Source organism: Somniosus microcephalus, chromosome 8, assembly GCF_052327205.1.
Source record: "Somniosus microcephalus isolate GS21.2 chromosome 8, FLI_Smic_1.0, whole genome shotgun sequence".
In the NCBI taxonomy this organism is placed as follows: domain Eukaryota; kingdom Metazoa; phylum Chordata; class Chondrichthyes; order Squaliformes; family Somniosidae; genus Somniosus; species Somniosus microcephalus.
In genome coordinates, this window is record NC_140994.1 from 254,469,171 (window position 1) to 254,541,259 (window position 72,089).

A 72,089-nucleotide genomic window follows, 5' to 3' on the forward strand; every position below is an offset into this window, starting at 1 on the left:
GGCCAAGGTGGCGCACAACCGGCACAACCGAACTGAGACCGGGGGAGGCCGTCCTGACCTCAAAGAGCTCTCTGACCTCGACCAGCGTGTGGAGTGCATTATGGCAGGCCGGCTGATTGGCCCCGTCGCCAGTGGAGATGCCGACCCTGTTCTGGGCACCAATGGTAAGGGCATCACCTTTTGGACCTCTCTCGTTCCACTTGCGCATCAGATCAGCATCCTTTGCCACTGTCCGACCAATGCGGTGAATGTCACCACTCATGCCTCCCTCGCTGCCGCCCTGTCCTCACTCTAAAGCTACTCTTGTGCCTTCCTGCTTTCAGATGGTGGATCGGCAGGTGAGGAGGCGGGCCCTCAAGCTGCCACTGTCAGCGCTTCAGAATACGAGGAGGAGCAAGAGGAAACCGGCCCATCAGTGCCACCCTCAGCCGCGCCAGCCCATGGCAATGTAGGGGACACGTCTTCCCTGGAGGGGAGCCGGGGGGAAGGGTCGGAGGAGAGTGAAGCTCCGGGGCCCAGCGGCCTGCAGCAACGCGGGAGGGGTGGGGAAGCTCGGCGGATTTCTCCCCAGAGGGTGAGTGCGGCCTCCAGTCCTGCGACGGTGAGCGCAGAGGAGGTGCGCCTCCTAGAGGAAATGGCCGTCCAGGCTGAGCGCAGGCACACTGAGCTCATGGCTGCAGTGGCAAGGATGCCTGACTCCATAGAGTCTCTGTCAAGGAGTGTGCAGCAATTCGGAGCAGCACAGGCCAGGAGTCTGCAACAATTCAGTGCAGCACAGGCCAGGAGTCTGGAACAATTCAGTGCAGCACAGGCCAGGTGTCTGCAGGACTTCGCGGCAGCACAGTCGGCTTCTAGCCAAGTGCTCAGTCGTGCCGTCCATTCACTGGCTGGTGTCATGCGGACACAGACCAGGGCCACACGGGCACTAACTGCTGCCACCCTCACTGGATCAGCCAGGCATCGCCAGGGCACTCGCCGCGCAGCAGCAGCCCAGCAGTCTGTTCTTCAGCTGTTTGCTGCGCATGCTGCAGTGCTGGCCCGTGCGAGTGCCAATGTCTCAGGCGACCAGCGAGCACCTGCGATCTGCCAGGTTGCCACCATTCCTGCAGCCGACACTGCCACTCCCCCATTGCAGCTGCCATGAGCCGCTGGACAGACTGCTGCCGCCCGGCCAGAGTTGGAGCAGTCAGCAGCCGGCCACTCCAAGGCCAGAGCTGGTGCAGGCCGACCCCCAAGGGCATCTGCCGTCTCACCATCTGCCCCTCAGCAGCCTTCCCCCAGCCTTGCTGCAGCCACTGGGCTCCCATTGAGGAGGAGCTGCAGGGCGGGCAGGGGCCAGGCAAGGATGCGCAAGGCATCGCCCTCGCAGGGCAAAAAGTAGAGGTATGCACAAATGCCTGGTGCTTGTTGTAAGGCCGAGACTGGTGCAGTTGTGTTTGTGTAAGGCCGAGACTGGTGTCTTTCTTTCTTTTTGTAAGGCCGAGACTGGTAGTTTTGTGTTTTTGGAGGGGGCTTCTCCACATGAGGATGTAATGTGGGAAGGGCAGAGGTTTGCAATAAGTTATTGTGGTTAAATTGCAGTGTGCATGGTTTTTTTGTTAAGTCCTGCCTGCCCTGCTCGGCTGAGGCCTTGTGGAGCGGCTACATTCATCTGCTGACATTGGCACAAGCCATTCCCTGAGAGGGGGCCTAGAACCGACGTTCAATAAGCCGGCGACGGGCGGCCCTTGCACTTTCTGCCTCCCTCCTGTGCTGGTCCTCCTCCTCCTCCTCCTCCTCAGGTGGTCCTCCAATGTCTGGTGGCAGTGGCTGAGTCCTGCGGATAGCCAGGTTGTGCAGCATGCAGCAAACGACCACGAAATGGGAGACCCGCTCCGGCGAATACTGTAGGGCTCCACCGGAACGATCCAGACAGCGAAACCGTTGCTTCAGGACGCCGATTGTTTGTTCGATGATGTTCCTGGTCGCTTCATGGCTCTCGTTGTATCCCTCTTCAGCAGGGGTGCTGGGCGCACGGAGCGGGGTCATCAGCCAGGTACACAAAGGATAGCCTTTGTCCCCGATAAGCCATCCTCGTGGGTGAGGCTGTGCCTGGAACATGTCTGCCACAGAAGTCTGTCGCAGGATGAAGGCATCGTGGCTGCTGCCTGGAAAGCGGGCATTGACAGCTAGGATGAGCTGCCTGTGGTCACACACCAGCTGGACGTTGAGCGAATGGTAGCCCTTCCGGTTGTGGTAATCCTCGGCATTCTCCAGAGGTGCCCACAAAGCCACATGCGTGCAGTCAGTGGCGCCCTGCACCATGGGGAAGCCCGCGAATGCTGCAAAGCCCATTGCACGCTGTTGCTGCTTGGCAAGGGCCATGGAGAAGGAGATGAACTGACGTCTCCTTTTGAAAAGGGCATTGGTCACCTGGCAGATGCAGCAATGCACAGCGAACTGGGAGATGTTGGCAATGTCCCCAGTAGCGGATTGGAAGGAGCCGGTGGCATAGAAGTTGAGAGCCACCGTCACCTTCACTTCCACCGACAGAGACGTCCTGCTCCTCAGCTGTGGCTGCAGATCACCGCCAAGCAGCTGGCAGATCTCTGTGACCACGTCCCTTCTGAATCGCAGCCTCCGAACACACTGCTCGTCAGACATGTTGAGATAGGAGAACTGCTGGCGGTATACCCTGGGTGGGTAAAGCCTCCTTTCCCGATGCCTGTTGCCCCCTCTCCATCTAGCCAGGGCTGCCACTCTCTCACGGCGTCTGTGAGCCCTTTGGATGTAATTGAGAAAGCCAGCGTTGACACCCATTGCAGCCCCCATAATATGCTGGCAAACAACGAGATGTCAATGAAGGCAAAGACTAGTGGAAAGCTGTGGCCTGAAGCCAGAAGTACCTGTCCGAGTGTTGGGCCAAAGCAGAAAGCTATCTACCTTGGCCTTTCTCCAAAGATCCGTTTCTCAAGAAGGAGTGCTGCGAAATGGCAGCCTTTTATAGTGCAGGAGCAGTGCCCTTTAATTTGCGCCCCCCGCGCCCCGCATCGGCTGAGCACCATTCCACTCTAACAGTTGCTAGGGGCACCAGGCGCACAATGGGGCGTCGCCACTGAAGTTCCGGTTGGGGGCGCACAAAGGGCGTTGCACGAGGAAATGACGTCATGATCTGCGCGCGCAGCTGAGCGCGCGCAAAGACTTTGCGCCGCCGCTAAATCTCTAGTGAGGTTGGGGCGAGGCGCAAATCGCGCTGCGCCCGGGCGCTAGCTGCCTAGCGCCCGACATCTACTCCTCCTAAGGCGCTAACGGCTGGCGCAACCAACTGAATTTCTAGATCCAAGCTTTTAAAATCTTACAGGCTTTTGGTCACGAGGTGCGGACGCCATCTTTTGGGTACCCTTTTTAAAATGTCCATGCAGGGTCCCTTTTATTAATAACCTTGGGGGAATGTGGGAATTTTGCAAATCTTACAACATGGGGGATCGTACCGCCGATTGGGAACACATGGGAAACAACACCCACCGAACGGTCACCGGGACCTAAGAAGGGACGAGTGTATTTTGGGACAAATGGTGGGAATCAGAATGGGGGATCTATGCTTGTATGTGGGGGCTGAAAAGGGCCTGCCCTACGGGCGTATCTATCATCTTCTCTGCAGCCTGGCAGGATAAAGAGAAGGGGGTAGAATGGGATTCCCACCTACACACATGCATAGTCCCGCGGTACCCAACCCCAGTTAAAGCCACTGAGCTAGTGGCGTGTGCCCGAAAACCCTTGCCTATGACTCAAGCATCAAGGACACGCCGGGAGGGGTGCCCCACCACCACCAAGGGACCAGGGAATGGGCTGGTATTGGTACCTACGGATCAGGTACTGTACCAGGGGTTGCACTACGCGGTAGCCTCCGTGATTTTAAATCAGTGGTGTCCCAAAGAAACAGAGCAGCTATAACAGGCCCTATTGAAAGACATGTTCAAGAAGTTTTATGAGTTCGATTTCGCCCATGTTGACACAACCGAACTGTACACCACACACCAAGAGTTTTTGGGTAATACAGGGAGACAAAGAAGGGGTGTATGGAATGATGCTTTTACTGCGTTTAATACTGGGTCCTCTGTCATCAACAGTTTGGACGAGCAAATTTGGCTTGGGTAAATAAAATCAGAGAGTGGTGTGGGAGAAATGGGTTTTGCTTCTTGGGACACTGGCACCAGTACTGGGACAAGAGGGAGCTGTTCCGTTGGGACGGACTTCACTTGGCCAGTGCTGGGACTAGAATCCTGGCAAATCGAATAACTAGGGCTGTAGAGAGGGCTTTAAACTAATTAGTGGGGGGAAGGTTTCAAGAGAGCGAAAAATAAAAATGTCAGCGGAAAAGGCAATAGAGCAAGGTAGCAGCGCGGGAAGTAAAAACCAGAGCGTGTCAGGAAGGGATAGAATATATAAAGATAAAGGTAAAGTAGTAAAGGGGGTAAAAGCACAAATTAATTGTCACAAAACATATTTAAAAGTTCTTTAATCTGAATGCACGCAGCATTCATAACAAAATAGACAAGTTGACGGTACAAATAACTACACATGGGTATGATCTGGTGGCCATTACAGAAACATGGCTGCAAGGTGACCATGACTGGGAACTAAACATCCAGGGGTATTTGACTATTAGGAAGGACAGACAGGAAGGAAAGAGAGGTTGGGTGGCTATGTTAATAAAGGATGGAATCACTGCAATAGTGAGAAATGATATTGGGCCAAAGGATCAGGATAGTGAAACAGTTTGGGTGGAGATAAGGAATAATAAGGGGAAAAAGTCACTAGTGGGCGTAGTCTATAGGCCTCCTAACAGTTGCAACTCTGTTGGTCGGAGTATAAATCAGGAAATAGTTGGGGCTTGTAATAAGGGAACAGCTATAATCATGGGAGATTTTAACTTTCATATAGACTGGACAAATCAAATTGGGCACAGCAGCCTTGAGGAAGACTTCATAGAGTGCATGAGGGATGGGTTCCTTGAGCAGTATGTTACTGAACCAACCAGGGGGCAGGCAATCTTAGATCTGGTCCTGTGTAATGAGACAGGATTAATAAAAAATGTCCTAGTAAAGAAACCCCTTGGAATGAGTGACCATAACATGGTTGAATTCCAAGTTCAGTTGGAGGGTGAGAGAGTTGGATCTCAAACCAGCGTACTGAGCTTAAATAAAGGAGACTATGAAGGTATGAGAGCAGAGTTGACTAAAGTGGACTGGGAAAATAGATTAAGGTGTAAGATGGTAAATAGCAGTGGTGTACATTCAAGGATTAATATTTCACAACTTTCAAGAAAAATATATTCCACTGAGGAAAAAGGGGCGTAAAAGAAAAGACAGCCATTCGTGGCTAAGTAAAGTAATAAAGGACAGTATCCGACTGAAAACAAGGGCATATAAAGTAGCCACATCTAGTAGTAGGTTAGAAGATTGGGAAGCATTTAAAAGCCAGCAAAGAATAACTAAAAGATTAATTAAGAAAGTGAAGATAGATTATGAAAGTAAACTAGCAAAAAATATAAAAACAGATAGCAAGAGTTTCTACAGTTATATAAAAAGAAAAAGGGTGGCTAAAGTGAATGTTGGTCCCTTAGAGGTCGAGACCGGGAAATTAGTAGAGGGGAACATGGAGATGGCAAAAACGCTGAACAAATATTTTGTATCAGTCTTTACAGTAGAGGACACTAAAAATACCCCAACACTGGAGAAACAGGGGGCTATGGGGGGTGTAGTGTCCGAGGATCAATAATACTCAGACTGTAGGAGAACAATAAAACAGGTATTTACTGAACAGAGAGTAATTCAAGACTGAAATACAGAAGCCTGCTATGGCTTTATATACAGGAGTGGTCACTGTCGGTACTGCAGTATAGAATCAGTTCTTCTCTTAAAGGCACATACACAACAATTCCTCCCCTTTTAGATAAACAGTACATAACATTCATTTAACAACTAAATAATAACTAATTACAATTACAATTTTCTCTGTGCTATATACATCAACTGAAATAATCATTTATAAGTTCAGTCTTTGAGGAGGCTGCCTGATCCTGACTGGATTGCGCCTTTCTCGAGTATCCTGTTCTTGCGGCGGAGTTGATTCTGGCTCATTGTCATTGGTTGGTTCGTCAGCTACCAATACCACTGCTTCTGAGGTAGACGCAATCTGTACTTCGGGTTGATTACCAGGTGCACCTGCTCGTGGTATGGGTTTGGCTTGTTCCTGTGACTCTAGAATCTGCTCAGCATGGCGTCTCACGATGCTCTCTCCAACGTCCACTGTGTACATTAGTGGTCCCTGCTGTGTGCATATCATTCCTGGCTGCCATTTTTCTGTTCGGTAGTCGCGGGCCAAGACTGGTTGCCCTATCTTGAAGCTCCTGGTTGGCTTCTCATTTATGTGCTGGAATTGCTTATCCTCAACATCTCGTCTTATGTTTGGTTTGAGCAAATCCAGGTGACATCTTAGCCTTCGGTTGAAGAACATTATGGCTGGAGCTTGGTTGGCGACTGCATGTGTCGCATTCCGGTAAGCAAACAAGAAATTATCCACCTTGTGTTGTAGTGGTATGTCGTCATTATGCATTGCCTTTATGGCCTTTTTAAAGGTCTGAACAAACCTCTCAGCCAATCCATTTGTGGCTGGATGATATGGGGCAGATATGTAATGCTTCACCCCATTATTCCTCAGAAACCTCCGGAAATCCTCTGACACAAACTGTGGCCCATTGTCGGAGCAAATCTGTTCTGGCAAGCCATTCCTGGCGAAGATGGTCCATAGGACTGCAATAGTTTTCTCCGTGGTGGTGGAGGACATTTTGATGACCTCTGGCCATTTCGAATGGGCGTCCACAGCGATTAGGAACATTGAGTCCATAAATGGACCAGCAAAATCAATGTGTACCCATTGCCATGGAGATGAGGGCCACTCCCATGGATGTAGCGGGGCCTGTGGTGGAGCGTTTTGGACCTTCTGGCATCCTGTGCATCTCCTGGTCATATCCTTGATTTCATTAATGATTCCCGGCCACCACACAAACGCCTTGGCTAGGCTCTTCATTTTTACCCCTCCCAGATGACCCTCATGAAGCTCATTGAGCACTCTATCTCTCAACTTGGGTGGAATTACCACTCGGGATCCACACATCAAGGTCCCCCGGCACACTGACAGCTGTTCTCTCCTTGGTGAGAATGCTGGCAACAGTGAGTCGCCATGTGCTGGCCATCCCTTCACCGTCAAATCATAGACCCGAGAGAGTGTCGGGTAATTTCGGGTTTCCTTCTCTGTACTTGAGTTTGTAACAGGTAGACATTCGACTATGGTCGCATGGAATATCTCAACAGGGTCCACTGCAGGTGCTTCCTCTACTGTAGACAACGGCAGGCGCGACAGCCCATCAGCGTTTCCATGCAGTTTCATACCCTTGTACTCTATGTCGTACTGATGTGCCCCTAGAAAAAGTGACCATCTTTGCAGCCGTTGCGCCGTCATCACCGGAACGCCCTTCTTTGGGTTAAAAATGAAGACCAGGGGCTGATGATCAGTCAGTAGGGTGAATTTCTGCCCGTGCAGATAGTGATTGAACTTCTTCACCCCCCACACTAGGCTTAGGGCCTCCCTGTCAATCTGGGTGTAGTTACGCTTGGCTGAGGTTAACGAGCGCGACACGAAGGCTATTGGCCTCTCTGAACCGTCAGGGAAATTGTGTGACAGCACCGCCCCGATGCCATAGGGAGACGCATCACATGCTAACCGAATCTGTAGTGTTGGATTGTAGTGGGCCAATACTTCTTTTGAAGTGATTAGGCATTAACATTTCTGAAAGGCTCGCTTACACTCATCACTCCGTTTCCATGTTACTCCAGTTTGCAGTAGGGCGTTCAGTGGGTGCAGAATTGTGGATAAATTCGGCAAGAACTTATGGTAGTAGTTCATCAACCTGAGGAACGACCTCAATTGCGACACATTTTCCGGGGCTGGAGCCTTGACAACAGCCTCAATCTTGTCCGGCGACTTATGCAACCCTTCCTCATCAATCATGTGGCCACAATACGAGATTTTTCTCCTGAAGAACTCGCATTTGGGGCGGTTGGCTCGTAACCCATATTCCTGTAATCTCGTGAGCACCTGCTCCAGGTTGGCAAGGTGTTCACTGTCATTTTCGCCCGTAACCAGGATGTCGTCCAAATAACACTGGGTCCCCGGGATCCCTTGCAGGACTTGTTCCATCGCCCTCTGCCAAATAGCCGGGGCTGATGCTACCCCGAATACCAGTCGATTGTACTGGTAAAGGCCTTTGTGAGTGTTTATCGTGAGGTATTTCCTAGACGCTTCTTGCACCTCCATTTGTAGATATGTTTGGGCCAGATCAATCTTTGTAAAGCGTTTCCCTCCAGATAGTGAGGCGAAAATATCTTCTATCCGTGGAATTGGATATTGTACTGTGTGCAGGACTGGGTTCACAGTTACCTTGAAGTCCCCACAGATGCGAACCTTCTTCGGTTCCCCGGCGTGCTGCTCAATGATTTCTTCATTACAGGAATGATGGGTGTGGCCCACTCGCTCCAGTCCACCTTGGACAGCACACCCGAACGCTCCAGACTCTCCAGCTCTGCTTCAACGGCTGGGTGGATCGCGTAAGGTACCGGTCTGGCCTTAAAAAATTTTGGGTTTGCGTTATCTTCGATTTTTATCATTGCCGTTACTCCTTTTAGAGTCCCAAGTCCTTGTTGGAACACCTCTTTCACGTCAGTTAGAATTTTTGATAGTCGTCCAGGTGTGACGTCATCATCCTTTTTATCAGTCACAGTTAGCGCCTGAATGGAATGCCAATCCAATTGTATTTTTCGGATCCATTCACATCCCAATAATGGTGGTCCTCCATCTGGTAGTATATATAGATACAGTTTCTGTGTTTCCTTGCCGTTGTATTCAACTGGCACCCTTATTTTTCCTCTGGGGTAGACTTTTTGCCCCGTGTATGTCTTCAATACAATGGACGTGTCCTTCAAGAGTATGTTTGAGAATAGCCGCTCATAGTCTCGTTGATTCATGACAGTTAGGGCTGATCCTGTGTCCAATTCCATCTTTACTGGGACCCTGCTATCATGAGGGTGACCCAAATGGTTCGGTGATCCTCCTTTGCGATCACGTTGTGTAGCTTTAGACAACTTAGTCTCCTGCTCCCGGAGTCCTTATCACTCTCCTGATCTTCTGAACTACTGTCTGTCAATTTCTTTACTTTCTTGTACTTATCCTTAGTAGTTCTTGTAGTGTTGGTTTTCTTTCCCGGCCTGCAGACTCTTGCTATGTGTCCCATTTTCCCACATTGCCTGCATACTTTGTCCTTAACCCAGCAGTCCTTCTGATCATGGGTTGTTCTGCCGCAGCGATAGCACTTTTCTGCTCCATACGCCATTTCGTTAGCGCTGTATTCCTATGGCTTCTGTTGTATTTCCGCAGCTCCCCGTGCTGCTGCTTCGTAGGATACTGCCACGCTGAAAGCCTGTTCTAGCGTCAGGTCCTTTTCCGAAAGTAGTCGTTTCTGGGTTCCTTCACTCTGGAACTCGCAGACAAACTTATCCCGCAAGGTATCTGCCAGTCCTGCTCTGAACTGGCCATGCTTCGATAACTTGCGTAGTTCCGTAAGATAGTCAGCATTGCTCTCATCTTTGTGCTGGTTTCTTTTATGGAACATGAATCTTTCTGCTATCAGCAGCGGTGTAGGGTTTAGGTGTTCCTGTAAGATATTAACAATCTCTTCAAAACTTTTCTCCATTGGTTTAGCTATTAAATTCCGCAATAGTCCGTACGTTCTCACGCCCATCAAATTTAATATTACCGATGCCTTCTTTCCATCGGCCACCTCATTTGCCTTGCAGTACACTTCAATTCTTTCCACATACGTGGTCCAGTCTTCTACCTCGTTGTCGAAAGCAGTGATACTGCCACTCTTCGGCATCTTGAGTGATTTAAAATGGCACCTCCCGTGCTTTTTCTTCTTCCCCAATGGAATATAATGGCGCCTCCCACGCTTTTCCTTCTTCCCCTTGCTGCCACGCTGCTCCTAGCGTCCTACAGGGTAATGGCGGTGACCCGTGGCTTCGGCGCGTATCACTTTTCCTTCCCCGCGTTCTCATCCTTTCCACGCTGCCCTGTTCTTGAGCACTGACCGCGCCCTGTACGCTCCACCCTCTCTCTCTCTCTTCCTCCCGACAACGCTGCACGGCCCCTTTGCAGAGCCGCTCGATCGAGCCCGAGCCCACCGCAGTCCGGAAGGGTCAGCGCACTACCTGCTACCAGCACGACTTGCTGGAACACCTCGACTGGGGAGCCAGGCCCAGCTCTCCACAGCCTCCCCTGCAACTCTCCGATTGATCCCTGGCCGGTTGCCCACGGTCGACGCCCGCCGTTCTGACTTCGACCTCCAAGAAGCTTCTCTTCAGGGAAAAGATCCCCGTGAGGTGATGCCGTACTGCAGGTGAGTTCGAACCTGCCCGTCGCCAGTGTAGTGTCCGAGGATCAATAATACTCAGACCGCAGGAGAACAATAAAACAGGTATTTACTGAACAGGGAGTAATTCAAGACTGAAATACAGAAGCCTGCTATGGCTCTATATACAGGGGTGGTCACTGCCGGTACTGCAGTATAGAAACAGTTCTTTTCTTAAAGGCACATACACAACAGGGGGGAGGAGCTAAACACAATTAAAATCACTAAGGAGATGGTACTCGGTAAGATAATGGGACTTAAGGTGAATAAATCCCCTGGACCTGATGGCTTACATCCTAGGGTCTTGAGAGAAGTAGTGGTAGGGATTGCGGTTGCATTGGTGGTAATTTTCCAAAACTCCCTGGATTCAGGAAAGGTCCCAGCAGATTGGAAAACTGCTAATGTAATGCCCTTATTTAAAAAGGGAAGTAAACAAAAGGCTGGAAACTATAGACCAGTTTGCATAACATCTGTGGTTGATAAAATGTTGGAGTCTATTATTAAGGAAGCAGTAACAGGACATTTGGATAAGCATAATTTAATCGGACAGAGTTAGCATGGTTTTATGAAGGGGAAGTCATGTTTGACAAATTTGCTCGAATTTTTTGAGGACGTAACAAACAGGGTGGATAAAGGGGAACCAGTGGATGTGGTGTATTTGGACTTCCAAAAGGCATTTGACAAGGTGCCACACAAAAGATTACTGCACAAGATAAAAAATCACGGGATTGGGGGTAATACACTGGCATGGGTAGAAGATTGGCTATCTAACTGAAAACAGAGAGTTGGGATAAATGGTTCACTCTCGGGTTGGCAATCAGTGGCTAGTGGTGTTCCGCAGGGGTCAGTGCTGGGACCCCAACTCTTTACAATCTATATTAACGATTTGGAGGAGGGGACCAAGTGCAACATATCCAAGTTTGCCGACGATAGAAAGATGGGAGGGAAAGCAGTGAGTGAGGAGGATATTAAAAACCTGCAAAAGGACATAGACAGGCTAAGTGAGTGGGCAGAAATTTGGCAGATGGAATATAATGTTGGAAAGTGTGAGGCTATGCACTTTGGCAGAAAAAATTAAAGAGCAAGTTATTATCTAAATGGAGAGAAACTGCAAAGCGCTACAGTACAAAGGGTACTGGGGGTCCTGGTGCATGAAACACAGAAGGTTAGTATGCAGGTACAGCAGGTGATCAGGAAGGCCAATGGAATCTTGGCTTTTATTGCAAGGGGGATGGAATATAAAAGCAGGGAAGTCTTGCTTCAGTTATACAGGGTACTGATGAGGCCACACCTGGAATACTGCGTACAGTTTTGGTTTCCATATTTAAGAAAATATATACTTGCTCTCGAGGCAGTTCAGAGAAGGTTCACTGGTTGTTTCCGGAGATGAGGGGGTTGACTTATGAGGAAAGGTTGAGCCTCTACTCATTGGAATTCAGAAGAATGAGAGGCGATCTTATCGAAACATATAAGATTGTGAGGGGGTTTGATCGGGTGGATGCGGTGAGGATGTTTCCACTGATGGGTGAGACTAGAACTAGGGGGCATAATCTTAGAATAAGGGGCTGCCCTTTCAAAACTGAGATGAGGAGAAACTTCTTCACTCAGAGGGTAGTAAATCTATGGAATTTGCTACCTCAGAGAGCTGTGGAAGCTGCGACATTGAATGAATTTAAAACGGAGATAGACAGTTTCCTAGCTGATAAGGGAATTAGGGGTTATGGGGAGCGGGCAGGGAAGTGGACGTGAGTCTAGGTCTGGATCAGCCATGATCCTATTGAATGGCGGAGCAGGCCCGAGGGGCCGTATGGCCTACTCCTGCTCCTACTTCTTATGTTCTTATGTTATGTTATAGAGCTGCAGACTGTAAGGTTTCGCAAGAACTTCCAAAATTTCTACAGCCCCGAAGATTATAATTTTGATTAAAGAAAACCTGGCTAGAATATAACTTAAAAATCCAGGGCATCAAAAATGGCTGTCAGGCCTCGTGGCAGAAGAAAAAAAAAGGCAGCCTGTGTGTATGTGAAAAGGAAAATCAAAGATGGCTGTCCGGCCTCGTGGCAAAAGACACAACACAGCCTGTGTGTATGTGGAAGGAAAATCAAAGATGACTGATAAAGGATTTGAAAAAAAAACAGCCTCTGAAGTAATGAGGTATTTAAACTGTCAATCAAATACGGTTTGGGAAGCTGCAACGTGAACAAAGAACTTTGTTTACACAAACTCTCTACAATGTTGACTCAAGAGATTAAGTACTTGAGACTGTCAATCAATTGCGGTTGGGCGGTGACCGCAGGACAATAGATTTGTTTACACTAACATCCAAGGGCTGTTTACTCAGCACTTAAGGAAACAGGCATGTATTTTTCAAACTAAGACAGCTTTATTCAAACCAGTCAATGAATTAAAACCCATCACAGTCAATGGGGACAGATCAATTCCCTTTTTGTATAGCCCAGATACATCGGGATTTAGGCGCGATGTTATGGCTCCAAATGGGGTATAAAGCTATCCTCTCAGGAAGCCATCTCTCTCTCTCTGCTGCCTTGCCTCCGTGTCCTGCCTACAAACAGGAGCCCGCCTAAAGAAGTGGAATACCAGCAGTTAATTTTAATTACTGGTGTATCTCTACTTCGGGGCGATGAAGAATACAGACTGCAGGGGCATGGAGCAGGCATTCACTGGTGAGCATAAAACTTTCTGGCCCATTACAAGGCAACCTAGATAGGTATTAGTGGTGGTAATTAAGGGGATTTTTGGCTAAATTGTAATTTTAGTCAATTTTGCCTCGATGTGTCCGTTTTCTCCTCCCCTATTAAGTTAAAATCTGCTGCATTAAGCAATAGAGTGCTGTACTAAGCAAAGGTGGGCTGTAGTAAGCAAAAGAGTGCTGTATTGAGTTAAAGTGTGCTGCATTAAGTAAAAGTCAGCTGTATTAAGCAATAGAGTGCTGTACTAAGCAAAGGTGTGCTGTAGTAAGCAAAGGTGTGCTGCATTAAGTAAATGTGTGCTGCATTAAGTAAAAGTGTGCTGTATTAAGCAAAAGAGTGCTGTACTAAGCAAAGGTGTGCTGTAGTAAGCAAAAGAGTGTTTTATTGAGTAAAGGTGTGTTGTATTCATTATTTTCAATTTATTTCTTTTATTTCAATAAATACTGGTCTTCTTTGCACCCAACCACGAGTCTCGTTTTTGTCTACATCGCTACTGAATAAGTCCGGCGGTCAGAACCAGAAAAGGGGAGCGATTCAAAACCGCACGGGGCTCTGGAGCAGCTCAAATACTTCTGACTGGCCAGAAACAATAACCCCAAACCCCCCCCTTATTTCTACAAGACCCAGATTAATGGTTTAAAACACAGTTGAGGAAGATATTAACGGATGAGAACAAGATCGTGGGCTTGGAGTTGCATGAGGACCAGGCCATGACGGTCCATTTAAAGGAAATCATAGCGGACTTGGAAAAGCACGCAAAGACGGTAAATGCCCTCATAAGGGAGGACAGAAATGCTTCTGACCAGGCTGCGCAGAATGATGTGTGTGTGCTATACGGGGCGTGGTTGCTGGGCGAGGGCCGCAGTAATCTGGAGGATTTAAAACAGGTTTTACTCCCCTCCTGGATTAGCAACAAGCACCTCGCAGCCCTCCACCCATTTGAGAATGCATTAAGCCCATGCCAACTCCGGCTAGCTTCCGAGGTCTACCCGGTCCCAGTGGATTGTGCGCAGTCCAACCACACGATCATGGGAGTAGTAGTTAGGATGCCGGTCATGGGTAGGACATCCTGACCCGCACCGGTATACAGGGTTGTGAACATTGGAGTCATTCAAGGTGGTGCACACATTCGTTTCACAGCGGTCCCACCTTACATCATAAAGTGGGAGCACGCTATGACAGGTACTGACCTCTCAGGGTGCCGGAGCCGGGGAGCACACATAATCTTGTGTCCCCAGCACTTGAACGCCTATTCAAAACCGCAGTGTGGGTTCAGAGCTGCTGGCGCGAAACCTATAAATTGTACCATGGAGGCAATGGCACAAGGCCATGTTCCCCCGCAGGTAGCATATATAGGAGGTGGGACATATTGTGTCACCACCAGCACGTCCCACTACTAGCATGGACAGCATAGCTGGTGTCCGGTTAGTGACAGCATAGCTGGTGTCCAGTTAGTGACAGCAGCTTCTGTTTTAAACCCGAGGCAGAAGTTCAAGTGGCCCAGGAGCGAATTGTCCCCATTCCTGAACCCTCCACTGTTCACCTCACTGTGAAGGAGAATTTTACAAATTTGCAAAGGTACATAGCGCATTTTGGCTACAAAATTCCCCCTCTCCCAGAACACCTTACCAAAATACTCAAAGCCATTATATTTTCGCAGAAACATTTTTACACTCTAGAACAGAAAACAATAGAGATAGGGACTAAGATATTGGATATTGTGATTCCACCCTAGTGGGACATTTTCAATAACATAGAGGTCCCTTCGTGGATCAGACTGGCTTCCCACATTCTCGTGGTTTGCCAGTTAGGGATAGTGTTGTACCTAGTCTGCATTCAATGTAAGGGAAAAGGTCAGTTTTTAGAATTCCGAAACCAGAAGATCTGGAAGGAACATTACGCGAAGGTGGAGGGAGATACGCCTGTTTGAGTTTTTCCTTGTATTTTTGATTAAAGATGATGGTTTTTTTTTGTGTTTGTTGTTTTTAATAAAGTTTTTTTGTTTTGTTGCGACGCGGTTAATAAAGATGTATGTGTACTAAGTGGTGCAGGGGTGTTGGACCCCTCCATGTGTGTAAAGATCTGTAATTTATCCTATGTATGCTTATGTACACTACATTTCCGCGGAATGGGAAGTGCATGTGTTGTTGATATATTAGATAGGTAATTACAGGGGAAGGTTGACTATGGAGGGTCAGAAAAATTTGCTCACTTTGTGAGGATGATACTTCAAGCAAGTTTTAGTATCACAGGGGGGAGTGCAAGATTCACAAAATTCCCACATTGACCCAAGGTTATTAATAAAAGGGACCCTGCATGGACATTTAAAAAGGGTACCCAAAAGATGGCGTCCACACCTCGTGACCAAAAGCCTGCAAGATTTTAAAAGCTTGGACTCTGTGTCAGTATAAGCAGCTCTTGGGGAAATCGAAATCTAAAATGCAGTTTCTGTGAAAAAGGACTTTGTATTTTGGAAAGCAGACACAGAACTTTGAATATGCATTAAGCCAGATTGTAGACAGATCAAAACCAGTTAGGCCCATACTTGAGGCCATCAAGCTGGCTGCATAAATAATCAGAAACAGCTTAAGGAAGCCATTGAGGCTGGACAGGCTGATTAAGATGCATTAATAACAATATAGCTCAGACATCAGGCCATTAGGTGCGATAAACAGCCATCTAAAAACAGTTAGTTTAAATTGCTATAATTATTTAAACTAGCCCGCCAAAATTGGAACAATGAACTAACCTGATTTGGTGCGCAGATAGGAGTGAAACAATGGGTATAACTGCAGGCCCTGGATAGCAATCCCGCTTTCTTGCTCGGCTCCCTTGTGCTTGGCCTTCGCTCTTGGTCCTTGACTCACTCGTGCCCTGGCCTCGTGGCGGGTCTCTCCTCGCTCCCCGCTGTGAGATTTCCAGCAGCAAAAGACACCATACCAACCACAGGGGAGGGGAACGAGACCCGAGTCCCTAGTCATCCGGAGCGCCCAGGCCGCAAAAAGGGGTGAGACGAAATTGAGCAGGTAGCCCAGGACTTGTATAATAGTCCGACGAGACGAGACGAATCGAGATGAAGAGTAAGGTAGTCCCAACGAAGAGCAGAGAAGGGCAGCAGAAGACATATTAATTAAAACCGAGCGCCGAGTTATAAGCTGACGGTCGGGGAAGAAAGTCCTTGTGGACGGTGAAGACGAACATCTTGTTGAACACTGCGATAACGCAGGTGTCTATGCCACAATGAATATGCTGGCGTTTGATGCATGGCTAGTAAAATCTAAACGGTAATGACTGCTAACTGTCCGACAAATATAACGTTACCGCCGCCGACCGCCCGAGGGAGAAGAAGAGGAGAACCCATCAAGACAAGACAACGACGGTAGCTGAAGAGAAGAAGGTGTGCCGCAGTAGCAGTTCCAGCACCGCGCCCGGAGACCACGTGGCGACGGGATACCTAGAAAGACCAAAGACCAAACCTCAAAACCTGCGTTCGTCAAAGAGTTGGCTTTATTTTGGATTGGTGAGCATGAATTCTGGCCCCTCATAGCTTAATCTAGTTAGGTATAGGGGGTGGGATAAGGATAAGGGGATTGTTAATATAGTTTGTTTTCCCTCGATGTGCCATGTGTTCCCAATTCCCTGTATCACAGAATCACAGAATCTACAGTGCAGATAGAGGCCATTTCGGCCCATCGAGCCTGCACCGACACATATCCCACCCTATCCCCGTAACCCCACGTATTTAATCCCTTAACACTAAGGGTCAATTTATCATAGCCAAATCAACCTAACCTGCACATCTTTGGACTGTGGGAGGAAACCCGGAGCACCCGGAGGAAACCCACGCAGACACAGGGAGAATGTGCAAACTCCACACAGACAGTCGCCCGAGGCCAGATTTGAACCCGGGTCCCTGGCGCTGTGAGGCAACAGTGCTAACCACTATGCCACCGTGCCTCCCTATAAGTATAGGTATTTTGTTCATGCCTGTAGTTGTTTACCAGTGAACTTCTCACAAGACTGTTTTATTTTCTGTTTTAATATAATCTTGGTTTTCTTACATCCAAACCACCTGTCTACTTGAGTTTTCTGTATCGCTGCCTGTACCTAAGTCCGGTGTCTAGAACCCAGGGGCGTGGGTGCGATTCGAACCGCTCACCAACAGTCAGAGGCATAACTGACTGGGCGCACGCGCCACACCCGCCACCCCCTACAATGTCCGTGCTCAGCTTTCTGAGCCACCACCATCTTCCCAGGGGAATCTGTCCTGTGCAAATCAGGCACACGTGTTTCCCTTCAGTGACCCCGATCCGTGAGGCCACAACCTGTACGCTGGGGCAGGGGAGGTCAGCCTCCCTGTAGTTGAATCCAGTCTGGCTGGAGTACCGGGTGGAGTTGGATCCCAACCACCCGGGCCATCTTCCCTCGTGGGCGTAGACGGCACGTCCCTCCGCACCTTGTTCGCTGCTCCCGGCAGTCACCACTGGCGCCTTTTCTCCCGAGCACCCGTAGATGTGAGCGTCCTCCACATCGCCTCGCTTTCCGACGCTCATCCGTATCAGGGCAAATAGGATTACGCTCCCCCTCATCCTGAGAGTCCATCTGCAATAGATACAAAAACATGCAGCCAGGTCCCCAAGAGATTCTCTGGCTTGGGTGAAGCATAGTCGGGTCCCGCGACCTCGACTCAAATACACACACTCTTAGCAGATTACTACTTAATTAAAACTACCCATCACCTTACTTAACTTAAGCTAAAACACCCAAACTTAAGCTAAATACCTAACTTAAAATCATAAACTTACATTGCCTAAACTATATACATCCACCGCCCGTCTCTGGGCAGCCAGGCTAATTCCTGGTTGGACTGCGGCACACCGCTTCTCCCGGCGTGGCCGCACCATCCTGCACTGTTGGTCCCTCGCAGCCCATGGCTGCTGGCTGAGGACCTCTGTCCTTGGATTTCCCCCTAACTCGAGGGGCTGTCCCTTTAAACTGGGGAGCTGGTGACCATGGCTTTCTTGGTTGCGGTGTCTGTGGGGACCTTCTAGGGACTTTGGCGGGTGGGGTTTTCTTGGCTGGTGGGCCTTTAGCCCAAACCGCTGCTCCCTCAGGCTTGTAGGAGTTTCGCAAAATTCCCCTGAAAACAAGAGAAACATTGGTCCACATCGTGGATGAAGATTTATGTGTTTTTGAATTGCCTCTGGGTCAGATCAATGTTTTGAAGCATGCTCAGAGCCACGAAAGACTGCTGGACTGGACTACAACGGAGTCGAGGAAATTCGTGGAAGTATTCACACACATTGAGAAGGAACATCTTGATTAAGGCTTGTGCTTTTGAGCCCGGTCAAACACAGAAGTTTACAGCTTGTAATGTGTTTGTGTGAAAGACCTGTCAATCAAACCAGGGAGGTCAGGAGTTGCCCACTTGACCCAAGGCCGATTATGGCTGGCTATGATTCAGCAGCCAATCACAGTCCTTTTTTGTGTACTGGCCAGACAGAACGGCAGGAGCATGAAAGACCTGTCAATCAAACCAGGGAGGTCAGGAGTTACCCACTTGACCCAAGGCCGATTATGGCTGGCTATGTTTAAACAAGCAATTCAGCAACCAATCACAGTCCTTTTGTTTGTGTACTGGAACTTTAGGCGGGAATTTTTCCAGACAGAACGGCAGCAGCACACAGGTATAAAGATAGCTACTGAGAAGCTATCTGGCCTCTTTTTACTTCGCTGGACCACAGGTGAGCAGAGTGTCCTGACTCCTCAACAAGACAACCTAGCAAGGAGTTTGGGGTGGTGATTTAAGGGAATTGCTAAGATTGTTTAAATAACATTGTAGCCATTGTATCCCTCGTTTTTGCCGTCTGTACCCCCTTGTTATATACTTTTACTGCATTTACTGTGTTCGTGTGGTACAGTTTATATTTGATTATGGTTCTTTAGTTTAATAAATTTTGACTTTGCTCATATCCAAACCAATTGTCTGCTTTAACATCATTAATTGTAAGTCCTCCAGTCAAAACTGAAAGGTGGGGTAGCAATTCGGAACCGCTGTTAAAATTGGTTTACAGTGCAGCAGGCAAAAAGGCTGCTAGCCAGGTATGTTACCATAAACCAGGTAATAGATGCCCCCCTACAGGCTTGACCTCTCCCAAACCTGGGCTAGGGGCAGGTAACTCTCCGCAGCCCGTTGCTGTAGGCCGAGAGTCTCCGCCCCCAGGTCCCGTGGCTGGGTCCGGGGCGAGGTTTTCGCCCTCGGATCCCTCCTCCTCTACACCTGGGCTAGGGGCAGGGTTTTCACCGTCAAGCCCCTCCCCCTCATCTGGATCCCAGAAGAGCGGGGGAGTGTCCCAATCGATGGGCGGGATGGTCCCTCCATTTAAGCAAGCCACAGCACCTGCCTGTGCAGTCTGTGAACTCGCTCCTGCTGCAGGCTGAGGATCTTTATCCTCAGACCTTACTCCAAATGGCTGTTTTCCCCTCTCAGGTTTAAACAGCTTGCACTGGTTGTTATGAAAACATTTGGTACGCCGGGGCATCTTAACGGCGTATACCATGGGGCTGGCTTTATCTACGTTGCTGTAGGGCCCCATGTACAATGGTTCCAAACTCCCTACTCGGGCATAGTTTCTCACCATGACCTGATCTCCTACCTCCCACTTGTGGTGCTTTCGGGGCTCGAGCAGCAATCGGTTACTCCGATGCTGCTTTCCCATGTTCCCAGCCGCCTGCTCGTGGACCTGCTTAAGGTGCTCAAAAAAGTTTTGGGCGAACCTGTCCCGGTTTACCTCCCTGAGCTGACCCTCCGTGAGCACCAGGGCTAGGACATGGGTGGGGGTCCGCATAACCCTGCCAGTCATCAGCTCGTACGGGGAGTATCCCGTGCTTTTAGATTGGCTGGCCCGGATCCCATCAGAACCAACGGTAGGACCTCGGCCCATTTGCGGAGCGAGTCCACCATCTCCTTCCTCAACCTTTCTTTCAGGGTCCTGTACATTCTTTCCACAATCCCCGATGACTGTGGGTTGTGGGCCACGTGCCACTTCCCCTCGATGCCTAGCAGCATAAGGGTGTCCTGCATCACCTGTCCGGTGAAATGACTCCCTTGGTCGGACTCCACATACTGTGGTAGTCCCCAGCGCGAGAATACTTCCCGGACCAGGATCCTGGCAGTACCCAGAGCTGTGGCTGTTCTGCAGGGGACGGCCTCTACCCATTTGGTGAACACATCCACCAGAACTAGACAGCACTTATAGCCTCCCTGGGCAGTGGGCAGGGGCCCGATATAGTCCACTTGTATCAACTGCCATGGTCCCTCTACCCTCCTGATGTGTCCCATAGGTACCTTCCTTTTGTGGGGGTCGGGGTTGTTCGCCGCGCACACAAGACAGCCTGCACAGAACTCGTGGACATCTTCCCTGTGTCGGATTCGCAAAATTGAACTTTATATTATAAAGGGTCGAATGGCAGAAGAGGCCATGATTTTAAAGACTATTTTAAAAGAAGCCTAGGAAAAAGGGGCATTCGAAATGGCCGCCAGACCCCGTGACCAACTTATTGGGGCACTTTAAAATGGTTCCTGCAGTCCTCAGACAGCTTTGTGGATTCAGCCCACAGTAACTTCTGGAAGCCGTTTCTGAGAGAATGAAACCAGACACCCACATATACATATAGATTGGATGCAGATCCAGTCAAGATCGGCTTGTAGATAAAGGCCTTCTAAATGTTTACCCAGACAAAAGGGAACAGTTTCATATTCATGAGAAGAGCATCAAGGGCCCGTTAAGGACATCACCAGGACATTAAACACAATGAAGGTCATTCCAGACCAGAGATGGCCCTTTACCGGCCATCCCAAAGTATTTTAAAATATAATAACTACCCCGCTGTGCGATAAGCCCGCCAAAAGTTAAACAAAGACTAACCTGATTTGGGCGGAAGAAAAAGGCTTCTCCTGAGAAGTATATCTGGGGAACCCGGGGGTTGAAACAAAACAGTCATTGTGGTGCTACCATCGTATCGGTGGCGTCATCGCTAGAAGAAGGAAAAGAAGACGGTTCATGCCGGCGTCCCGCCCCGGGGTAAAACATCGGGAGATCATCGACCAACCCCGGGCCGTTGATGAAACGGGAGGTCATTGACCCACTCCGGCTCGGGAGAAGAGACAATAAAAAACTGAAGAAACCTATATGAAAGCCAGCCCGAGGCTCCTCTGACTGGGGTCGAGCAGATGATCCTCGACTCCCGACATCCAGGCCCGCCAGTGTCCAGCCTGTCCGTGACCTTTACCTCGAGAGAGAGAGAGAGAGAGAGAGAGAGAGAGAGAGAGAGAGAGAGAGAGAGAGAGAGTGAGAGAGAGAGAGAGAGAGAGAGAGAGAGAGATGTGGCGCAGCTCGCTGGGGCTCCACTAACCACGTGGAGACAGGACGCCTGAAAGGATCAAACGCAGACCTGTTTCAAAACCTTACACTTCCTAGTTGGATTGGTGAGCATGTTTCTGGCCCTTCATAATCGGATCTAGATAGGTTTAAGGGGGTGGTCAATTTAAGGGTATAATTAACATGAGTTGTTGTCCCTCGATGTTCCGTGTGTTTCCCCATTTCATGATGATCTTTGTAGAGTATAATATGCCTGTATTTGCCTTAGTTAGTATTGTGTCATTATGATTTGTTTGTGTTTTTCCCTCCCATGTACTCTCTTATTTGCTTGCATTTGATTTGTTTTACATTATGCAAAAAAATTTCATTTCGTTTCATCAAACTTGGTCTACACGAGTTTTCTCTACATTGTAGTTCCTGCCCCTAAGTCCAGAGTACAGAATCTAAGGGGCGAGTGGGTCGAACCACTCAAGGTTTTACTGTGCAAGAGAGAGAGGCCTCTCGAGAGAGAAACCTCTGCGATCTAAAACCCCTTACACCTGAGTCCCAGCCACCATCCCGCCTGTTCCAACCGCTGCCAGGTGGTCTCAGGCCCGGGGTGTCCCGCTCCTGGACCCTCATGGGCCAGTTAAAGGAATTCCCTCCGGTGCTGCTGTGGCACAACCCACTGTTCCCCCTGGAACAGCATGCCCTCTTTTACGGAGAGGGTTGCTGTGCTGTACGGACCCTCTACCCTTTTTCCCTCAGTTACTGCACTGAGGACTGCTTTGAGGACGGGGTCTTGGGCTTGGACCGTCTTAAGGTCCGAGGCTAATGCTACCCCTGCACTCCCTTGTGTCCCGTCCCTACCTCTGACCGCCGCCATGGGTCTGGACCCAAATGGGTCCCAGTAAGTGCCTGTGCGGGCACCCTCCTTGGCGAGCAAGTCAGCCTGCAGGTTGCCCCGGCCGCGGGGTTCTGTGGAGGAATGGGTCTTCACCTTGTGGATGAAAACCTCCCCTTCCTCCCCCACTGCTGCTTGGATCTTCTCCAGCAGGGGTTTTACTGTGAGGGGTCTCCCGCCGGTGGAGGTGTATCCGCGGCGGGACCAGATGGCCAGGTACTCCGTACACGAATTGCACGTGAACATGCTGTCTGAGCAAATCATGTAGGGGGTGGGGAAGATTTCGGGGTGTGTAACAACGTACACCACCGAGGATAGTTCAGCCTGCTGGGCGCTCATGGTGCTGGGGAGATTAATCGCCAGGGCAATGTTTGCCGCTGGGTCGTAAACTCCACACCCCATGAGACGCTCACAAGCAGATACCGTGCTGGAACCGTCTACATAGATCTCGCGGCCCGTGGGATGTATCCCAGCCCGTAAACCTATGTTCACTTCCCAAACCCCTTCAATGGAACACCGGTGGGCTGTTCCAGGATATATCAGGTTGGCTGCGAGCTTTGGCTCACAGAGACCCTTCACCTTGAGATCCATCTGTGAGAGGAGCAAGGTCCAGCGGGCAATGCAGGCACTGCTCACTGTTCCATCCTTGATCCGCCCATCCAGAAGCATCTGGGTGGGTTTGTGATGGGTGAGTGGGATGATGGGAGAGGTGCCTGTGAAGATCAGCGATCTTTTCACAGCCCAATGTGTGGCCAAGAGGTGTCGCTCACAATTGGAATAGCTCCTTTCCACATCAGTGAGTATCCTGGAGGAGTACACCACCGGCCTCAGCCAGCCGTGCCGCTCTTGGAGCAGCACAGCACTCAGGCTGTCCCCACTGGCTGCTACCTCCAGGAAAAACTCTTTCCCCCCATCTATGGCTCCTAGAGCTGGTGCAGTCTGCAAGTCTTTCTTGAGCCTGACAAATGCTGCCTGGCAATCCTCATCCCAAAGCCACTCCACTCCCTTGTGTCGGAATCGGAGCAGAGGGGCCGCTGTGGCTGCATAATCCTCAATAAAGTCTCTGCAGTACCCGGTTAACCCTAGAAATGACCTCACACCTGTGACTGTGTTAGGGACCGGTAACTCTTGTACCGCCTCCCTCCTAGCCTTGTCGATAGCCCTTTCTCTAGCACGCACGGTCAGGCTTAGGAATTTCACCTCCTGCTGGCCAATCTGCGCTTTCTTGGGGTTTACCTTAAAACCCTTTAGCCCAAGCAGTTCCAGCAGTTCGGCCAATAGTGGGCCATGCTCCTCTCTCGAATCGGTGAAGAGAAGCAGGTCATCCATATATTGTACCCACTGTATGGGCTGACTGAACTCCTTTAAACTGTCTGCCATGCACTGATGGAAAATGCTGGGGCTGTTATGGAAGCCCTGTGGCAAACAGTTCCACGTGTACTGTTGCCCTTTAAATGTAAAGGCAAACTTGTACTGATCCTCCCTCCTTACAGGGATGGACGAAAACCCATTTGAAACATCCAGCACCGTGAAAGTGGTCGCGGATGCTGGAATACTTCCTATCAGGTCGGCAACTGCTGCTACTGTGTGTGGACAGGCTGGGATGTTACTATTGAGCACTCGATAGTCCACCGTGACCCTCCAGGAATTGTTCGGCTTTCTAACTGGCCACAATGGAGAATTCACGTGGGTGGCTATCGGTCTCAGCACTCCCTGCTGTACTAAGGAGGACATGGCTGCTTCCATGTCTGGCTCTGCTTCCCTGGGGAATTTATGCTGTTTCTGTGGCTGGGCCATGGGGTCCCCGTCTACGCTGACCTCAAACCCGTTGACCCTCCCACAGTCGTGTTTGTGAGTGGCAAATGTGGCCAGGTGGGCCTGCAAAAATGCCTGGAACTCCTGTGGGGTGTTACTGACCATAAGCTCGAGGTTATAATCCTCTTTGGGCTTCATGGTTCATAGGGTCCCCTTCCCTTCCTTTCCTGGGATCACTACTACCTCACCGTTCTTTACTTTACCTGCCCCCCATAGGCAATGATTTCTCAAATCTACTAGGATCCCATGGCCTACAATAAAGACAGCTCCCAGGACCCCTCTTCCACCCTCCACTTCCCACTCCATTAGGCACAGGTCCACTTAGAGCGGAGCGGTCCTAAACGAATGGCGAGCGGGATGCAAAACGAGCCAGCCTGTTCTTTGCCTGTGAACCCCGACAGATTGTATGGGACACCATTAGAGAGAGGCAAGGTGGTGGGGTTAGCTGAGTAGACCACTGTGCATGATGCCCCCGTGTCCAACAGCTAGGTCCCCGTCATCTTTTCCACCTCCATCTCCAAGCGGGGTCTTTTCCATTCATCGTACCGAAGAGAACACAGGTAAACAGGCTGCGCTGGCTCTAGTCATGGCTGTGGGTTGGCTGGGGCTGACGGGGTCAGAGCACCGGTAGCGGCTGCTACTCTCTCCTGGCCAGTCAATAAGGACCTCATGGTGTCCAAAAGTGACTCGACCTCAGCGGGAGGGATTCCTGCCCCCGCCTTTTGGGCTGGGGCTGTGAAATTCTTTCCCTTGTTATCTTTCCAAGGGTTTTTGCACTCCTTCCGCCAGTGACCATCCTTCTCACACTCGTAACAATTCTTCTTCATGTTGGCGGGGTTATTCCCTTCCTGGTGCCACTCTTTCCTACCCGGTCCGGGTTTTACCTCATGCACCTTTCCCTTAGATGGGTGTGCATCGGCTCCCCTACCGTTTTAATAGGCCAGAGTCAACTGTCTGATCACCGTGAGATCGGTGGTCTGGGGATTTTTGGGGTCGAACCAGACTTCTGCCTTGGCCCAGACCTGTGGCAAGCTGTTCGCCACCAGGTAACGGAGCCAATGGGCCAGGGGATCCCCGTTCAGGAAATCCCGGTCCAGCATCCCCGGACAGGCCCTCCGGTACACCGGCCATAACCGGTTCGCGAAAGCCTGCGGGGTTTCCCCTGGGAGCTGGACCGTCTTCTCCACACGGGAGAAAGGACTTCCCTCATTCATCCCCATGGCCGCCAGAACTGCATCCCTGAGCTCCTCATACCCGCTCTGCCCCCTTTTAAACTCGTCAGAGAGGGATTGGAGGAGATTACTCTCCAGGGAGAATAGCAGCATCTTGGCCTGCTCAGCGCCATCGCAGTCGTTGACGCTGGCTGCCTGCTCTATGTCCCTGAAGTGGATCGAGGGGTCTCCCTTTTCGGAGAGCTTTGGGATATGATTCACCATAGTCCTAAGCTGTTGGGTGCTATAGGGTAATACGAACTGGTTTTGGAGGGGTCCCTCATCGTCGCCATTGACGGGTGGGCCAAACCTCCGATGCCGTGCTGGGCACATCGGTCCCGGATCCGACTTCTCTGGCAGGGGCTGTTCCACCTCCGCCTCCACCTCTGGCTCCACCCCCCTTTGCTGCCAAACCTCACTAAAACCTGCTGCTACGGGTGGTGGTCATGAGACCTCCTGTCCCTCAACCGGGTTGTCCCTGGGCACTAGCGGTTACGTTGGAACTGTCCTCCCCTCGTTCCCCATAAAATTCGCCTGACCTGCCTTTGGGCTTATGAGGCACACCACGCCTTTTGCCTTTCTGAGGGCCAGGCTGCTCGCACACTAGCTTGTAAGCTGCCTTTACCTCCTGTACTTTCTCTTCCTGTTCCCTAACTTGCCTTGCCAAGCGGGAGTTCTTCTCCCGCAACCTTAACTCATTTCCCTTGGCTTCGGTGACTTAACACCGTAGGTATTCCAACTGGGTCTTTTGTTCTCCCATTAAATGCACCCTCTCCTGATTCAGAGCCTGCAATGCTACCATTAACTTTTCCCCTGCTAGAGCCTTATCCTGGATCTCCAGGGCTGACTCCCTTAACTCGGCTGCCTGTGCTGCAACGAGCCCGTCCAAAAGCTGGACCTGCTTTTTGAAACACATCAGCCAGACTACCTTCTCTAAAGACTTCTTGTGTTCCTTTCCCTCTGTCCACTTAGCTGCTGCATCTACCGGACGCCCAGCCCTTAACAGAGTGGTGATCCACTTCTTAGTGATATTCACCTTGCTAAACACATAATCAGAAATCCTTTCTTTCATCATGGTTTGCTCATCCGAACCATTGTCTACTGTATCGCAACCCTGTTGCCGGTGTCCTGCCACGGTCGCCATTTTCTGTAGGAGGTGGCGGGTGGCACGTGCGCCCAGTCAGTTATGCCCCTGACTGTCTGTGAGCGGTTCGAATCGTTCCCACGACCTTGAGTTCTAGACACCGGACTTAGGTGCATGCGGCGATACAAAAAATCGAGTAGACAAGTGGTTTGGTGTAAGAAAACCAAGATTTTATTAAACAGAAATAAAACACAGTCTTATAAGAGGTCACTGGTATAAAATACAGGTAAATACAAAAAAATTATTATACTTATACAGGGAATGGGGAACACAAGGCACATCAAGGGAAAACAACTACATTAACAATTCCCTTATCCTTATCCCACCCCTATACCTAACTAGATTAAGCTATGAGGGGTCAGAATTCATGCTCACCAATCCAAAGCCTGTTGCTTTAACGGATGTGGGTTTTGAGGTTTGGTCTTCTGTCCTTTTAGGTACACCGTCGCCACGTGGTCTCAGGGCGCGGTGCTGGAGCAGCTGCTGCAACACACCTTTCTTCTCCTCAGCTACCGTCGTCGTCTCGTCACAATGGGTTCTCCTCTTCTTCTCCCTCGGGCGGTCGTCGGCGGTAACGTTGTGTCTATGGGACGGTTGGTCGCCTTCACTGCTTAGATTTTACTATCCAAGCGTCAAATGCCAGTGTATTCGTTGTGGCGTGGACACCTGCGTTCTTATTCGCAGTGTTCAACACGATTCTTCCCCCAAGCTCCAGCTTATAACTAGGCGCTTGGTCTTAATCAATGCGTCTTTCGCTGCCCTGCTCTGCTCTTATCGAGTTGTTACCTTCTTCTTTGTCTCTCCTCGTCTCGTCTCGTTTTCATCTCGCCCCTTTTTGCGGCCTGTGTGTCCTGTATGACTTTGGACTCGGGTTTAGCTCCCCCGCCTGCAGTTGGTATGGATGTCCTTGGCTGCTTAACCCAATGCGGGGAGCAAGAAGAGGACCCGCCACAAGGCCAGGGCACGAGTATGAGCGGCGGCAGCCCAAGACCAGACGGGAGGTCAGAGTCAAGAGAGTGATTGCTACAAAGGGCCTACAATTATACTCGTTGCTTCAACTCCTATCTGCGTGCCAAATCAGGTTAGTCCATTGTTTCACTTTTGGCAAGCTTTTTAACATGATTATACCAATCTAATTTAACTGATTTTTAGATGGCCGTTTATCGCACCTGATGGCCTTAATGTCCGGATTTGTATTGTCATTAATGCATACTAATCGGCCTGTCCAGCCTTGATGGCTCTCTTGAGCTGTTTCCGATTATTTATCCGGACAAACTAATGGCCTCATGTATAGGCCTGACTGGGGTTGATCTGTCTACGATCTGATGTAATCCATATTCAGTGTGTCTGTCTCGTTTTCGAAACACAAAGTCCCTTTTCACAGAAACTGCATTTTAAGTTTCGATTTCCCAAAGCTGCTTGTGCTGCTACAGAGTCCAAGCTTTTAAAATCTTGCAGGCTTTTGGTCACGAGTTGTGGACGCCATCTTTTGGGTACCCTTTTTAATAATGTCCATGCAGGGTCCCATTTATTAATAACCTTAGGGGAATGTGGGAATTTTGCGAATCTTACAATCCCAATGACCCATTATATATCCAATGTCCCAATATACACCCCAATGTCTCAATATATACCCCAATGTTCCAATATATACCCCAATGTCACAATATATACCCCATTGTCCCAATATATACTCGCATGAACCATTATATACCCCATTGTTCCAATATATACCCCAATGTCCCAATATATATCCCATTGTCCCAATATATACCCCAATGTCCCAATATATATCACATTGTCCCAATATATACCCCAATGTCCCAATATATACCCCATTGTCCCAATATATACCCCAATGTCCCAATATATATCACATTGTCCCAATATATACCCCATTGTCCCAATATATACTCGCATGAACCAATATATATCCCAATATATACCCCCATGTCCCAATATATACCCATGTCACAATATATACCCCAATGTCCCAATATATATCCCAATGTACCAATATATACCCCAATGTCCCAATATATACCCCAATGTCCCAATATATACCCCATTGTCCCAATATATACCCGCATGAACCAATATATACCCCATTGTTCAATATATACATCAATGTCCCAATATATACCCCAATGTCCCAATATATACCCCAATGTCCCAATATATACCCCATTGTCTCAATATATAACCCCATGTCTCAAAAATACCCCAGTGTCCCAATATATACCCCAATGTCCCAATATATATCCTAATGTCCCAATATATACCCCAATGTCCCAATATACACCCCAATGTCCCAATATATATCCCAATGTCCCAATATATATACCCAATGTCCCAATATATACCCAATGTCCCAATATATACCCCAATGTCCCAATATACACCCCAATGTCTCAATATATACCCCAATGTCCCAATATATACACCAATGTCCCAATATATACCCCAATGTTCCAATATATACCCCAATGTCACAATATATACCCCAGTGTACCAATATATATCCCAATGTCCCAATATATATCTCAATGTCCCAATATATACCTCAATGTCCCAATGTATACCCCATGTCCCAATATATACCCCAATGTCCCAATATATACCACAATGTCCCAATATATACCCCAGTGTACCAATATATATCCCAATGTCCCAATATATATCTCAATGTCCCAATATATACCTCAATGTCCCAATGTATACCCCATGTCCCAATATATACCCCAATGTCCCAATATATATCCCAATGTCCCAATATATACCCCAATGTCCCAATATATACCCAATGTCCCAATATATACCCCAATGTCCCAATATGTACCCCAATATCTTTATATACTCTAGTGTCTCAAAATGTTATCTATAAATGGTGAAATGTAACCATCAGCATTGAATAAGCTCAATGTAGCTGAGTAGCGGGCGGGGCTAATAACAGGTAGTCACTGTGGTACCGCACGTTTTGCGCTACTGCTCCCGATGAATTTCTACCCCTCTTTCTTCCTCTCTTTCGCTCGGCCTCCCTCTCTCATCACACCTCTGTGAAGCGCCTCAGCATGTTTTTCTACGATAAAGCTGCTTTATAAAGGAGCAGCTATCATTGTTGTTGACAGGAAGAGTTGCTATAATAGTAACCTGTTCAAGAGCGACCCTTCCTGCATCTCCGCCAATATATATTTAGAAATCAAGACTGTGTGAAACAGATAGCTTTTGTCTTTAAGACTGTATTTATTTATGACAAAAAGCAGAGATTTTCTTTGAGCAAAGGCTTTTCAGCAGATCCTTGCTCCAACATTCATATATTGACTTTGATTCCGAGTCTGAAAGTTCCGATGCCGGAGGAGAAGAATGCAAGAAGTCACACAACACCAGGTTATAGTCAACAGTTTTATTTGAAATCACAAGCTTTCGGAGCGCTGCTCCTTTGTCAGGTGAAGTGGAGAGATGCATAAAGACACAGCTTATATAGTCAGAGAATAATGCCAGATGATTACAGGTAATCTTTCTAACTGCCATTTGTCACATCTCGGCAGAGAGATAATCACAGCAATCAAAGGTGTGAATGGTGTCCAAACAGGTCGGTCAGGAAAACATTACATCAAAGAACAATGAGGTGGGGTCACAAGGGGTCAAATGTTGCAGATGCTGGGGTCTGTATGAAAAACAAAAAACAGACAAAAAAACATTTTTTTTGCTGGAAATCACAGCAGGTCCGGCCACAGCTGTGTAGAGAGAACAAGCCAACGACGACTCGAGTCTGGATGACCCTACATCAGGTGGGGTTACATGTAGCATGACATGAACCCAAGGTCCCGGTTGAGGCCGTCCTCATGAGTGCGGAACTTGGCTATCAGTTTCTGCTCGACGATTTTGCGTTGTCGTGTGTCTCGAAGGCCGCCTTGGAGAATGCTTACCCGAAGATCGGAGGCTGAATATCCTTGACTGCTGAAGTGTTCCCCGACTGGGAGGGAACACTCCTGCCTGGCAATTGTTGCGCGGTGTCCGTTCATCCATTGTCGCAGTGTCTGCATGGTCTCGCTGATGTAGGAGGAGAAGAAACCAGCTGCCAAGAAAGGTGCCAAGAAAGCCATGAGTAAAATGACAACATAGGTTGGCAAGAGGCAGAGAATGTTGAGGAAGGAGATGTTACTCCATCTACAAGGTTAACTCCCCACTCGACACCAGCACCTCCTCCAAAGGCCATGAGCATCGCAAAATCCTTTGTGAATAATATTTCCGGACGCATGGTGGCCTGGTCCGTTACAACAAGTGCCCGGGAGATCCAGACTGCCGTGCGCCTGCTGCACGTTGGGGGTTGGGGGGAGCTGACCCAAAATGCACTGTGTCAGAAGGGGCAAAGGTCATAACCAAGTACACCAGCTCCAAGTAACACACCAGTGTATTTGGGGGAAAAAAACAACCCACAGAGAAAATCCATGCTCTGTGGACTGGAGGCGTACTTTAACAAGGTTGTAGCTGTGCTATAAAGGCTGAGAGACTGAGAGAAAAGGGCCTGAGTCTTTGGAGTTAGGGCGATTTTAACCCTACTCGCTCAACAGAAACCTGGCGGGTGGCCAGGTAAAATTGCCCTGGCTCTTACCTGTCCGAAAGCCGCCATGATCACAACAATTGAAACTTTAACCTGCTCCCCTGAGCAGGCAGCAAGGACACGAGCCCGGAGCCAACAGGGTCCTTCTTCACATATGCATGTTACGCCCCGATGAAGTAATTGGAGCCTGATTCGCATATTTAAAGAGGACCCCGTTGGTTTGGGGAAGAAAGAGAAATTAGTAAGTCCCCCACTCTGTTTTAACTGCCTCAACCAACACCACCCACCCCCCCTCACCCCCCTCCCCCTCCCCGCCTTGCCTGGTTACTGGCAGGCGACGGGAGTGACAATTGAGCCCAAGATGCAGATCCTCATCTCAGCCCCAACAATGCGCCTCAATCACAACCTTCAAATACCACCTCTAGTGGACCAAATTGGGATTGCTCCGTTCCCGTGCCAGCCATCCAATAAATGATATATGTGGCATCACCAGTGCTGAGGGCATCGGGTGCCATGGGCCAAAGCCCACTAACTGCTCAATTGGGACTGCTTAAACCCATTTGATGTAGTACACATACAACCAGGAGAGAGGGTAAGCTCAGTCTGGTCCGGATTTCAATATGGGTGGCAGAGGTGAAAGACCATAGACAAAGCCCCTGTGTGTTACCCGATTCTCCAAAGTGCCAAAGCAAATCATGAACGGTTTTGAAAGAAAGAAAGACAGATTTGCATTTCTAAAGCACCTTTCACAACCACCGAACGTCCCAAAGCCCTTTACAGCCAATGAAGTACTTTTTTGAAGTTTAGTCACTGTTGTAATGTGGGAAATGCGGCAGCCTATTTGCACACAGCAAGGTCCTACAGCAACCAAATGTGATAATGACCAGATAATCTGTTTTAGTGATGTTGATTGAGGGATAAATATTGGCCCAGGGCACCGGGGATAACTCCCCTCCTCTTCTTCGAAATAGTGCCACGGGATCTTTTACGTTCACCTGAGAGAGCAGACGGGGCCTCGGTTTAATGTCTCATCTGGAAGATGGCACCTCCAACAGTGCAGCACTCCCTCAGCACGGCACTGGAGTTTCAGCCTAGATTTATGTGCTCAAGTTTGTTAGACTAAATAAGGAGAAACTGTTTCCAGTGGCAGAAGGGTCGGTAACCAGAGGACACACATTGAAGTTGATTGGCAAAAGAACCAGAGGCGACATGGCGAAACATTTTTTTGCACAGCGAGTTGTTGCGATCTGGAATGAAATGCCTCTGAAAGGGTGCTGGAAGCAAGTTCAAAAATAACATTCGAAAGGGAAGTGGATAAATACTTGAAGGAAATTTTTTTACAGGGCTCTGGTGAAAGAGCAGAGGAAGTGAGACTTTGGAGAGCTCTACCAAAGATCAGGCACAGGCACGATGGGCTGAATGGCCTCCTTCTGTGCTGTATCATTCTATGATTTAAAAGTAAACAAAATAGTTTGGTTATGGGTGTATGACTGCGCAGTTTTTATGGATAAATGCTAATATTTGGATTATAACATCAAGGGGGGAAAATTCAGTTGTTTGCGCCTCCCGTTAGCGCCTTAAGAGGGCGCTAATGGGGCGCAAAGCAACTAGCGCCCGGGCACGGCGATGTTTGCGCCGCTCACGAAATTAACTAGACATTTTGCAGCGGAACTAAACACTACCGCCACAAACTCCTGCACTGGCAGATCGTGACGTCAGTCGAGTGCACAACGCCCCGGTAGCGCCCCGGACCAGATATTGAGTGGTGCCCCCTGCCTTACCGCCTGCCGCTAGCAACGACAGGTTGAGGGGAACGTTTTGCAGTCAGGAAGGGACTGGGGGAGCGCTATTTAAAGGCGACCGCTTCCTGCCTTTTTTTGTTGGTGACATTTTTGCACCACGCATTCTGAGAGAGAGAGAGAGCGAGACTTCTGGAGAGATTCAACGCTGTGTGAAGGAGTTTTGGGTACTGAGCCGCACTTTGCCAGTTCATTTTGATTTGCCCTTCCTTGCTTCGCCAGCGCTCTGAGGTCGCGCCTCACTCCTCGGCCTTTGCGCCTTAAGACAGGTGTGAAGCGCCTGATTTAGCGCTGCAATCACCTCCAGGGGCGATAAAGGCCAAGTTTGCCGTCGGAGGCGATAATTAGTGCCAGGCGTTAAACTTTGCGCACGGCCGATAACGGCGCCCCAAATGGGGCGATACTGAATTTTTCCCCCCCAAGTGATTAAAATTGGACTATTTTTGGGCAGTGAAGTTTGAGTGTATTTGGACCTTTGTGTTTGGATGCAGCAATTCGTAGAGTTTGACTGGATGAGTTTCAAAAAAATGGAATATCTATAATTGGATCGAGAATCCAATTGTGACAGAAGTATAATATTCAGCATTACAGTTTTGTGCTGGTAATATCAGTGCCCCTGCTTCACACCTGCATATAAATATAAGACAGAAAAAAAAACCCGACTCAGCCCATCAAGTTCATACCATCCAGACGATGCACTCACATATACCATCTGTTCTGACCAGCGTCCCCTGTGAGCTGCGCTTTGTTCTGCCCGACCCATTTCTTTTAATGCGCGGTCTCTGTAAAAGCTGGTGGGCGGCCTGCGCGGGACCTTTGAGATTACTGTGCGGCTGCGTGGCTGCGTACCTTAGCGGGAACATTGGCTGTGACAACATCCCAAACAACCACTCATGCAATTTCCTGGGAATGGGGAAAAAAACTATTTTAAATGGTGAGAAACTGTTTAGTCTTGGTGTTTGTAAAATCTGTGTGTTATATTGCAAATTATTACACAGACTACAAGAGTAAACTTTAACAGGACTTTACTATTCGAAGGTCAGGGCGAATCTGCCCAATCACTCATTACACAGCACTTATATACCGGTGTGGTCACCACCGGTATTACAGTATACCGCAGCCAAGATAAAGTAGTGCAACACCTAAAATAGTTCTCTTAAAGGTGGACGGTTACATACAATAGTTCTCTTAAAGGTAGAACGGTTACATACACTACAGTGTTCAGAGGGTTTGGGGGGGGGAGGGGCATTGTACACGAAATACAGAAGGTTAGCGTGCAGGTACAGCAAGCAATCAGGAAGGCAAATGGTATGTTGGCCTTTATTGCAAGGCGGTTGGAGTACAAGAGTAAGGAAGTCTTGCTGCAATTATATAGGGCACTGGTGGGACCACACCTGGAGTACTGTGTAGAGTTTTGGACTCCGTACCTAAGAAAGGATATACTTGCCTTAGAGAGGGTGAAAGGATGGTCCACTAGGTTGATTCCTGGGATGAGAGGGTTGTCCTGTGAGAAGAGATTGAGTAGAATGGGCCGATACTCTCTGGAGTTTAGAAGAATGAGAGGTGATCACATTGAAACATAAGATTCTGAGAGGGATTGACAGGGTAGATGCTGAGAGACGGTTTCCCCTGGCTGGAGAGTCTAGAACCAGGGGGCATAGTCCCAGGATAAGGGGTCGGCCATTTAAGACTGAGATGAGGAGGAATTTCTTCACTCAGAGGGTGGTGAACCTTTGGAATTCTCTGCCCCAGAGGGCTGTGGAGGCTCAGTTGTTGAGTATATTCAAGGCTGAGATCGATAGATGTTTGGTCTCAAAGGGAATCAAGGGATAATGGGATTTGTGGTCGAAGATCAGCCGTGATCTCATTGAATGGCGGCGCAGGCTCGAGGGGCCGAATGGCCCACTCCTGCTCCCATTTCTTATGTTCTTATGTAATTTAGGAAAAAAACTCTGGGACGTTCCTGTCCAACCCACTAATCAAGCAAGCTGCAGAAGACTCCGTTATCTCACGCGTCTCATTATTGCAAGTTACTCTGCAACTTACTTTTTCATAAAATAGAATTGTAGAATCATACAGCACAGGTTGAGTCCATTTAAACCAACGCGCCTGTGCCGGTTGTTTGAAAGAGCTATTCAAGTGGTCCCACCACCCTGCTCTTTCCCCCACAGCCCTGCAATTTTTTCTCCCTCAAGTATTTATCCAATTTCCTTTTGAAAGTTACTATTGAATCTACTTCCACCGACCTTTCAGGCAGCGCATTCCAGATCACAGCAACTCGCTGCGTAAAAGAAGTTCTCCTCAACTCTCCTCTGGTTCTTTTGGCCAATTACCTTGAATCTGTGTTCTCTGGTTACCGACCCTCCCACAAATGGAAACATTACTTACTCTATCAAAAGCCCCCTGTATTTTTGAACACCTCCATTAAATCACCCCTTAACCTTGTCTGCTCTAAGGAGAACATTCCCAGCTTCTCTAGCCTCACCACATAACTGAAGTCCCTCACCCCTGGTGCTATTCTAGTAATTTGAAATGTTCTCATCATATTTCAGAATTTTTTGGTAATTTTTCCATGGTAAAGATTTATGAAAAGAAAAGTTACTTTTCATACAATCTAGCGCAATCACACCTTTCCTGTAATGCGGTAACCGGAACTGCACACAGTTGCAACTTAACTAGTGTTTTATACAGTTCTGGCATAACCTCCCTGCTCTTATATTCTATGCCTCGGCTAATAAAGGAAAGTATCCATTATGCCTTCTGAACCAACGTTACTTTATTAAGCAAACTTTATTCTTGCAAGTTAAAAAAAACCGCACCTGAACAAACAGTGTTTAATGTGCTAAATGGAAGTTAATTTCCTCAGACACTAAACAATAAGTATTTTATGAGCTCATCCAGGCAATTGAAAATTACTTCATACCCATTGTGTTAGAATCTCATTTGCTCCCTGTCTTGCTGCGAACTGATGGGCGATAAAGAGAGAGAGGCAGGCTTTTTAAACAGGAAGGCAGAGATGGCACGATAGCAAAATACTGCAGATGCTGGAAATCCGAAATAACAACAGAAAATGCTGGAAAAACTCAGCAGGCCAGGCAACATCCGTGGAGAGAAGTTAGAGTGATGTTTCGGGTCTAACACTTTTTCAAACTGGAAAGGAAATAAAATAGATTGAAGGCATGGCTGCGACCGAACAAAAGAAGTAAAAGAAGTAAAAGAGACATTAAGAGGTCAAACACGAGAAGGGAAACTGAAAGTAATGAGGATGAACAAGGTTGAAGAGCCAAACGGAGATCCCGTCGAAGAGAAGAGCAGAACTTCTTCAAGGTAGGCATTCCTAGAAGAGCTGTGGCAGTGAACCAAACACTAGTACAATAGCAAAATACTGCAGATGCTGGAAATCCGAAATAACAACAGAAAATGCCGGAAAAACTCAGCAGGCCAGGCAACATCCGTGGAGAGAAATTAGAGTGACGTTTCGGGTCTAACCCTTTTTCAAACTGGAAAGATGGCAGTCAGCTTTGTTAAAGGGAAAGCTGTGAGGACCTTCACTGAGGTGAAAAGATTAGAAATGCAGAATGATATTTAGAAGATATCTTGTTTTTTCAGTCAAGTAAGATGCCCCACCGAGGTGGGGGAGTGTGGTGTCTTCTTCATTTTGTATCATTTTGTGAAGATATGTTGTGCTCTTTGAATTATGTGAATCTGGTCCTAATGGTGAATCTGTTTCTTCATCTTTCAGTCAAACAATGCAGCTTAATGTTTGGTATCAGTCTTTGTCTCACTGAGTATTTGCTTCTTCCAACTTCAGAGAAATTGAAGAAATGTTAATGCAAAAGACAGGATTATTCAGTTCAGTTTCACTGCAGAAACTCGCCAAGGCTCCTTCGGCAGCACCTCCCAAACCCGCGACCTCTACCACCTAGAAGGATAAGGGCAGCAGGCGCATGGGAACACCACCACCTGCAAGTTCCCCTCCGAGTCACACACCATCCTGACTTGGAAGTATATCAGCCGTTCCTTCATCGTCGCTGGGTCAAAATCCTGGAACTCCCTCCCTAACAGCACTGTGGGAGCACCTTCACCACACGGACTGCAGCGGTTCAAGAAGGCAGCTCACCACCACCTTCTCAAGGGCAATTAGGGATGGGCAATAAATGATGGCCTTGCCAGTGATGCCCACAACCCAGGAATTAATTTTTTTTAAATCACATGGGGATGTTATTGTTACATCCCTGTGTTATGCTATCATGTGATATGAGTCGGTGTGAGTCCAGTTCCATTAAGATATAAGATGTTCAGATCACTTATGAGAATGGCTGACACCATTGAACGCAAGACAGTATCTACAGCAGATCCAAATTTGTAACAGTCCTTTCATTCCCAGGAATCCATCTGTTAAAAAAAGAAAGGACTTGTATGTATACAGCGCCTCTCACATAATCAGGATAAACCCTAAGCACTTCACGGCCATTAAGTAATCTTTGAAGGGTGGTCACACTGTTGTTATCTTAGCCAATGCAGCAGCCAATTGGTGCACAGCAAGGCCCCCACAAGCAGTAAATCAGATAAACAACCAGTTAACCTGTTTTGGTGGTGTGGGCTGAGGGAGAAATGTTCACTCGGACACTGGGAGAACATCACTCCCCTGCTGATCTTTGAATAGCGTAAGAAGTCACACAACACCAGGTTATAGTCCAACAGTTTTATTTGAAAACACAAGCTTTCGGAGCACTGCTCCTTCGTCAGGTGAAGGAGGAGCAGCGCTCCGAAAGCTTGTGTTTTCAAATAAAACTGTTGGACTATAACCTGGTGTTGTGTGACTTCTTACATTTGTCCACCCCAGTCCAACACCGGCATCTCCACACCTTGAATAGCGTGTGATGGAATCATTTACATCCATCTGAGAAAGCTGAGAGAGCCCAGTTTTAACGTCTCAGCTGAAAGACTATCATTAGCCAAACGTGGTCTGGCTGACTGATCTGCCAGTCATTGCGCTAATCTGTCCAATAGTTGAAATGCAATTTGTCAAACTGTTCTGCTCAGGCTCCTTGGCCTTCTGCAGCCTTTGACCTCAGGTGTAGCTGACAACCGCCTTTTCACATGAGTTTAAATTTCTTTTGTCATTTGGAACCTACTTGTTATTTCTGAGGGAAAAGAAGCTTTAAAATGAGAAAATAATAGAAACTTAACTTATCTTTTAATTTTTTGAAGGCAAATAGGCGGCTTAATTTCTGGTCTTAAGTACTTGTAAGAGTTCAATGTCACCAACAAGGCGCAAGTCAGGAGTGTGATGGAATACGCTCCACTTGCCTGGATGAGTGTAGCTGCAACAACACTCAAGAAGCTCAACACCGTCCAGGACAAAGCGGCCCGCTTGATCGGCAGCCCAACCATCGCCTTAAATAGCCACTCCCTCCACTGTGACCTCCACCGCCTAGAAGGGCAAGGAGAGCAGGCGCATGGGAACACCATCATTTCCAAGTTCCTCTCCAAGTCACCTTATATATCGGCCGTTCCTTCATCGCCGCTGGATCGACATGCTGGACGTCCCTCCCTAGCAGCACTGTGGGAGCGCCTTCACCACACGGACTGCAGCAGTTCAAGAAGAAGGCCCACTGTCACCTTCTCAAGGGGCAACTGGGGATGGGCGATAAATGCTGGTCTTGCCAACGATGCCCATAATCCCGACAATTAATTTGAAACATTTGCCACGGATAAATATCAAACTTCTCTTAATATTACATTGTACTACTTGTTACGGAGACCTTGAACTTAGAGGCTACACAGGTTGCGGAGAGTACTGCGGCAGCATGGGATTAAAGGAACAGGAGTAGGCCATTTAGCTCCTCGAGCCTGTTCCACCATTCAATGAGATCATGGCTGATCTGTGACCTAACTGTATATATCCGCCTTTGCCCCAGATCCCTTAATCGAAATTAACAAAAATCTATCAATCTTAGATTTAAAATTAACAATTGATCTAGCATCAACTGCCATTAAGGGAAGAGAGTTCCAAATTTCTAACACCCTTTGCGTGTAGAAGTGTTTCCTAACTTCACTCCTGAAAAGCCTGGCTCTAATTTTTATACTATGTCCCCGAGTCCTAGTCTCCACAACCAGCGGAAAGAGTTCCTCTGTATCAATTCCCATTAATATCTTGAAAACTTCAAGCAAATCACCCCTTAATCTTCTAAATTTCAGGAAATATAACCCTAGTTTGTGTTATCTTTCCTCGTAATTTAACCCTTGGCGTCCAGGTAGCATTCTGGTAAATCTACGCTGCACTCCCTCCAAGGCCAATATATCCTTCCTAAGGTGTGGTGCCCAGAACTGAACTCAATACCCCAGGTGCGGTCTAACCAGGACTTTGTACAGGGACAAAAGAGTAATGTCGGTCGCTAATTGGCATGGAGCTGTCTCCAAGAATCCAGGCGCTCACCTGCAAACAAATTGTCGTGGTAACTATCTAATAATATAAAGTTTGAAAATTGTGCTGCTATTGATTTGAAAAGAAGGGTTTTTTTTTCAGTCGCTGAACTTCGAGTTCAATTTTCCTGACCTTTGCTCCCAGGGACCGCTCATTCCCTGAGTGGAAAGGTCAGGTAAAACGGATGTAAGAAGTCACACAACACCAGGTTATAGTCCAACAGCTTTATTTGAAATCACAAGCTTTCGGAGCGCTGCTCCTTCTTCAGGTGAAGTGGAGAAATGCATAAAGACACAGCTTATATAGTCAGAGAATCATGTCAGATGTTTACAGGTAACCTTTCCAACTGCCATTTATCGCACCTCGGCAGAGAGATAATCACAGCAGTCAAAGGTGTGAATGGTGTCCAAACAGGTCAGTCAGGGAAACATTACATCAAAGAACAATGAGGTGGGGTCACAAGGGGTCAAATATTGCAGATGCTGGGGTCTGTATGAAAAACAAAAAAACAGACAAAAAACATTTTTTTTGGCTGGAAATCACAGCAGGTCCGGCCGCATCTGTGTAGAGAGAACAAGCCAATGTCGACTCGAGTCTGGATGACCCTGCATCAGGTGGGGTTACATGTAGCGTGACATGAACCCAAGATCTCGGTTGAGGCCGTTCTCATGAGTGCGGAACTTGGCTATCAGTTTCTGCTCGACGATTTTGCGTTGTCGTGTGTCTCGAAGGCCACCTTGGAGAATGCTTACCCGAAGATCGGAGGCTGAATGTCCTTGACTGCTGAAGTGTTCCCCGACTGGGAGGGAACACTCCTGCCTGGTGATTGTTGCACGGTGTCCGTTCATCCGTTGTCGCAGTGTCTGCATGGTCTCGCCGATGTACCATGCTCCGGGGCATCCTTTCCTGCAACGTATGAGGTAGACAACGTTGGCCGAGTCACATGAGTATGTACCATGTACCTGGTGGGTGGTGTCCTCACGTGTGATGATGGTATCTGTGTTGATGATCTGGCATGTCTTGCAGAGGTTGCTGTGGCAGGGTTGTGTGGTGTCGTGGTCGCTGTTCTCCTGAAAGCTGGGTAATTTGCTGCGAACGATGGTCTGTTTGAGGTTAGGCGGCTGTTTGAAAGCGAGTAGTGGAGGCGTGGGGATGGCCTTAGAGAGGTGTTCGTCGTCATCGATGACATGTTGAAGGCTGCGAAGAACATGGCGTAGTTTCTCCGCTCCGGCGAAGTACTGGACGACGAAGGGTACTCTGTTGGTTGTGTCCCGTGTTTGTCTTCTGAGGAGGTCTATGCGATTTTTTGCTGTGGCCCGTCGGAACTGTCGATCGACGAGTCGAGCGTCATATCCCGTTCTTACAAGGGCGTCTTTCAGTGTCTGTAGGTGTCCATCGCGTTCCTCCTTGTCTGAGCAGATCCTGTGTATTCGCAGGGCTTGTCCATAGGGGATGGCTTCTTTGACGTGGTTAGGGTGGAGGCTGGAGAAGTGAAGCATCGTGAGGTTGTCCGTGGGCTTGCGGTAGAGTGAAGTGCTGAGGTGTCCGTCTTTGATGGAGATTCGTGTGTCCAGGAATGAGACTGATTCTGAGGAGTAGTCCATGGTGAGTTTGATGGTGGGATGGAACTTGTTGATGTTATCGTGTAGTCTTTTCAGTGATTCTTCGCCGTGGGTGCATAGGAAGAAAATGTCGTCGATGTATCTGGTGTATAGCGTTGGTTGGAGATCCTGTGCAGCGAAGAAGTCTTGCTCGAACTTGTGCATGAAGATGTTTGCATATTGGGGTGCGAATTTGGTCCCCATGGCTGTTCCGTGTGTTTGGGTAAAGAACTGATTGTCGAAGGTGAAGACATTGTGGTCAAGGATGAAGCGGATGAGTTGTAGGATGGCGTCTGGAGATTGGCTGTTGTTGGTGTTGAGTACTGAGGCTGTCGCAGCGATGCCGTCATCGTGGGAGATACTGGTGTAGAGTGCCAAGACGTCCATCGTGGCGAGGAGTGTTCCTGGTTCAACTGGTCCGTGGGTGCTGAGCTTCTGTAAGAAGTCTGTAGTGTCGCGACAGAAGCTGGGGGTTCCCTGTACGATGGGCTTCAGGATGCCCTCGACATATCCAGAGAGGTTCTCACACAGGGTTCCGCTGCCTGATGCGATAGGACGTCCAGGTGTGTTGGCTTTGTGTATCTTTGGGAGGCAGTAGAAGTCTCCCACGCGGGGAGTACATGGGATGAGAGCATGTAGGATGCTTTGAAGGTCTGGATCGAAGGTTTTGATCAGTCTGTTGAGTTGGCGGGTGTGTTCTTTGGTCGGATCTGCGGGTAACTGTCTGTAGTGTTCCTGGTTGTCCAGTTGTCGGTGTACTTCTTTGCAATAGTCCGTTCTGTTCTGTATGACGATGGCACCTCCTTTTTCTGCTGGTTTGATGACGATGTTGCGGTTGGTCTTGAGAGCGTGGATGGCGTTGCGTTGTGCTCGGGTGACATTCTGGACTGTCTTGTGAGTGCGGCTGATGAATCTGGCGTTGATGCATCTCCTGACAGCTTGAGCATACATGTCAAGCTTAGGGCAGCGACCCTCCGGAGGGGTCCAATTTGACTCTTTCTTCTTCGGTTGCTGCACTGCGGATCCCTCTGTCTGCTGTTCCGGATCATTGATTGTCTCATTGGGTTCGCTGCTGACATCTTGGGATTTGTGGAAGAATTCCCGGAGCCTCATTCTCCTGATGAATTCCTCTGTGTCTGCCGCGAGACCGATGGGGTCCATTTTGGTGGTGGGGCAGAAATTGAGCCCTCGGCTGAGAACTTCAATTTCGTCTGGTTGAAGGGTGTGGTCGGACAGGTTGACAATGGATTTCCCTGTGGTTTCAACCGTGGTACCGGGGGAGGCTTGGTTGCTGCTGCTGGTGATGCCAAGTTTCTCAAGCTTCCTGTTCTTGGTGTGCATGTAGGTAGCGTAGTTCCGTTGCCTTGTTTGTTTGGCGGTGTCTCGTAGCTGGTCTGCTGCGTCCTGAGCACAGGCTGAGAACATGGACTCCATCTCGGTTTCGAGGTTGCGGCGTCTGCTGTAGAGCTGGTGTACGAGATGGTTGAGGAGTGTGCGAGAGGTACGACGGCAGAGTCTCTCAGCGTAGTCTGTGTTGTAGGTCGGCTTGAGTGGGTTAGTGATCTGTAGTCCTTTCGGGATCTTGTCTGCTTTCTTGCATCTCTGTAGAAACTTGATGTCTGTGTCGATATGCGTGATCTTCTTGGAGATCCTCTCCACTTTGAGCCGGCAGTTTGTGGTGTCGATAGTAGCCATGGTGTGGAGATGCCGGAGTTGGACTGGGGTGGACAAATGTAAGAAGTCACACAACACCAGGTTATAGTCCAACAGCTTTGTCTGTTTGAGGTTAGGCGGCTGTTTGAAAGCGAGTAGTGGAGGCGTGGGGATGGCCTTAGCGAGGTGTTCGTCGTCATCGATGACATGTTGAAGGCTGCGAAGAACATGGCGTAGTTTCTCCGCTCCGGGGAAGTACTGGACGACGAAGGGTACTCTGTTGGTTGTGTCCCGTGTTTGTCTTCTGAGGAGGTCTATGCGATTTTTCGCTGTGGCCCGTCGGAACTGTCAATCGACGAGTCGAGCGTCATATCCCGTTCTTAGCAGCAAATTACCCAGCTTTCAGGAGAACAGTGACCACGACACCACACAACCCTGCCACAGCAACCTCTGCAAGACATGCCAGATCATCAACACAGATACCATCATCACACGTGAGGACACCACCCACCAGGTACATGGTACATACTCATGTGACTCGGCCAACGTTGTCTACCTCATACGTTGCAGGAAAGGATGCCCCAGAGCATGGTACATCGGCGAGACCATGCAGACACTGCGACAACGGATGAACGGACACTGCGCAACAATCACCAGGCAGGAGTGTTCCCTCCCAGTCGGGGAACACTTCAGCAGTCAAGGACATTCAGCCTCCGATCTTCGGGTAAGCATTCTCCAAGGTGGCCTTCGAGACACACGACAACGCAAAATCGTCGAGCAGAAACTGATAGCCAAGTTCCGCACTCATGAGGACGGCCTCAACCGAGATCTTGGGTTCATGTCACGCTACATGTAACCCCACCTGATGCAGGGTCATCCAGACTCGAGTCGACATTGGCTTGTTCTCTCTACACAGATGCGGCCGGACCTGCTGTGATTTCCAGCCAAAAAAAATGTTTTTTGTCTGTTTTTTTGTTTTTCATACAGACCCCAGCATCTGCAATATTTGACCCCTTGTGACCCCACCTCATTGTTCTTTGATGTAATGTTTCCCTGACTGACCTGTTTGGACACCATTCACACCTTTGACTGCTGTGATTATCTCTCTGCCGAGGTGCGATAAATGGCAGTTGGAAAGGTTACCTGTAAGCATCTGACATGATTCTCTGACTATATAAGCTGTGTCTTTATGCATTTCTCCACTTCACCTGAAGAAGGAGCAGCGCTCCGAAAGCTTGTGATTTCAAATAAAGCTGTTGGACTATAACCTGGTGTTGTGTGACTTCTTACATTTGTCCACCCCAGTCCAACTCCGGCATCTCCACACCAAGGTAAAACGGAGGCAGATACTATTTCAATGGGCCATCGCTGCCTGTTGAGGTCAGATGATGCCCAGACACAGGATTGTCCAAGAAGCTAGCAGAAGGACTATACTTGGAAACTATATCAGACCGTAAGACGAAGAACACCCCAAAAAGGTAAAGTTAAAAATCTCAGCAGATCTTCAGGCGTTTTGGTTTTGTGCTCTTCAACAGCAACCAGAAGGAATCCCCAACAGCGGAACAGGCTCGAGGGGCTGAATGGCCTTTTAGTTCATTTTAGCGCCTAATTCTGTTGGGCAAGGGTATTAAGGATTACAGAACCAAGGCAGCTCGATGGAGTTAAGATACAGATCAGCCATGATCTAATTGAATGGTGGAACAGGCTCGAGGGGCTAAATGGCCTCCTCCTGGTCCTATTGTTCCCAAGGCCAATGGTCTCTCTCGAGCCTACAACCTTCCTCCTCGATTTTGAGACACAAGGCACTGCCGGACGGCCTGTACCAAGGATGCTCCTAAGCCATCAACATGGCCCAGGACAGGACATGGTGGACAGTGTCAGGAAGCATAGCCCTGATGCACTGCTCCTGCCTAGGGACCAGTGGGGAGGGGTTGGGGGGGTGGGTGTTGAGGAGAATCAGCTCTGTAAATGTGCTACTTAGTAATAGATTTAATTTAATCCATGATTTTAGAATTATCACCCTTTTAAAGGTTCTGTGTATTGATTTTAACTGAAATTTTAAATTCAACCCTGAGATCGGCATTGAATGATTTTCAATTCCTGATTTAGCAAGCACAATGTTTTTCCCTATGTCATGTTTGAATTCCCGTTGCCGAGTCCAATTGGATCTATATTTCAACCAATGTATTTATCCATTGGATGACCTCTGGTTATTATCTATTTAGAGTTGCTGAGTGACATTAAGAATTAAGATTAGCGATATGGTAAACAAGGGATCGGCATTCACATTCTGAAGTAGCCACAAACTCACCAATAAGAACATAAAAATTAGGAGCAGGAGTCGGCCATATGGCCCCTCAAGCCTGCTCTGCCATTCAATAAGATCATGACTGATCTTCGACCTCAACTCCACTTTCCCGCGCTATCCCCATATCGCTTGATTTCCCAAGAGTCCAAAAATCTATCTATCTCAGCCTTGAATATACTCGAAGATTCAGCAGTCACAGTCCTTTGGGGTAGAGAATTCCAAAGATTCACAACCCTCTGAGTGAAGAAATGCCTCCTCATCTCAGTCCTAAATGGCCGAAGCCTTATCCTGAGATTATGCCCCCTAGTTCTAGACTCTCCAGCCAGGGGGAAACAACCTCTCAGCATCTACCCTGTCAATCCCCCTCAGAATCTTATACATTTCAATGAGATCACCTCTCATTCTTCTAAACTCCAGAGAGTATAGGCCCACTCTACTCAATAAAGGCAGGTGGATCATAAACGCTGGCACAGACCAGTTGGGCCGAATGACCTGTATCTATGCTGCCTCTAGGTGCTGTGCTGACTCTCTGCAATTCTATGTAATCTAACACGCATACGAACAACTCCAGCAACAAGTAGAGTAAGCTAATCACACCTGGCAAAGGGACTAAGTAGCTGTATAACTGCACATTACCAATTTAAGAAGAACTTAATGATTCCAGAGAGTCTGAAAATCTAATTATTGGAAACAAGGTACTTTTGCCAAATTCAATAAAAATTATAATTAATACATTTTCTCAAATTAAGGTCAAAGCTGATAACGTATAAAATTCTTAGAGGGCTTCACAGGGTAGATGCTGAGAGGTTGTTTCCCCCTGGCTGGAGCATCTAGAACTGGGGGGCACAGTCTCAGAATAAGGGATTGGCCATTTAGGACGGAGATGAGGGGAAATTTCTTCACTCAGAGCATTGTGAATGTTTGGAATTCTCTACCCCAGAGGGCTGTGGGTGCTGAGCCGTTGAATACATTCAAGACTGAGATTGGTAGATTTTTGGATACAGAGGGAATCAAGGGATATGGGGAGAGTGCGGTAAAGTGGAGCAGAGGGCCTAGAAATTCAGTTGGGCGCACCAGCCGTTAGCGCCTTAGGAGGAGTAGATCTCGAGCGCTAGGCGCTTAGCGCCCGGGCGCAGCGCGATCTGCGCCTCCCCCCAACTTCAGTACACATTTAGCGCCGGCGCAAAGTCTTATCGCGCGCCCTGCTGCGCGCGCAGATCATGACGTCATTTACTAGTGCAACGCCCTTTGTGCGCCCCGAACCGGAACTTCACTCGCGCCGCCCCATTGTGCGCCGGGCGGCCCGAACGACTGTGAAGTGGAACGGTACACAGCCGAGGCGGGCTGCGGTGAGCGCTAATTAAAGGGCACTTACCCTGCACTATAAAGGGCAGCCATTTTGCAGCATTCACTCTTGTGCAACGGTTTTTTGGAGAGAGACCAAGGAGGAGAGCTTACTGGTTTGGACCAACACTAGGACAGGTATTTTTGGCTCAGGCCAGAGCTTAGCAATTATCTTTGCCTTCATTGAGAGCTCATTGTTTGCCAGCATATAATGGGGGCTGCATTGGGTGCCAACGCTGACTTTCAGCCTTATGCCAGAAGGGCTTACAGACGCCGTGAGAGAGTGGCAGCCCTGGCTAGACGCAGAGGGGGCAACAGGCGTCGCCAACTGAGGCCTTACCCACCCAGGGTATACCGCCAGCAGTCCACCTATCTGACCATGTCTGCCGCGATGTGTGTAAGGAGGCTGCGATTCAGAAGGGAGGTGGTTGCAGACATCTGCCAGCTGCTTCAGAGAGATCTGTAGCCACAGCTGATGCGCAGGACATCTCTGTCGGTGGCAGTGAAGGTGACGGTGGCTCTCAACTTCTATGCCACCGGCTCCTTCCAATCCGCTGCTGGGGACATCGCTAACATCTCCCAGTTCGCCGTGCATTGCTGCATCCGCCAGGTGACCGAAGCCCTTTTCAGAAGAAGACATCAATTCATCTCCTTCCCCATGACCCTGGACAAGCAGCAGCAGCGTGCAGTGGGATTTGCAAGAATAGCGGGCTTCCCCATGGTGCAGGGCGCCATTGACTGCACGCATGTGGCTTTGCGGGCACCTCTGGAGCATGCCGAGGATTACCGCAACCGGAAGGGCTACCATTCCCTCAACGTACAGCTGGTGTGTGACCACAGGCAGCGCATCCTAGCTGTCAATGCCCGCTTTCCAGGCAGCAGCCACGATGCCTTTATCCTGCGACAGACAACTGTGGCTGACATGTTCCAGGCACAGCCTCCCCCAAGAGGATGGCTTATCGGGGACAAAGGCTATCCTTTGTGTACTTGGCTCATGACCCCGCTCCGCGCGCCCACGACCCCTGCTGAAGAGGCATACAACGAGAGCCATCAAGCGACTAGGAACATCATAGAACAAACAATCGGCGTCCTCAAGCAACGGTTCCGCTTTCTCGATCGCTCCGGGGGAGCCCTCCAGTATTCGCAGGACCGAGTCTCCCAATTCATCGTCGTTTGCTGCATGCTGCACAACCTGGCTATCCGCAGGACTCAGGCACTGCCACCTCACGTTGGACCCCCACCTCAGGAGGAGGAGCAGGAGGAGCATGAGGAGGAGGAGGACGAGGAGTACCAACCCAGGAGGGAGGCACAAGGTCCAAGGGCCGCCCGTCGGCAGCTTATTGAACGTCACTTCTAGGCCCCCTGTCAGGGAATGGCTTGTGCCAATGAAAGAACATGATTGCAGCCGCTCCGCAAGCCCTCAGCCGGTTAAGGCAACAAACACTTCAAAGATCAAACATGGACAATGTTAATAAATAAAATGCTTTATTGTACAAACTCAGGGCCCCTCCCACATGAAAACCAAAAACAGACGAAACCCCCAAAAAACACTCAAACACATTACTCGCTGCCACAACCTGGAGAGGATTAACAAAACAGTGCAACTAAAATGGCCGTCATCCTCGGCCTTCGTAAAAAACAAACATCACATCCTCGGCCTTCAAAAAACAAACACAACTGGCCACACATTCGACTTTTTGGCCCGCTAGGTCGATGCCTTGGCCATCTTTGTGTGGCCCCTGCCCGCTCTGCTGCTCCTCCTCAAAGTAAGGCCATTGGCTGCTGCAAGGCTGGGGGCAGGCTCCAGAGGGGCACATGTCGTGACGGCAGATGCCCTTGGGGGTCAGCCTAGTCGAGGTCTGGCTGTCGAGTGGGCGGCTGTTGAATGCTGCAGCTGTGGCTGGCCAGCATCAGTCGCTGCAGCAGCTCCTGGCAGCTCCACTGGGGGAGTGGCAGTGGCGGCTGGAGGAATGGGTGCAAGCTGGCGGATGGCAGGCGCTCGCTGGTCGCCTGAGACACTGGCACTCGCCCGGGCCAGCACTGCAGCATGCGCACCAATCTGCCGAGGGACAGACCGCTGTGCTGCTGCAGCGCGCCGGGTGCCCTAGCGATGCCTGGCTGACACAGCGAGTGTGGCAGCTGTGAGTGCCCGTGTTGACCTGTTCAGTGACCTCATCAGAGCACCCAGTGACTGCACGGAACCACTGATCAGCTGCCCACTCGCTGCCTGAGCTGCCCCAAATGCCGCACGACTCGCTGCCTGATCTGCCCCGAATTCCGCCCGACTCGCTGCCTGCTCTGCCCCGAATTCCGCCAAACTGATGGCCTGTGAGGCCCCGACGTCGGTGACACTCCGAGAGAGGGACTCGATGGCCTCAGGCAACCGTGCCACTACCCCCATGAGCTCCGTGTGCCGGCGCTCCGAGTCCGCGGACAAGTCCTCGAGGCGTTCCATCTCCTCGGCGAAGACCATCTCCGGACTGGAGGCCGGACTCTCCCTCTGGGGAGAAGGCCGCCGAGCTGGCCAGCCCTTCCTGCATTGCTGGAGGCCGCTGGGCCCAGCAATTGGACTCCCCTCCGACCCTTCCCCCTCTGGGGAGAAGGCCGCCGAGCTGGCACCCCCCTCCCGCGTTTCTGCAGGCCGCAGGTCCCATGAGCTCCCCTCCCCTCCGACACTTCCGCGACGCTCCCCTCCAGGGAAGACGTGTCCCCTACATTGGCATGGGTTGCCACGGCTGAGGGTTCCCCTGATGGGCCGCCTTCCTCTTGCTCCTCCTCCTCCTCCTCCTCTGAGGGGCTGTCACTGGCAAGTTCAGGGATCTCCTCCTCACCATCTGAAAGCAGGAAGGCACAAGAGTAGCTTTAGAGTGAGGAGAGGGCGTCAGCGAGGGATGCATGAGTGGTGGCATTCAGCGCATTGGTCGGACAGTGGCAAAGGATGTAGATCTGATGCGCAAGTGGGGCGAGAGAGGTCCAAACATTGATGTCCTTACCATTGGTGCCCAGAACAGGGTCGGCATCTCCACATGCAACGGGGCCAATCACCCGGGCACCCATGATGCGCTCCACGCGATGTTGAAGCTCGGTGAGCGGCTGGATCTGGGGTCGGCCTCCCCCGGTCGCAGTCCGGCTCTTCCTATTATTAGCCTGCTTGGCCTGCAAGAGAAAGGACGGCCTCTAAGTACAGTGTGTCGCCCTGATCTTGTGTGCACTCCCTCCCATGGTGGAATAGCCTGGCCAGTGTGTCGCCCTGATCTTGTGTGCACTGCCTCCCATGGTGGAATAGCTTGGCCAGTGTGTTAAGTGCAGAATGTGCAATTGATGTTCATGCCTGTTCCATAGCTGCTGGATGAGGGCTGGCCATTAGGGCTTTCAGGTCCCTTTGCCCATAATGTGAGGTGCACATGCAAGGATGAGGAGGTCACTGGAAAGGGTACTCACCCTGACAATCCGCGTGAGGTCATTAAACTTTTTGCGGCATTGGACACCGGTCCTGGGGACCTCGCTGTTGGCTGGCACCTTGCTGGCGACATGCCTCCAGGCTCTCCGGTAGGCGTGGACCGGCGCCTTCCTGCCATTGTCCGGGTACAAAATATGGCGCCTCTTCTCCACACCACCAACCAGCACACTCAGATCACGCTCTGAGAAGCGCTGCGCTCGTTCACGAGCCCTCTGCATGGCTTCAGGCGCTATTTGGGTCCAGCAGCAGTGTTCAGGCCTAGCTGGAGGGCTCCACTATCCAGGGCGTGGCAGCAGACACAGTCGACCCTTCCCCCTTAAAAGCTGGCCAGCGCCAGGGTGTCTGCTGTCAATCACGAGATGGCCGCACCTGCGCTGCGCCCGGCCTGGGCGCTCTCGCTCAGCACCTCCGGCTTAGCGCCTAAAGAGAGGCGTCCAGCACCAGTTTTAACGCTCGAGCAAACTCTTAGGGCGAAGCTAATGAATATCGCAGAAGTGGCCTCGATTTGACGGCGGGCGCAAACTTTAGCGGCCGCCCGACTTTAACGCCCCAAAAGTGGCTACAATGAATTTCTAGGCCGAGGTCTGTTATAAATCTCATCATCATCAAGAAACTACTCATGAAATAACGCTGGATGGCCAGCTGGTGGCGCTGTCCAAGGAGTATAAATACTCGGGCGTGGGCCCAGCTCACCAGGGACATTTTGTAAGACAAGGAACTAGTGAAGTACAACTAGACCTCCATGTTCTGAAACAAGTTGATTAAAGCCTTGCTTTATACTCAAACCAAGTGCGGAGTGAGTTTTATTACGTCAATTTAATCAACTTGGTATCGACTCCACACTTTGGGTGATTTCGGGAACAGCCAGCTATGACTCGAACCGTAGAAGGGAACTCAGACAAGTAATCGATCCATCATGGAGAAACTACTCAGACCCGCCCGTCTCGACCTGGACCTGAATTCACTTACAGCCGCTAAGGTATGGAAACACTGGTATCGTACCTTTAGCAACTTCCTCAGGGTGTGTGGTGAGAATGTTCCAAACAAGTTACGAATGCTTGCTAATTATGTATCCCCTCATGTGTTTGATTATATCGAAGACTGTGTAGACTATGACACAGCTATCCAAATACTACAGCAGCTATATGTCAAGTCCCCAAATGAAATTTTAGTTCAGCATCTACTGGACACAACTCGACAATAACCCGGGGAATCACTTGACGAATTCCTTTAGAAACTTTGCAGGCGCAGCAAGGATTGTAACCTTAAAACTGTTACAGCTGAGCAGTACCAGGAGGAGTTAATTCGTGATTCCTTTATTAATGGGATTGCGTCTCCCTTCATACGTCAGCATCTGTTGAAGAATAAAACCCTCAAGTTACAGGCTGCCTATGAACAGGCATGTTCTCTGGACTTAGCAAAGAGGAATGCAGATAACTATCTTTCACCACGTTCACGGGCTGCTGCTATCACTTTTAGCGACTCCTTCGATAGGCCTCGGGCAGAAGCCCTCACGGATGATGACTCCAACCTGGCTGATGACAACCCTACCCTAGAAACCTACACTGATGACGACCCCGCCCTAGCGGCATCTTGGCAATCTGGAAGGAAGTGTTTCTTCTGTGGAGGTGCGTTCCATTATAGGAAATTTTGTCCTGCTCGTAATGCAACCTGCAATCATTGCAGCAAGAAAGGTCACTTTTCTAAGGTATGCCAGTCAAGAGCCGCTGTTTGTAAGAAAGGCCACTTTTCTAAGGTGTACCAGTCGAGAGCTCCTGTTAGTTTTGCAGCTACTATCTATAAAACTGCTCCTCCCCCAAGAGCCACTACTAAGGTTACAGCTGCAATCTATAAAGCTGCTCCTCCCCCAAGAACCACTACTAAGGTTACAGCTGTCAAGGGTAAAACTGCCCCTCCTCTCATCACAGCTGTTCTCCCCAAAGTCTGTCCCATGCAGCCACGAAGGTTTCAGTAAATGGACACATTTGAGCGCACTAATCGACTCATGCAGCTCTGACAGCTTCATTAGTGAGTGGGCTGTCAGTAAGCTAAAACTGCATATTTACCCCTCGGACATGGAAATTGCAATGGCTCTGACGACACTGACCACCAATTCTTCTGGCTTTTGTCTTGTCAACCTTATTCTCAATGGCCGCACTTATTTCTCTGCCCGGCTCGGGGTGCTCAAGATCCTATGCAGTGATGTGCTCCTGGGACAGGATTTCCAGAAACAAAACAAAAGACTCGCTTTCGAGTTTGGAGGGTCAAAGCCGGAGCTTACCATTTCCAAAGTACCGTTTTGTACGCTTTCGGCGACTTCGCTCGACGAGCCCTCCTTGTTTGCCAATCTTTCCCCCTGATGTAAGCCCATAGTATTGGTGAGACCACACCTGGAATACTGCATACAGTTTTGGTGTCCATACTTAAGATAAGACATACTTGCTCTCGAGTCAGTACAAAGAAGGTTCACTCGGTTAATCCCGGGGATGAGGGGATGGACATATGAGAAGAGGTTGAGTAGATTGGGACTCTACTCATTGGAGTTCAGAAGAATGAGAGGCGATCTTATTGAAGCATATAAGATTGTGAAGGGGTTGGATCGGGTGGATGCGGGGAGGATGTTCCCGATGATGGGTGAAACTAGAACTAGGGGTCATAGTCTTAGAATAAGGGGCTGCTCTTTCAAAATTGAGATGAGGAGGAACTACTTCACTCAGAGGGTGGTAGGTCCATGGAATATGCTGCCCCAAAAAGCTGTAGAAGCTACATCATTACATAAATTTAAAACAGAAATAGACAGTTTCCTAGAAGTAAAGGGAATTAAGGGTTACGGGGAGCGGGCAGGAATTTGGACATAAGTCTAGGTTCGGATCGGACATGGCCCTGTGGGTAGCGGAGCAGGCCCAGGGGCCATGTAGCTTGATCCTGCTCCTATTTCATGTGTCTAATTATGTTAGATTCAGGAGATGGTTCTGTGATAGTAGATTGGCGGTTAGGATCAGATCAGCCATGATCTTATTGAATGGCAGAGCAGGCTCGAGGGGCCGATTGGCCTACTCCTGCTCCTATTTCTTATGTTCTTATGTTCTTATGTCACTATATCACGACGTTTCAGCCAAGATGATTGATCCTTTATCGAGGCATAAATCTCTCACCTTCTAGCTGACGGTATCATTAAGCCATGTTCATCTTCCTGGCGGGCTCAAGTCGTCATTGTCAAAAATCCTCTGAAGCAACACAAGAAACGTCTTTGCATCGATTACTCGCAAACTATTAACCAGTATACCGACCTGGATGCCTACCCACTACCACGCATTGACGACATGGTCATTAACCTTGCTAACTACAAGGTATTTTCAAACTTTGATTTAAAGAGCGCATATCATCAAGTACCGTTAAAGGACTCTGACAAAAAGTATACGGCCTTTGAGGCCAATGATCGGCTTGACCAGTTTTGTCACCTTCCATTTGGGGTCACCAATGGGGTGGCTGTCTTTCAATGGGCAATGGATAGCCTAGTCAAACAGGAGAACTTAACGGACACTTTTCCATATCTGGATAATATCAGCATTGCTGGTCATGACCAGAAGGAGCATGATGTCAACCTCCAGAAATTTTTTGACGTTCTCCATCATCGCAACTTAACCTTAAATGAGTCCAAATCTGTGAAATCAGTACCATCAGTCAACATCCTTGGCTACTGGGTGGGCAACGGTGTCATTAAACCGGATCCGGAGCGACTTCGTCCGCTTCAGGAGCTCCCTCCCCCTACGAATCTCAGCTCTCTTCGTCGGGCACTGGGCATGTTTGCCTATTATGCGAAGTGGATACCCCACTTCTCCGACAAGATCCAGCCCCTGCTTCACGCAAAGTCATTTCCATTGGAGGCAACGGCTATTTCAGCTTTCAACCTCCTCAAGCGACAACTGGAAAAAGCCACGCTTCGTTCCATTGATGAAAATCTTCCTTTCGTGGTCGAGTGCGATGCATCGGATGTGGCGATCTCTGCTACCTTGAATCAAGGTGGTCGACCTGTTGCATTTCTGTCCAGAACTTTGCAGGGTAGCGAGCTCCATTATCCTCCTGTCGAGAAGGAGGCTATGGCCATCATCGAAGCTGTACGTAAATGGAGTCATTTTCTCGCTCGTCGCCATTTCACACTTATAACCGATCAGCGCTCCGTGGCCTTTATGCTGGATAACCGGAAACGCACTAAGATCAAGAATAACAAAATACAACTCTGGAGGATGGAATTGGCCGCCTTTGGATACAGCATACATTATCAACCCAGCAAAGAGAATGTGGCCCTGGATACCCTCACGCGTGCATTCTGCTCTTCTATGTCAACTTCGACTCTGGCAGATCTTCATACTGACTTATGCCATCCTGGCGTTACCCGTATGTTGCACTTTGTGCGATCTAAAAATCTCCCATTTTCTACGGAAGATGTGAAAAGAACGTGCTCCTCCTGTAGAATTTGTGCGGAATTAAAACCGCAATTCTTCCGTCCATCGGATGGCTCGCTCATACACGCTATACAGCCTATGCAGTGACTCAGCATTGACTTTAAAGGGCCATTGCCTTCCTCAACACGAAACACCTACTTACTGACTATGATGGACGAATATTCACGCTTTCCCTTTGCTTTCCCCTGTCCCAATATGCTTACTTCCACAGTGATCAAATGCCTTGGTCAAGTCTTTTCCCTTTGCGGTACGGCCAATTTCATCCACTCTGATTGGGGTCCCTCCTTCATGTCAAGCGAACTCAAAAGTTATCTCTCCCAACGGGGAATCACCACAAGCAAAACGACACCGTACCATCCCATCGGTAATGGACAGGTTGAGAGATACAACGCTATCATTTGGAACGCTGTTCATCTTGCGCTGAGGTCACGCAACCTATCAGACCAGCAGTGGGAAACTATGCTCCCTGATGTGTTGCAGTCCATCAGGTCTCTCCTTTCTACGTCTACCAATGTCACACCTCACGAGCGATTCTTCAGCTTCCAGCGTCACTCCACCCATGGGATGTCTCTACCGTCATGGTTGGCAGCTCCCGGCCCCGTGCTGCTCTGAAGATTCGTCCGATCATCTAAAAACAATCTGCTCGTCGACGAGGTAGAACTCACGGACGTCAATCCCAAGTACGCGTTCGTGCGGTACCCTGATGTCTGGGAGTGCACCGTTTCGCTCCGGGACCTGGCTGCCTGTCCAGCTGGCTCCACGGACCCAACTGATAGAGGGACCCATGGGGATGATGCCGAAACTCTGCGCTCCCCCGAAGATGATGCCCTACCTGGGACATCGAGAGATCTGCCAGCTGCCCCATCGGATCCACTCGGGGAGCCGAGCGCTCCCCGTGAGATGGCCACCCAAGGCCAGGACGCCGGTCAATCCCCGGCTATCAAACAGGATGAAGCCAATTCTGCGCCTGTGGGGACCCCCACCCGGGGTCACAATCTCCCTAGCCTCCCTCGGGTCGATCAGAGCAACACGGGCCCTGTCGATCCACCGGTATGGATCAAACGGCCCAGGAACCAAGATACGGTCCGACGAGACGTGCCTTCTAGCCATAAACAAAAATCTAAAAGACTGCGGCTATTCGTGGTCCGCCTAATCCGTTAAGAGGAAGTCGTCGGACTTCCAAATCTTTTAGGCAGGAAGAATGTTATAAATCTCATCATCATCAAGAAACTACTCATGAAATAACACTGGACGGCCAGCTGGTGGCGCCGTCCAAGGAGTCTAAATACTTGGGCGTGGGCCCAGCTTAAAGGGACATTTTGTAAGACAAGGAACTAGTGAAGTACAACTAGACCTCCATGTTCTGAAACAAGTTGATTAACGCCTTGCTTTAAACTCGAACCAAGTGCGTAGTGAGTTTTATTACGTCAAGTTCGATGATCAGCCATGATCTTATTGAATGGCAGAGCAGGCTTGAGGGGCCATATGGCCTACTCCTGCTCTCAATTCTTATGTTCTTATGTTCTAATTCATTTTACATTATGAGAAGAAGGGCAAAAAAAGGACATTGATCCCCTCGTGCACGCCCCATTCAACCTTTTGTACACATTTATTATCACTTGTTTACTCTTGTGCTCTGTAGACCTGTTTATTATTTTTTAAAATTTATTCATTCATGGGATGTGGGCGTCGCTGGCAAGGCCAGCATTTATTGGCCATCCTCAATTGCTCTCGAGAAGGTGGTGGTGAGCCGCCTTCTTGAACCGCTGCAGTCCGTGTGGTGAGAGTAAGGAGTTAGGTAAGAAGTTCCAGGATTTTGACCCAGTTAATAATATCCAAAATGCTCTTGGCTTCCTGTAACTGTGCTCACACTTTAAGGGAATTTAGTATTTGAAGGTGTCCCTTCAGCATCTTTCTATAGAGAGTAACCGTTCGCACTAAGCACCCACCCCCAAGAAACGCTGTCGACCGGGAGAGGCAATAAAGGGAATTTAAAAAAATTGTGGTCATTTTGGGAAGAGCTTGGGGAAATTCCTCCCATGGAAAACCTGGCAAGCTCCAGGAACCTCCGGTTGCTGATAATGTGTCACATTCTAAACTAATCAACCAGCTTACTCCGGAGGTTAATATATGTGGTACCTCCATAACTATCGATACCCTTTTGAATCTGAAATGTGTCATTGCTGTTTCTTCGAGAAAGCTTCAGGCTAGGAATTGAGCACTTAATCAATGCTGAGGCTCCACTGCGGCGCTGAGGGAGCACTGCAGTGCCGGAGGTGCTGCCCTTCAGATGCCACGTGAGTCAGAGGCCCTGCCAGCCTGTTGTGGTGCTTCAGATGGATGTTAAAGATCCCGTGGCAGTCCTGGACGACACTTGTTCCTAGATTGACACAAGCATAGGAATATATCAAGAAGGAGGGAGAGAAAAAGCCTCAGGCCTATTAAGCCATACCTCATCCAGAGAATGACACAACCTCGTACACCCATGATTAATCACTTCACCCTTCAAACTTCTGTCAGAGGTCAAACAAAATGAATTGAAGTACTGGGAAATTCCTTTCCAACTCCCTAAAGCAATTAAGGAAGGTTCCAGGAGACTGTGATAGTCCATAATTCTTCATAATCACAACTAATTAGCAACCTACCCTCAATAACCTTCTTCTTTTCAGGCAGTCCCTCGGAACCGAGGATGACTTGCTTCCACACTACAAATGAGTTCTCGGGTGACTGATGAGTCCAATGCGGGACCTACAGTCTCTGTCAGATGTGGGGCAGACGGTGGTGAAAGGGGCGGGTGGGTGGGGTGCTTGGGTTAACGTGCACTCCTTGCGCTGCCTGTGAAGAGACTCGAGGTGTTTGGCGCCTTCCCGGATGCTTCTCCTCCACTTTGTGCGGTCTTGGGCCAGGGATTCCTAGGTGTCAGTGGGGATGTTGCACTTTTTCAAGGAGGCTTTGAGGGTATCCTTGAAACGTTTCCTGTGCCCACCTGGGGCTCTCTTGAGGTGCCGGAGCTCCGAGTAGAGCGCTTGTTTTGGGAGTCTCGTATCGGGCATGCGGACGATGTGACCCATCCATCGGAGCTGATCGAGCGTGGTCAAAACTTCGATGCTGGGGATGTTGGCCTGAGTGAGAACACTGACGTTGGTGCACCTATCCTGCCAATGGATTTGCAGGATCTTGCGGAGGCAGCGTTGGTGGTACCTCTCCAGTGCTTTGAGGTGCCTGCTGTACATGGTCCATGTCTCTGAGGAATCCCTGTGCAGTTTTGGTCGCCTTATCTGAGGAAGGATATTCTTGCCATGGAGGGAGTGCAGCGAAGTTTCACCAGACTGACACCTGGGATGGCAGGAATGACGTATGAGGAGAGATTGGGTCGATTGGGCTTATATTCGCTGGAGTTTAGAAGAATGAGAGGGGATCTCATTGAAACTTATAAAATTCTAACAGGGCTAGACAGGACTAGATGCAGGAAGGATGTTCCCGATGGCGGGGAGTCCAGAACCAGGGGTCACAGTCTAAGGATAAGGGGTAAGCCATTTAGGACAGAGATGAGGAGGAATTTCTTCACCCAGAGAGTGTTGAACCTGTGGAATTCTCTACCACAGAAGGCAGTTGAGGCCAATTCATTAAATATATTCAAGAAGGAGTTAGGTATATTTCTTAAGGCTAAAGGGATCAAGGGATATGGGGAGAAAGCAGGGACCGGGGACTGTAATTGGATGATCAGCCATGATCTCATTAAATGGCGGCGCAGGCTCGAGGGGCCGAATGGCCTACTCCTGCTCCTATCTTCTATGTTTCTATGCATACAGGAGGGCGGGTATCACTACTGCTCTGTAGACCATGAGCTTGGTGCCGGGTTTGAGGTCCTGGTCTTCAAACACTTTCTTCCTCAGGCAATAACCAGATACAGATTAACTGGTATTTAATCTCATTGCTGTTTGTGGGGTCTTGCCGTGTGCAAAATGGCTGCAGTGTTGGCCTACAGAACAAGATGAAGATGAAAGGAAGAACTTGCATTTATACAGCGCCTGTCACGGCCGCAGGACGTCCCAAAGCGCTTTACAGCCGATGAAGTACTTTTGAAGTGTGGTTGCTGTTGTGATGTAGGAAACCTGGGTTGAGCAAAATTGTACCATTTCTCAAGGAATAACCAGGCTTAACGATGAGCTGGGAGATTGTTGAGGATTTGGATAATATAACTGGATGATGAGTATTCAAAACATTACAAATCTGTCTTGACAGTTTTGTTAATGATTCAACTCACTCACTAATTCCATTCTTACTGATAGGTTGTAAATCATTGACATTTAAACCAGAAAATATAAAGAAGAATACTTGAAAAGATTGATACTCTACTTGAATGACTGCAAGTGACTACTGGGAGTGCGGGGCATTGGAATAAACAATAGTTTCCAAGGGGCATCAAAGGGAATAACTTTCTTAGAAGAAGACGCTCAGCAGGAAGCCTATAGCAAAAGGAATCCTACATTCGGGAGATGCTTCAACCATCCATCACTAATGACACTTCAATAATATCCTCAGATATAACAAAATAGCCACATCAGAAGTGTGGCGTGTGGCACTTGAAGAGAATCAGCAGGAACAAATGATGCCTCTACAGCGGGAACGCAATAACATTATCCTAGATGGGTTTCAAAGGATAGATAAGCAGCTTAATGGGCAGAAAAGCTGTCGGAGATCATGGAGGTTGCCATAGTTATCGTGAGAGCAATGGAGAATGCGACTCAGAGGCTGGGAAATTTGACTTAAGGCAATGCAAGCGCTGAATCAAAGTATGTGAGGCATGACACAAACCTCGAAGAACGTAGTCGAGCCCATACTGAGTGAAATGTCATTCTGCGAAAACATTACTTCCTAAATGGCTGCTGCCTCCTAAACTCCTGTCTATAAGCTATCAGCCTTGGCTGACTGAACAAACAGCAGCCTCAAAGTTATTGTCATTTGAACGCTTATCACATATGCGTGAATTTCCTTTGTGTTCTATTTTATTGACAACATTAACATGGGCACATAAGAACCTACAGTAACAAATAAAGCCCTCAGTCCCTCTGGTCGGTCACAAACCCTAATATGTTTCAATTGCCCACTCCCTGAAATATCTACCCAGTTCTCCCTTAAATAGTTTCACACTATATATATTCCACATAGGATGTAGAGGCAACAGAGAAGGTGCAAAGCAGACTTACAAGGATGATACCAGAACTAAGAGGCTATACCTATCTGGCCGGGGCTCTTTTCTCAAAGAAAGAGAAGGCTGAGTGGTGACCTGATAGAGATCTTTAAAATTATGAAAGGTTTTGAAAGCGTTGACGTAGAGAAGATGTTTCCTAGTTTGGGAGACCAAAGCTGGGGGCTATAACTATAAGATAGTCACTAATAAATCCAACAGGGAATGCAGGAGAAACTTCTTTATGCAGAGAGTGGTGAGAATGTGGAACTCGCTACCACAGGGAGTGGTTGAGGTGAATAGCATCGATGCATTGAACGGGAAGCTGGATAAGTACATGAGAGGGAAAGGAATAGAAGGATATGTTGATAGGGTGAGATGAAGAGAGGTGGGAGGAGGCTCGTGTGGTGCAGAAACACCGGCATGGCCTGTTTCTGTGCTGTAGATTCTTTGTAATTCTATATAACTATATGTCTCCAGTGCCTCTATTCTCTATGCTCAACACCTCTGTATAAATTAGTTAAACTGTCTGCGCAATTTCTCTCTTCCTAAGCTTGAGCCTTTTTCTCTGGTTTTCGAGCTTGTGACCAACTCATACATATTATTGGAGTTCAATTTGAACTTTTCCCTCATAAGATTCTTGAATGCGTGAATTATATCTCCAACGAACCTTCCCTTCTTGAGGGTAAATGATCCCAAAGGGCTGTGGAGGCTCAGTCGTTAAGTATATTTAAGACAGAGATCGATAGGCTTTTGGATATTAAGGGAATCAAGTGCTATGGGGATAGTGCAGGAAAGTGGAGATGAGGTAGAAGATCAGCCATGATCTTATTGAATGGCGGAGCAGACTCGAAGGGCCAAATGGCCGACTCCTGCTCCTATTTCTATGTTCTTAAGTACTTTACTATGACTACTACAACATCAACTTATATAGCACCTTTAAGATAGAAAATGGTGCAAGAGAAGCATAATTAGACACAAAGGGATGACAAGCCAAAGCAAGCAATAGTAGAGAGAGATGACTAAATGCCTGTTCATAGAGGTGGGTTTTAATGAGGAGAGGCGGCGGACGTTTAGGAGGGAATTCCAGAGTATAGGGCCTGGATGGTTGAAGGCACGGCAGGAAACTGTGGGACAAAGGGGAAAAAGGGAGTGGGAGGGTGCACAAGAGCCCAACGCTGGAGGAACGCAGAGTCCCCGAAGGGTTGTAGGGCTGGAGGTGGTTAGAAGGTAGGAGAGGGTGGGTGAGGCCACGAAGAGATTTGGAAACGGGGATGAGAATTTTAACTTGGAGGCGTTGGGGGACTGGTAGCCAGTTGTATGTCAGCGAGAGACAGGGGTGATTGGGACTTGATTTGGGATTGGATGCGGGTATCAGAGTTTAGAATGAGCTGAAGTTTATGAGACCAACCAGAAGAGGATTGGATTAGTCAAGTCAAGAGGTGAAGAAGGCATAGATGAAGGTTTCAGCAGCAGATGGGCTGAGGCAGGGAGAGAGGCAGGCATCCTGACTGGGAAATATATTGACGTTCCTTTGTTGTCACTGGGTCAAAATCCTCCCTAACAGCACTGTGGGAGTAAACATAGAAACATAGAAGATAGGAGCAGGAGTAGGCCATTCGGCCCCTTAAGCCTGCTCCGCCATTTAATGAGATCATGGCTGATCATCCAAACTCAGTACCCTGTCCCTGCCTTCTCCCCATATTCCTTGATCCCTTTAGCCTTAAGAAATATATCTAACTCCTTCTTGAATATATTTAATGAATTGGCCTCAACTGCCTTGTGTGGTAGAGAATTCCACAGGTTCACCACTCTCTGGGTGAAGAAATTCCTCCTCATCTCTGTCCTAAATGGCTTACCCCTTATCCTTAGACTGTGACCCCTGGTTCTGGACTCCCCTGCCATCGGGAACATCCTTCCTGCATCTTGTCTGTCTAGTCCTGTTAGAATTTTATAAGTTTCAATGAGATCCCCTCTCATTCTTCTAAACTCTTGCGAGTATAAGTCCAATCAACCCAATCTCTCCTCACACGTCATCGACCCAATCTCTCCTCATACGTCACTTCACCACACGGACTGCAGCGGTTCAAGAAGCCAGCTAACCCTAACCTTCTTAAGGGCAATTAGGGATGGGCAATAAATGCCAGCCTTGCCAATGGCGCCCACATCCCATGAATAAATAAATTAAAAAGTTAAAAAATGTTGTGTTGATTGGAGTAGGCAGTCTTTATGGTGGAGAGCATATGGGGTTGGAAGCTGATGGAGGGGAGATAAGATTGGCAGCTCAGATCAAGTTCAACTAGGGTGCCGAGGCTGTGAATAGTATGGTTCCACCTGAAACAGTGGTAGGTGAGGAGGATGAAATCGGTGGCGAGGGTACAAAGTTTGTGGCAGGACTCAAAGGACCAATGCTTAATGGGGGGGGGGTGGGGGGAAATACAGCTCATTGGGGGCTGAATGATAGACAAGCAATCTGACAATTTTTAAGTTCTCCTCATAGCTCAGATGAATATTGGTTTGGTTGTCCTTTAATTTAAACAGGGTAATACCTCCATTAAAATAACAGACAGAGGATTGTGAAGACGTCGGCCTGGAATTTGTGGTCAGCGGCGAAGCGATGGCCTTTGGCGCCGGCCCCGAAGTACGCTCCACAAAAAGATCTTGCGATCTCTGTGTCGAGAACTTCGGGTTTTCCGAACTTGAATTCAATTCAACGGAACTTAGTGGGGATCCCCTTGTGCGAGCTGCTGTGATGTCAACAGGCTGTCTGAGCAGCCAATCAAAAGGCAGAATTCTCACAGACAGCGAACAAGGAAGTGAGTAAGTTCTTAAAATTGTAACTTCATTAAATAGTTAGAGAGAACAAAAGGAAGATTGGGGTCCTCACATGGGGAAAAGGCAAACCTAAAATAAAGATGCACAAACTTAAACAAAAAAGAAAAACTTTTTTTGAAAAGTTCCTTAAAAATTTTAATTTTTATTAAAATGGGTATATTTCACAGTGCACAAAGCTACAATTAGTTTTCCAGGCCCGCGACATTTGTTTAGCAGCAATAACACTGTTAAAACCCCTAATCCCTTTGTGTCTAACTTTTGGTGGGGAATTTAACCGCATACTTACCGCGGAGGAGCCGCAGCTTCTGTCAGTTTCAATGGTTTACGAGGTTTCACCGATGGCTGGCTCTGTGGTGGGAGGCACAGTGCTGCCAGTTTCTGAGCCGTCACTGACAGACCGCGACCTCTGGATTTCCGCACACACTTACGCCTGCGCCAGAATCCCGAAGTTGCTGCCAGTTTGCTGTCATCCTGACAGCAAATATCCAGGCCAATTTGCCTTTGCAGCATAATACTGCAGGCTTACATCTAATATCTCGGCTTACATCTCCTGTGGAATGCTGACCCCCAAATATATTAACATCCTTTGTCAACAATTCTTTACCCTCTGAAGGTCTCTGAAGGTGCGGAATGCTATTGACAAAAATAGCGTGACATTTAATTATTATTTAATGCATTTATTTCTCTTGGAAATATTTAATTTGCCTAAATAATGGTTTCTGAAACACGCACCTATTGGGCAAACAGAATCGCTGCGTGGTTAAAACGCTCGGGGAGCTGTGAGCAGCTGCTTAGGCTATTTCTCTAAGGTTTCTGCTGATCGTCTGGTGAATACCCTCCCCCCCGTCCCTGCATTTGAACCCTGCTGGGCAGCTCCTGGCAATGCCAACGCTGACCCTCAGGTTCTAAGAATAGTGGCCATGGGATCTTTCATGTTCACCTGAGAGGGCAGACGGGGCCTCGGTTTAACATCTCATCTGAAAGACGGCACTTCTGACAGGCAGCACTCCCTCAGCACTGCACTGGAGTGTCGGCCTAGATTTATGTGCTCAAGTCCCTGGAGTGGGATTTGAACCCACAACCTTCTAACACAGAAATAAGTATGCTACCAACTGAGCCACAGCTGACAATTGGGACATTTGATTCTGTTAAAGTCGCTATACAAATGCAAGTTGCTGTTGTTGTTGTTGTTGCTGAAGGGGGGGTTGATCAGGAGGGGGAGGTGATTGGGAGAGGGACAGTGATCGGGCGGGTAGGAGAGAGGGGGGAAGCGATCGATAAGGGGTAAGTGATGGGCGGAGGTGATTGGGAGGGGGGAAGCAATTGGGAAAGGGGAGTATGTGATCGGGCGATGGTGAGGATCGGGGGGTATGTGATTGGGGGGTGGGGAGCAGTGGGGTGGGGATCGGGAGGTGGGGTATCTGATCGGGAGGTGGTGGGGATCAGGGGGTGGGGATCGGGGGGGTGGGGATCGGGGGGGGTGAAGACCGGGAGGTGGGGACCAGGGGGAGGGGATTGGGAGGTGGGGATTAGGGGGTGGGGATTGGGAGGTGGGGTATCTGATCGGGAGTTGGTGGGGATCAGGGGGTGGGGATCGGGGGTGGGGTATCTGATCGGGAGGTGGTGGGGATCAGGGGGTGGGGATCAGGGGGTGGGGATCGGGGTGGTGGGGATCGGGGGGGTGGATTGGGGGCTGGGGATCGGGGGTGGGGATCAGGGGGTGGGGATTGGGAGGTGGGGTATCTGATCAGGAGTTGGTGGGGATCAGGGGGTGGGGATCGGGGGGTGGGGCTCAGGGGGGTGGGGATCGGGGGGGTGGGGATCGGGGTGGTGGGGATCAGGGGATGGGGATCGGGGGGTGGGGATCGGGGGGTGGGGCTCAGGGGGGTGGGGATCGGGGGGGTGGGGATCGGGGTGGTGGGGATCGGGGGATGGGGATCGGGGGTGGGGATCGGGGGGGTGGGGATCGGGGGGTGGGGATAGGGGGGTGGGGATCGGGGGGGTGGGGATCGGGGGGGTGGGGATCGGGGGTGGGGATCGGGGGTGGGGATCAGGGTGGTAGGGATCGGGGGTGGGGATCGGGGGAGTGGGGATCGGGGGTGGGGTTCGGGGGGGTGTGGATCGGGGGTGGGGATCAGGGGGTGGGGATCAGGGTGGTGGGGATCGGGAGGGTGTGGATCGGTGGGTGGGGATTGGGGGGTGGGGATCAGGGGGTGGGGATCGGGAGGTGGGGTATCTAATCGGGAGGTGGTGGGGATCAGGGGGTGGGGATCGGGGGGTGGGGATCGGGAGGGGTGGGGATCGGGGGGGTGGGGATCGGGGGGTGGGGATCGGGGGGTGAGGATCGGTGGGTGGGGATTGGGGGGTGGGGATCAGGGGGGTGAATCGGGGGCTGGGGCCTGGAGGGGGCTGAGCCGGTGCCTGCAATGACCTTCGGGATTGCAGTGCAGGCGGGAGGAGAAGTCCTGCTCAAGCCGATCCATTCTCCAGCACGGGATGAGTGCACCAACCTCCAGCAGTGCTGCAGTAGGGTTGCTGCAACTGGCTTCAGTGTCATTGGGCTGGGGGAGGGAGACAGATATCCTCCTCCTGATTGCCATCCAGTAACTCTCCTGAGAACATGTTTACATGGAATCAGAACAGGATTGGACTCCGAAGCGATTCTCCCCATGGTTAACCAGCCTGTGATCGTATACTTCCTAGGCTCACAGAGGAAGAATGGCCACTTATGTGGTGTCAGATCGTGGCTGTAGGATCTGTTTTTAAGCAAAACTCAGAGCCTTTAGGAAAAGAGGACAGAAGGAGGGAAATGAAATAAAGAAATCGGAGGCTCTTTAATGTGATAGGCGGGTACATGAACAGAGAGACCTGGGTGTAAATGTGCACAAATTGTTGAAGGTGACAGAGCAGTTTGAGAAAGCGGTTATAAAAGCATATGGAATTCTGGGCTTTATAAATAGAGGCATGGAGTATAAAAGCAAGGAAGTTCTGATGAACCTTTATAAAACATTGGTTCGGCCTCAACTGGAGTATTGTGTCCAATTCTGGGCACCGCACTTTAGGAAGTGTAGTGTATGTACCCGTCTACCTTTAAGAGAACTATTGTATGTAACCGTTCACCTTTAAGAGAACTATTTTAGGTGTGGCACTACTTTGTTTGGCTTCTGTATACGGTAATACCGACGGTGACCACACCAGTATATAAGTGTTGTGCCAGGAGTTATTGGGCAGATTCGCCCTGACCTTCGAATAGTAAAGTCCTGTTTTAAGTTACTCTTGGAGTCTGTGTATTAATTAACTAAACAACCCACAGACTTTACAGTGGCGACGAGTCCGATCGTACCCTGCGGCAACAATAATTCCGAAGCAGTTAACGAGCGTCGAGAAGAGGCAACCGCCCTCGTCATTCTGCTGGGAGAAAACTCGAGTCTGCAGAGCTGGAAAGGAGGAAGAATTCAGAGACAAAGACTTCCATCAGCAACAGGCACTGACTGTCCCTCCTGCCACGGTGAGGAGTGAGCCGATCAGCACGAGAAGCAAGGTGGCCACGGTGACTGTGAGTAAGGGAAAAGTAAAAAGAATAACCGGAGGATAAGGGCGGTGCACTCGACCACGGTCGAGGGGGAAAGGAGCCGAACAGAAGTCGGGCCCAGAGGCGCTGAGACTGGGGCAGCGTGGAGCAAGGAAGCCGCGGTACAGACAGGCTGGGGACGCAACGGCGTCGTGAGACAGCTAGACCGCGACCGGCGAAAAAGGCCGGGCAGCGACCGAAGCCACGAAGCGCTGCGACCGGGAGCGTAGGCGCGGGAAGATATAAAAACTCAGCCGCAGCCGGGGAGGGAAGCACCGGACTGCGAGACGGCTGGGAGAGGCGTTTGGGAGCCGAGCGAGCGGGAGAGGCAGAGCCGACCAAGGGAGACTGCGCGAGAGCCAGTCCAGCGGCTGAAACTTTTCTCCGTCAACGGGGTGTACCCAGCGCCGGTAGAGCCGAGCGAGCGGGAGAGGCAGAGCCGACCAAGGGAGACTGAGCGAGAGCCAGTCCAGCGGCTGAAACTGTTCTCCGTCAACGGGGTGTACCCAGCGCCGGTAGAGCCGAGAGAGCGGGAGAGAGACCGAGCCCGAGCAAGGGGAACTGAGCGAGAGCCAGCCCAGCGGCTGAACCTGTTCGCCGTCAATGGGGTGTACCCAGCGCCGGTTGCCTTGCTGAGAAAAGGGAAAGCACTGAAGCTGACGCGCAGGCTGTGAATCTGAAAGCCAGCGGCCGTCGCCTGTGGGGGAAAGTGTACCCCTCCCACTAGGGAAGAAACGCGGGAAGCCGCCATTAGGCGGGGAAGAAGACAGAAGCGGGAAACCGCCATTGAAGTGGGCGGGGAGAGAAGATAAGAGCGGGAAACCACCATTTTCGCGGGAAAACCGCCATCTTAGAAAAAAAAAAGTTAAAGAAATAATTCGGGGTGTTATCAGAAAGAGAGGAAGATGCCTAAGCGTGGTAACATCAACGATTTTAATGCCGAGGTAGAAGATTGGGCCACGTACGTGGAACACATCGAGATCTATTGTGAGGCCAATAAAATAGAAGAAGATGACAAAGCTATAACCTTGCTAAACTCGATGGGCGCGAAGACATACGGGCTCTTGAAGCATCTACTATCACCAGCTAAACCGACGGATCAGACTTTCGATGATATTGTGGCTGTTCTGAAGGATCACTTGAACCCCACACCGTTGATATTAGCGGAACGATTCAAATTCTATGCGAGAACGCAACGGAAAGACGAAAGCAACGCAGAATACTTGGTCGAACTGCGTAGACTAGCGAAATACTGCCAGTTTGGAGGGAATCTGACAGAGGCATTGCGAGACAAGTTCGTGTGCGGGTTGGCAAAGGAAGGAACGCAAAAGCGACTACTCGAAGAGAACGACCTTACACTTGACAGGGCTGTCCTTATTGTAGCATCGCATGAAGCCGCAGCGAAGGGAACTGCGGAAATGCAGCTAAAGACAGCAGCACTAAGTGTGGATCAAATTACCTCGACAACAACAAAATGCTATCGTTGTGGGAAGACAACACACAACCAGAACCAATGCTGGTTTAAGAACCAGGAATGTAGGAAATGTGGCAAACTGGGTCACATAGCTAAGGTATGCCGGTCAGGGAAGAAGACCAACAACCAAAGGACCAACAGCCAAAGGAAGCCATCACAGGAAAAGTACAACAAGGTACACAAGGTGGCTGAGAAGAGTTCAGACGAACAGAATTCAGACTCAGACCCAAACGGCCAGGAGCTGGGTAGTCTGAGAATTCACAATGTGAGTAAGGAAGCTGACCTATAAACTATCTGGGTCATGCTAAAAATAGCTGGAATCCAAGTGAAAATGGAGTTGGACACTGGATCAGCTCTATCAGTCATAAATCGAAGGGATTACCACCGGCTATTCTCACATATACCCTTAAGAGATACCAAGTTCGTATTGCAGACATACACAGGGCATAAAGTATACCCCATGGGAAAGATAAGAGTCAAAGTGAGAGATAGGGGTAAAGAACACCCAAGAATGAACTTATACGTACTGCATGAGGGAGGACCACCACTTCTAGGACGGGAGTGGATCAAGAAAATAGACATGGAATGGCACTATCTAAAAGCCATAACGAGTGAGGACTCGGTGCAGACAATCAGCTCAGATTCTGAAACGGATGACGATAAGACCAACCCAAATATGAAAGACAAGGCTGAAATGGACTTGCCGACGAAGGTTGGAAAAACAAAGGCATGCATAAAGGCTTATGCTCCAGAGAAGAACAAAGTTTCAGAACAGAACTCCACCGAACAACGACAACCTAGTTTGACAGAAAATTCTGAGCCTGTTCAAGTTACGGACATATCCATGACGGAAGAACACCGAGCTCGGACTCAAACTTATTTCAAATTACGACAACAATTAGAACAATTGAGTTACCGTCTCGTACAAGAGATGAAAACAATGAAAAAGTTCTATGACACCGAATGGGAGAATCTGGAAAGACAACAGAAGCAGCTAGCTCAAGCAGAGAGCGACCATAGAGCCATCGTGACCAATTACCGATCACATCTCCCTTATGCTGTTCAGGAGTTAGAATATTTGCAGGAAGAAGCAAATGAAGAGGAATCTTCAGGAAGCCAGGATTTTATTCCAGTTCTTCTCTACGACTCCTTACAAGCAGAGTGTGAGAAGTTGAAAGAACAGTATGAACAGGCCCAGGCTACAATTCTGGAAGGGGTTAACTCGGCAACCTCCGAAAAGCTAGTTTCAGTGGAAGCATATGAGCAACTGAAGGTTGAACATGAGCAAGAAGTCCAAAGGCTGCAGGAAATTCTTGATGAGCTCAAGGCCAAGGCAGACTCATTGGTAGAAGTTCCATCCATAGATGAGAAATTAGAGGTGAAAGACATGGCAGAACATGAAAGACAAGATGTACAAGAACTCATAAAAATATTAAAGGAAACCCAAGACAAATATGGGGCGGCAATGACCGAGATTCAACAACTTGAAGAACAGATTCAACTGGGAATCCGTTCAGTGGAAGAAAAGGGAACTGTAAGAAACACAGAGACTGTAAGAATGGCCTCTGAACATGAGCTAGAGAGCATCAAGGCGCAACCTCTCCGAGCGCTGGAAGCCAAAGTACAAGAGGAAAAGAAGGTGAAAGCATTGGAGGAAAAGGTGGATGAAATGGAGAAGACTCTGACCCACAGTGTTCCCGTGGAAGAGTTAACGGTCAGCCAACTCCTTCATATGCTGAAGGACAAGACTCTACAATGGGAACAATCTGAACACGAGCTTCAATCTTCAAAGGGAAGGAGTTCGGAGCTCTCAAAAGTTATGGAAATAGCTGAGGTTGCAACACAGATTTTACAGGGATGCCAAAAGTACGCTGAATCACGTCAATGTGAACAGCAGAATGTTGAAACAGCTGCTCCAGTAGAAGGATTGAATAGCCTGATCAATCAATCCCCGAGGGAAGGGGAAGTGTTGAAATCACAAACGAGGTCATTAGTGAAGGATTTGCAGGAAACCCAGGAAGAGCGGGATGAATATGAACGCATGAAGAAGTCTCTTCAGGAAAGATGTCTAGGGAGGGAACAACAGTCGGCTAACGTCCAGTTGGGTACGGAAGAAGTAGCAGGCCCTCTCGCTAGACTAGCTCAGGACGACACCGAATATTACCATGACCTGTTGAGTGACACGGAATATTACGATGACTTGGTCTGCCCAGCTTGTGATGAAAAGTCCCAAAGTGCAGAAATCAGGATGAAGCACTTAAAGTCTAAGGAACATAGGGAGATGGTGGCGCTACAGCTGGCAGCGGATAAGGGAGCCCCGAGAGTCTCCAAGAAGCAGAAAAGAAAAAGACGAAGCAGAAGCCGATAACCATCTAAATCATTATCACTTCTATCAGATCATGCACGTGGGCCCCACGAAGGGGGCCAAATCAGTTGGAAAGTAGGAAAAATTACCAAGGCAGTCCAGCTGTTTGTAAAAGTCAGCACTGCTGGTTCAGCAGGACGGAAGTTCAAGCTGTTAAGCCAAGGGAAAGACTATTGGATGAGTCACGCTAGAAATGTGAACCGGCTACACCACAGAGATGTTGTTCGGACCGAGTCAAGACCAGAGACTGAATCTGTGAACTGTTCCCGCAGAGACTGAATCTGTGAACTGTTTCCCGCAGAGACTATATCTGTGAATTGTTTTACATGAAGTTGATTATATGTTATGTTTAATGGGGAATAAGTATGTTGTAAGCTAAAAAGGGAGGATTGTAGTGTATGTACCCGTCTACCTTTAAGAGAACTATTGTATGTAACCGTTCACCTTTAAGAGAACTATTTTAGGTGTGGCACTACTTTTTTTGGCTTCTGTATACGGTAATACCGATGGTGACCGCACCAGTATATAAGTGTTGTGCCAGGAGTTATTGGGCAGATTCGCCCTGACCTTCGAATAGTAAAGTCCTGTTTTAAGTTACTCTTGGAGTCTGTGTATTAATTAACTAAACAACCCACAGACTTTACAGGAAGGATGTGAAGGCCTTAGAGAGGGTGCAGAAAAGATTTATGAGAATCATTCCAGGGATGAGGGATTTCAGTTACGTGGATAGACTGGAGAAGCTGGGGTTGTTCTTTTTGGAGCAGAGAAGATTGAGAGGAGATTTGATAGAAGTGTTCAAAATCATGAGGGGTCTGGACAGCGTAGATAGAGAGAACCTTCCCATTGACGGAAGTGTCGAGAACCAAAGAACACAGATTCAAGGTGATTGGCAGAAGATCCAAACATGACATAAGGAAAAACTCTTTACGCAGCAAGTGGTTATGATCTGGAATGCACTGCCTGAGAGGGTGGTGGAGGCTGACTCAATCATGGCTTTCAAAAGGGAATTGGATAAGTACCCGAAGGAAAATAAATTGCAGGGCTACGGGAAAAGGGCAGGGGAGTGGGACTAGCTGCAGTGCTCTTGCAGAGAGCCGGCACGGGCTCGAGGGTATTATGTCCGTGTATAATTGAGACACGGACTGCAGGAGTTGGTTATAACAGGTCTTTACTGAATGGAGGCAACCTGGAACTACTATGCAAATGCTACTACACAGGCTTATATACAGGGGTGGTCACTACTGGTACTGCAGTATACAGGGGCTGCAGAATATAGTTCCTACTGCAAAGTACATACACTACAATTCCTCCCCTTTTAGCTAAACAGTACATAACATTCGATTCACAATGAAATAACATATTTACAATTACAGTTGCTAGATACATTAGTTGAAGTTAAGTAATTATAAATTCAGTCTTTGAGGAGGCTTCCTGATTCTGTCTAGATAACGCCTCTTTGGGGTATCAGGTTCTTCTGGCGACGTTGAGTTGGGATAATGTCGTTGTTTGGTTCGTCTGCTTCCAATATCACCGATTCTGAGGTAGATGCAATTGGTACTTCGGTTTCATCGCCAGGTGTATCAGATCGTGGTGTGGAGTTGACGTTTCCCAGTGACTCTAGAATCTGGTCAGCATGGCGTCTTACAATGCTCTCTCCAACGTCCACGGTATACATTAGAGGTCCTTGCCGTGTACAGATCGTTCCTGGCTGCCATTTCTCTGTGCGGTAGTCCCGGGCCAAAACTGGTTGACCTATCTCAAAACTCCTGGTCGGCCTTTCATTCATATTCTGAAACTGTCTGTTCTCCACATCTCTTCTGATGTTTGGCTTAACCAAATCCAAGCGGCATCGTAGTCTTCGATTGAAGAACATCATGGCTGGAGTTTGGTTGGTAACCGCATGTGTTGCATTCCGGTAGGCAAACAAGAAGTTAGCCACCTTGTGCTGTAGGGGTATATCTTCATTACATATTGCCTTGATAGCCTTCTTGAATGTTTGAACGAACCTCCCGGCCAATCCATTAGTGGCTGGATGATATGGGGCGGATGTGTAATGCTTAACACCATTGTTCTTTAAGAACCTCCGGAACTCTTCAGACACAAACTGTGGTCCATTGTCAGAGCAAACCTGTTCAGGCAGACCATTCCTGGCGAATATGGTTCGTAAGACTGTGATAGTTTTTTCTGTGGTGGTTGAGGACATTTTTATTACCTCTGGCCACTTTGAATGTGCATCCACCGCAATTAAAAACATCGAGTCCATAAATGGACCAGCAAAATCAATGTGCACCCTTTGCCATGGAGATGAGGGCCACGCCCATGGATGTAGAGGGGCTTGTGGTGGGGCGTTTTGGACCTTCTGGCATCCTGTACAGCTCT